This window comes from Rhipicephalus microplus, unplaced genomic scaffold, assembly GCF_043290135.1.
Source record: "Rhipicephalus microplus isolate Deutch F79 unplaced genomic scaffold, USDA_Rmic scaffold_42, whole genome shotgun sequence".
In the NCBI taxonomy this organism is placed as follows: Eukaryota; Metazoa; Arthropoda; class Arachnida; order Ixodida; family Ixodidae; genus Rhipicephalus; species Rhipicephalus microplus.
Genome location: NW_027464615.1, coordinates 2,129,915 through 2,202,003, shown reverse-complemented (window position 1 = coordinate 2,202,003; position 72,089 = coordinate 2,129,915). Strand labels below are relative to the sequence as shown.

General features: G+C 45.6%; 1 protein-coding gene across 1 annotated transcript; it reads right to left on the bottom strand.

The window, feature by feature from the left end:
• Positions 1-38,527: 38,527 nt before the first annotated feature.
• On the bottom strand, positions 38,528-71,056 carry LOC142787027 (uncharacterized). The gene is made up of 5 exons (XM_075884646.1): positions 70,939-71,056; positions 62,225-62,358; positions 62,070-62,164; positions 39,458-39,547; positions 38,528-38,672 (listed from the first exon to the last, which is right to left on the bottom strand). Exons 1-5 carry the CDS (start codon positions 71,044-71,046, stop codon positions 38,548-38,550), a joined length of 552 nt encoding a protein of 183 aa, XP_075740761.1. The 5' UTR covers positions 71,047-71,056; the 3' UTR covers positions 38,528-38,547.
• Positions 71,057-72,089: the final 1,033 nt, after the last annotated feature.

Genomic DNA, 72,089 nt, shown 5'->3' with positions numbered 1-72,089 from the left:
GCCCGAGTTGCTCTCAGACCAGTGGTCTGTAAGCTATGCATCGGCCGTCCGTCGACCTATTCCAGTGACGTACAACACGTCACCGATGGCTTGTCGTGACATCAGCCAAGGGCCTTACTACGAGCTGTGGGCCCCCGCTTCCAATCCGCCGCTGTGGTATCCACAGTCATACGTGCCTTTGCAAACGTCGCCGATGTACACTCCGCCGCCATCTACACAAAGGATGCCCACCAGTCGACCATTCATCTATAAGACGGACTTGTGGCGCGCCGTTGACTGCCGACCACTTTGCTTCCGTTGCGGAGAAGCCGGCCATGTGTTCTGCATTTGCCCACACCATGACCATGGACATCACAACTTTCTACAAACCTCCCCTCGTACTTATTTAGATAACCACCGCGACAGCAGCGCAGGCCCACAAGCATAGCTTATGTGAATATTCGATGTGCCGTATCGTTGATCCCGCTCTCGTTAACCTGCACCCAATTCACCGCCGCAGCTCAGTTAGGCCGAGGTGGTCTGGGGCAAATTCTCTGGCCCTCGTCGGGGAAACTAACAGTAGCGACCTTTGGGGGGAAGGTTGCCGCACCACACCCCCAAAAATCTTTACTACGACGCGATACGACGGATGATACCACGGATAGTACGGCGGACGATAGCAAGGACGATATGACGTCACCGACATCAATGAAAATCGTAAGCAGCAATCTATACATTTTTATAAATGGACGGCTAATAACAGCGCTGATAGATACTGGTGCGGGCTTCTGTATTATCAGCCATTAATTCGTCGACCTCCTAAAGAAAGTCAGAACAATATGGGAGGGCCCGAACATAAGAACCACAGGGGGTCAATTGGTGAGGCCGGCGGGCTATTGTACCACCCGAAATATTATCGGCACTTTAGATTTCGTCGCTGCTTTTGTAATTTTACTGAAATGCTGCAAAGAGCTGACTTTGGGCATAGACTTCCTGCTTGAATACGGCGCCGTTATCAACATTCCTGAGAAATCGATTACGTTCTGAATGGTGCCAGGTCAAGTTTCTGATGGGCCCTGTACAAACCAGCGACGTAAACCTTTGCGCGTCTTCGACGCCGACGTGACCATCCCACCGCGGTCGTGTGCACTCATGACTGTGATATGTGAAAGTTTGAGCAATTCTGAAAACGTCGCCGGCAAATTCCAACACTGCGATTCAGCCATGCTTTATCTATCGCAAGAGGCGTCGTGAGCATAAAATGCGGACACACGCGCGTTTTGTTACGAGTTTCCGCTCTGAACGCTGACATCTAATGAGGGCCTGGCAGTCGCGTACATGGAAGATCTTGCTCGCTGAGATGAGAGACCACCGAACTCTTGAGAAACATAATTCAACTGATCTGCCCCCCGTACCTCTGTCAGTTCATTTTGACCCAAGTTTGCTGCCGACGCAGAAGCAAAGTATCCTGCAGCTTATTTACCAGCTTGAAGATTGTTTCTTTTCGATGTCCAAAGTTCGTCAAATGCCACTGATGGAACATCGAATTATAACGAACGACACGACCAGACCCATCAGGCAACATCCATAGCGGGTAGCTCCGCGGGAACATCAATCCATCCAAAAACCAGGTGCGACAGCTGACTGCAGCGGCTGCATTGCCGGTGGGGGCGGAAATGTTGTAGGCCCGTGTGCTAAGAATTAGGAGTAAAATAAAGAACCCCAAGTGGTCGAAATTTCCGGAGCACTCCACTATGGCGTCTCTCATAATCATACGGTGGCTTTGGGGCGTTCAACCCCACAAATCAATCAAATCAACCAGGTGCGACAGATGCATGACGATGACGCTATAAAGACGTCGAAAAGCCCTTGGGCTTCGCCGGTTGTATTAGTGAAAAAAAAAGACGACCCTTTACTTTTCTGCGTACATTACCGCAAGCTGAATCAGGTGACAAAAAAAGACGTCTACCCACTGTCCCGTATCGACTATTCACTCGATCGACTATGGCATGCGCGCTTTTTCTCATCCATGGATCTAAGGAGTGGGTACTGGTAAATTAAAGTCGATGAAAGAGACCAGAAGAAAACAGCTTTCCTGACGCCTGATGGCCTTTTTTTATTTAAGGTACTTCCATTTGGCTTGTGCTCAGCACCGGCAACGTTTCAGCGGCTAATGGACACCGTACTCTCAGGCCTCAAGTGGCAGACGTGCTTAGTGTAGTTAGATGACGTCATCGTATCCTATGCCACATTCGACGAACACGTCGGGTTACGGCACTCAGCATTTCAAGCTATTCGTTCCTCTGGACTAACACTTAAGCCGGAAAAATGCCACTTCGGCTTCGAAGAGCTTCTGCTTCCAGGGCACCTTGTCAGCAGTGAAGGTATGTGGCCTGACTCTTAAAAAATAGCTGCCGTTAAGAATTTTCTAGTGCCAACTGAAGAAAAGGTGGTCAGACGATTTTTAGGACCGTGTGCGCACTACCGACGCTTCATTGAGAGCTTCTCGCTCATTGCCTCATCGTTGACCCGCCTTACCAGAGAAGACGTCGCAGACGTATGGAATGATGAACAGCAAAAATCATTCGATGAGGTGTGGCAAAGCCTTCAGAAGCCACCAGTCTTCGTACACTTTAATATAACGGTCTGACAACAGTGCGCACCGACGCTAGCAATATCGACTTAGGAGCTGTACTCGTGCTGTGGCAGGATGGTGTCGAACGAGTAATTGCTTATGCGAGCAGAACTCTTTCACGTGCGGAAGAAAATTATTCCACTACGGAAAAAGTGTGTCTTGCGGTGATGTGGGCGGTTATAAAATTCTGCCCATATTTGTATGATCGTCCTTTTGATGTTGTCAGTGACCATCACTCCCTCTGCTGGCTGACAAATTTAAAATATCCTTTAGTACGGTTGGCGCGCTGGAGTCTGAAGCTTCAAGATTTTGACATGATGGTGGTCTACAGTTAGGGAAAGCAACATTCGGACGCTAATTGCCTTTCTCGTGTGCCATGCGACCCTGCGACAGCAGACGATGACGATACAGCCTTTTTCGGAGTTGTAAACACGGCTACTGTCGCACAGCTGCAATGAGATGACCCGGAACTAGAACCCATACTTTGTTTTTTGTAGGCTCGTACTTCAGCTGTACCTAGACTGTTTGCGAGAGGGCTTTCGTCAATTTGCTTGCGCAATGACGCGCTGTATAAGATGAACTTCACACCACACGGAAACGACTAATCACTCGTCGTCCCAACATCTCTAAGGAGAAAAGTGTTACAGGCATGCCATGATGAACCGACATCGGGCCACTTAGGTTACACGCGCACGCTGTGCAGTGTGAGGCAGGAATACTACTTGCCAAAACTGACGGCAATCGTTCAACACTATGGTCGGACGTGGCTTAATTGCCAGCGCAGAAAAGTCCCACCCGTCAAACCAGCAGACCTCCTTCATCCTATTGACGTGCCAGTTACTCCATTCGCACAAGTCTGAATGGATTTTTTGGGCCCATTTCCAACCTCATCGGCAAATCCCTTATGGGTCATAGTAGCCATCGACAACCTCACTCGTAACGCCAAAACCAAGGCTCTGGAGAGGGGCATGGAGGGCGAAATAGCCCGATTTTTTGTTGAGAGTATGGTGCTGAGGCATGGCGCTCCGTGAGTAGTAATAACTGACAGGGGAACTGCATTCGCAGCCGAACTATTACAGACAGTTTTGATACTTAGTGGCACATCCCACCGGGAAACAATGGCGTATCATCTTCAAGCGAATGGTCTTACGGAGCGTCTCAACAAGACACTTGCGGATATGCTGTGCATGTACGTCCATGCGGAGCATAAAAACTGGGACGAGATCTTGCCGTGTGTCACGTTCGCTTTTAAAACGGCTCATCAAGAAACAACAAAAACAATGCTACTCCGCCTTCTTCATGGTCATGAAGTCACCACTATGCTAGATGCTATTCTACCGCACGAGTGCGAAGATGCCAAAACGCATGCTGATTACATCACCCAGCTTGCTGAAGAAAGCCGACAACTTGCACGCCTACGTATTAGTCGGCAGCAGGACTACGATTCAAGACGGTACAACCTTCGTTCCCGACCAGTCTCATACGAGCCAGTTGAGAAAGTTTGCACATGGACTCCAATTCGGCACCGTGGCATCTCAGAAAAACTTTTAAGATGGTACTTCAGGCCCTTTAAAGTTCTACGACGTCTCAGTGATATTAATTATGAGGTGGTTCCTGATACTGCGCACCCCTTAAGGCATCGAAGGTATGCTTCAGAAGTTGTGCACGTGGTCCAAACGAAGTCTTATTTCTCTGAGTGAACTCATGTGTTTCCAACGAGTACCAACCACTTTGATTATAAAGCATCGGGACGATGCTTTCTTGAATAGAAGGCTAATGTCACGGCTAAAGGCCAGGCAAGAAGACAGAGAACGACAAAGTGATGAGCGTGGACAGCAACCACGTTTCCTACGAGGAATACGACGTCGAAGCGGCTGCTCTTTTGTTCTGTAATAGAGACCTTGTTTTTCCTGGTCGCACCGTCATCCGGTAGCCTGTTCTTTTCACGTTGTGACAATGTAGTGGCGCCCCGAGACTGAACATTTGCGATAGTGATTTGGCAGTGGCGTTGAGGGCCGCAGTTGCCGATTTGCAAGTGTGCACGTGAGCATCACGTCGATGAGCAGCAAGGAGCGTGGCTAGTTCCTTGATGCCCAACTGGAAGTTGGTTTTCTGACTAATCGCTACATGTCTCTAAGACCACTTAATGCACTCAGCCAGTTCATGTCACTCAAGTAACTGGGGACTTCCTTTAGTGGGGTAAGGCACAATAATTATGTACCGAGAATGGTTCCAGCACAGCGTGTCATGAGTTACGTGCGCTTTTGCTTCAAAGTACGCGCCTTCACAAGATCGAGTAGAAGAAGAAGACCAAATAGGCGCGAGTGCAGGCAAACGAAATGATATAGAATATAGAGGACAAATCATAGAAGGCGACGGCATGCGCGAGGAAATGAGGACGTATTATCGTGAAAGAGCAGACACGACAGAATCAGCAAAGAAGTGGACGTTTCACGGCACTCTGGTTCCAGACTCAAACCTTGCTGACCAGCTGAACCCGGAGTGATCTGCCACGTACCACCAGGTCATGAAAGCTTGTTTGTGACAGGTTTCTGCTTCGAGACGTGTGCGCGTGTGGGCACGCCAAGTAGTCAGGCTTCAGACATAAGTTCTGTCGAGATGTCCCGCCTGGAGGCTTCTGCGGCGTCGTTCCTCTTGTTCTACCAGCTGCATTAGAAGGCTGTTCCGACCATTTGTGTTCGGTCTGCGTGATTTACTCCGTTACCTCTTATTCACCACAAACATTGTCAAAACCAATACTCAATCTCCGCTTTCCCGATTGCCTAATGAACTGATAGGTCAGGGTTGATTTAACTGTTTAGTTTTGTACTGATAGGCTGGACGTTCGCCAGCATTTTGTGTTTTTGTTCTGAAAGTGCGTATTGAATGTGCGCAAACGGCCTCGTCCTTTCGTGGGTGTCCGAACCACAAAGCGCCACACGTCGTGGTACGTACATGTTGCACTGTCTTTAATTACCGTAAATAAGTGCATACGAGATATCGCCTATGCTTTATGTCCCATCAAATGAGTGTGATTGGTAATAGGCGGATGATCGCTGCGATAGTTTTTTTTTTTCATTTCATATTCCAAAAACCACTTCCTAAAAACGTAGAAAGTAGCCCATGCAGCTTTGCATTGATGCACGCTATTGTCTCAAAGCAACCCGCTCCCTCGGTTTTCTTCATAAGGACTATCAATATGTACGTGGGAGCAGACCAAAGAAACAGGGAATATCTTCCCCGTATTACCTTTACTAACGGCAAAGCTCAAGAAGAGCCAGCACACACAAAACATAATTGCGCCTTATTCTTGGCTTTGAAGTTTTGACAGCGTTAGATGACATGATTTCTTACGAGCGTAATAAGTGCAAAGTACGTACAAAGATTTTGAAAACCAGAAAAGGAAGCTAGGCAGCTCCGCGTTTATGCATCAGCGATCATCAACACAGTGACGGCGGCACTGCAATATTCAAAACATACTACTGAGGTAATATGTCGGTGACAAACTGTTAGCCATGACACCAATTTATTGGCGTGAACTCGTTCCTGAAGGGACAACCTCGTAACTTACGAAGTTCTGCATGGCAAAAGTGACGCACATAAAGAAGTGGTCCTTGTTGTCTTTGATGTTACTGAAAGATTTTCCATTTCTGCTTGTTTCCGTTCATCTTCTGGCTTACACCATCGAAATACTCACCAAAACACCAGGCATGCCATCTGTAGCCCCAGCAACATGTAAACTGCATCATTTAGCCTGCCACACCAGTCTACCGTTATGGTCCGCATATGCTAATCCGTAGGCTGCGCTATTGAATCTCGGGCGTGGGTTAACAATGTTGCCGGGATTTAGCACATGCAAGTATAGCAGCCGAGATATGATATGGCAACAGCCACATTTAGATCGAGGAAAAATGCTAGGAGCCCTTGAGCATAGACTTAGGAGCACGCTGCCGAACACCATATGGTTGAAATTTCGGAAGCTCTCCACTACGCCGTCTCAGACGATACGATTGTGGTTTCAGCTTACTTTAGTCGCGGTCACAAACGCTTCTATGCTTTGCAACGAGAATTACCCTAAACGGCCTTCTACGCTTTAAACAATGCAAACGTGGTGCCACTTTGAAAACTCCAAATACCGATTAATGGCGCACATGCGTTGCAGCTTGCAGAAACAAGACTTTAGCTGTCTTGTCTGGCTAATCTCAGACGCACACACGGCATTTAATGCTGCGTAGAGCAAGCACTGCAGTTAATATTTGCTTGTTATTATAAATATAATGTAAATGCAAGGTAAACAGCGGTAGCGGCGTCGGTACCGAAGCAGCAAGAGCAGGCCGAGTATACGGGCAGCGTCGCAGCAGCAATCAGGCAGTCCTAGCTCGTGCCTCGCGCCCACGTGTCGATGTCGCTGCAGTAGTGGGCATTCCTCTTCACTACACTTCGTCCCCCGTCGGAAAAGGAGCCATCCTGGCGACTCACGGTGAACAGAGTACGAGCGGGTCGTAATAAGGTTTCAGCCGCTGTACGTGAACAATTTCACGTCCCCGAAAGCGCTGGTCTGTGGATGGCGTAACGGGTTCGACGATGTAGTTAACTGGTGAAGTCTGCGACACAATGCGGTAGGGTCCCTGGTATTTTGAAAAAAACTTCGAGGAAAGCCCTGTAGGCACAGCGGGAACCCAAAGCCACACAAGAGTGTCCGGAACAAAGTTGGGGTACGGGTGGTTATCGTCACGCCGAGATTTTTGTCTCCATTGGTCGATGGTTGTGAACGACTGGGCGAGCTTACGGCATTGCTCGGCGCGGCGGGCAGCTTCAGAGATGGGCGTAGACTCCGAGGAATCGGGGTGGTAGGGCAGAATGGTATCTAGTGTGGTGGAAGGGTCTCGGCCATATAACAGGAAAAATGGTGAAAAGCCCGTAGTCGCCTGTGGAGCAGTATTGTAGGCGTATGTCACAAAAGGCAGAATGAGGTCCCAGTCGGAGTGGTCTGAGGCAACATACTTTGATACCATATCGCCTAGGGTACGGTTGAATCTTTCCGTCAATCCATTCGTCTGCGGATGGTAGGCGGTGGTAGTCCGGTGAATAATACGGCATTCGGCAAGGAGTGCGTTGACGACTTCAGAGAGGAACACACGTCCTCTGTCGCTGAGAAGTTCGCGCGGTGCGCCGTGACGGAGAATGAAGTGCCGCAAGAGAAAAGAAGATACGTCGCGTGCTGTGGCAGCAGGCAAAGCGGCTGTTTCTGCGTATCGCGTCAGATAGTCGACAGCGACAACAATCCAACGGTTTCCGGAAGCCGTGAATGGAAGAGGCCCGTACAGATCGATCCCAATGCGGTCAAAAGGCCTGGCTGGGCAAGAAATTGGCTGGATCGGACTAGAGGTATGATGAGGCAGAACTTTCCGTCATTGGCACTGCGGGCATGACTGAATGTACTTGCGCAAAAAGGTGTACATGCCTCGCCAATAAAACCGGGTGGAAATCCGAGCGTATGTTTTGAAGATGCCCGCATGTGCGCACTGAGGGTCAGCGTGGAAAGCTGAACATATTGCAGCACGAAGATGGTGAGGTATGACAAGTAGCCACTTTCGGCCCTCAGACTTGTAATTCCTGCGCTAAAGGAGGCCATCGCGGACCTCAAAGTGAGCCGCTTGACGGCGCAACGTTCGAGAAGATGGAGAAGTCGACGGATCTGAAAGGAATCGCAGAACAGAGCTGATCCAGTCATCCTTGCGTTGCTCAGACGCCATGTCACAGTTATCAGGGAACGCAACCATTTCGTCCACGGCAGATAAACATGCAGAGCTTTCAGCGGACATAGGCGAGCGTGATAAAGCGTCGGCATCAGTGTGACGTCGGCCAGACCTGTAGACAACACGCATGTCGAACTCTTGCAACCGCAAAGCCCAGCGAGCTAAACGGCCGGAGGGGTCCTTCAACGTGGATAACCAACAAAGCGCATAGTGATCGGTGACTACTTCGAAAGGGCGACCATATATAGAGAGAGAGAAAATTTAATGCGGAAAGGCAGGGAGGTTAACCAGAAAACAAATCCGGTTTGCTACCCTGCACTGGGGAAGGGGTAAGGGAAAAGGGAGGAAGAGAAGCACAAACACACACACACACACTCGCACACAGTAGTGTCATAATCGTTCAACGAGGCGGGTCGCTCGCAGAAACTTCATCAGCGCCTTCGTTGCTTTCTGGCGTGAAGCTCGATCTTTCCGACATTCCAAGATTGACTGCTCAGAGAATGGCTGGTCGTCGAGGCGGGCAAACACTGCTGAGAGGGACTGTCGCTGAGAGCTGTACTGGGGGCACTGACATAAAATATGTTCAATTGTTTCGTCATTGTCGCAATGGTCGCATGTAGCGCTGTCTCTCATTCCGATGCGGCAGGCAAAAGCGTTCGTGAAAGACACCCCAAGCCACATACGGCAGAGAAGGGTCGTCTCGGATCGGGGTAGGCCAGATGGAATAGTAAGTCGTAGGCATGGGTCCAGGCGGTGAAGACGGGTGTGGAGAAAACCGGGCGTATTCCGCATAGACCTTGCGACATCCTGCGCAAGCGTATTAATCTTTGCTGCTGCGTCGCTTCTTGATAGTGGAATAGGTTCCATCACTCCATTTTCGTGAGCATTCTTAGCTGCATTGTCGGCATGCTCGTTACCGATGATGCCGCAATGGCCTGGTAACCACTGAAAAGATATGTCATGTCCTTCGTCTATTAGGTGATGGTACAGTTGTCGTATTTCGAGCGCCAATTGGTCTTGAGGTCCACGACGTAGAGCATTGTGTAGACATTGGAGAGCTGGTTTCGAATCAGTAAAAATGCCCCATTTTTGTGGTGTCTCTTGGTCAATCCTGCGGAGTGCGCTGCGGAGTGCCGCGAGCTCCACGGCTGTCGATGTCGTCTTGTGTGACGTTCTGAACTGGATGGTTTCGGCTCTTGCTGGGAAGATCACAGCTCCTGCAGATCCTCCAACAGTTGTCGAGCCATCCGTGTAAAGTTTGACATGATCTTTGTATTCTTCGTGTAGCATGAGTAGAATCATCTGCTTTAAAGCAGGCGCCGAGAGCTCCGCCTTCTTGCGAATCCCCGGCACTGTCAAGCGCAGTTTTGGTCGGTCCAAGCACCAAGGAGGTGTTAGTATCCGTTCCGGAGGCGTGTAGACTGTTGGAAGGCACTCACGGAAAGTCAATACTCTCTTACAGAAGGAGGCACTCGGTCGATCTTCTGGAAGCGAAGCTAGGTGGTGGGCAGGGGCGCGTAGGTACGGTCTAAACTTACCTAGAGCCCATATAATTGCCAGACACTCCTTCTCTGTCACAGAATAGTTCTTCTCCGCTTTGGTGAGGGTACGGCTTGCGTATGCGACTACGTACTCCTGGAATCCCGATTTACGCTGCGCGAGCACGGCGCCGAGTCCAACACCGCTGGCATCGGTGTGTACCTCCGTCGGAGCAGTCGGGTCGAAATGACGCAAGATTGGTGGCGAGGTTAACAGACGGCGCAACTTTTCGAAAGCATCGTCACAGGCGGGTGACCAAGCGTAACTTTTCGAGTCACTGCGTAGAAGTTCAGTCAAGGGGGCGGTGATCATAGCAAAATTCCGAATAAAGCGGCGGAAATAGGAGCAGAGGCCAAGAAAGCTGCGCAGATTCTTCAGAGACGCAGGTTTAGGGAACTCTGCAACTGCCCGAAGTTTGGCTCTGTCAGGAAGAATACCCTCTTAAGATACAACATGACCGAGGATGGTGACCTGACTTGCGCCGAAGCGGCATTTCTTAAGGTTGAGCTGAAGGCCGGCGTCAGTTAGGCACTGCAGCACTTCATCTAGCCTGCGGAGATGCGTTGGAAAATCCGGGGAAAATATAATCACGTCATCCAAGTAGCACAGGCATGTTTTCCACTTCAGGCCACGCAAAAGATTGTCCATCATCCGCTCGAATGTTGCGGGTGCGTTGCAAAGACCAAAAGGCATGACACAGAATTCGTAAAGGCCATCAGGTGTGACAAAGGCTGTCTTAGGCTGATCTTCAGGTGCCAGAGGGACTTGCCAGTAGCCCCTCCGTAAGTCAATAGAAGAGAAGAACTCCACACCTTGGAGGCAGTCAAGGGCATCGTCGATTCTCGGTAACGGGTAAACGTTCTTTTGAGTTATTTTGTTAAGACGACGGTAGTCAACACAGAAGCAAATTGACCCGTCCTTCTTCTTAACGAGAACGACTGGAGATGCCCAGGGGCTGTTCGAAGGCTGGATGACGCCACGCTTGAGCATGTCAGCTACTTGGTCGCCGATAACCTGGCGCTCGGCTGCGGACACGCGATAGGGTCTTTGACGCAATGGCGCATTGGTACCCGTGTCGATGCGGTGACACACGGCTGACGTGCGGCCGAGGGGAGTATGCTGGCAGTCGAAGGAATAACGGAACTTGTTCAGTAGTCGTAGACGCTGAGCACGTTGCGAAACGGTTAACGTGTCGGCGATGAAGCTGCTCGGTACGTCCGGCCTTGTAGTCTGCGGCGAAGAGGCACAGGTCACTCCGGCGACTTCGTGTTCGGCGGAAGGACCAGCCGGCATGTCGATAATTGCAGAAGGGTCGAGACTGTAAACACGCCCGACGCACTCAACCCGGAGTAGTGTTACAGGACATGATAACAGGTTCGAGATGAGTAGTCTGCTGACGCCGTCATGAAGTTCTAGAAGGACATAAGGTAGCGGCGAACACTTGCGACGAACGAAAAGAGCAGATGGCGTGAAAAGGGCACTAGACTCGGCGAGAGAGTTGCAAGACACCATGGTAAGGGCAAAAGAGTGCGGCGGTATGATGACGTCTTCAGCAACAAATAGTTTGTCCCCGGTTTCATGAGCATCGTATAATGGAGCGTCGTCAAACACTTCAAATGCCACCTCAGCGCGCGAGCAATCGATGACGGCCTTATTAGCGGAGAGAAAATCCCAGCCCAAATTGAGGTCATGGGAGCAGGAATCCAACACTAGCAATTCAACGACATAAATGAGGCCATCAGTCGCGATGCGAGCAGTACAAGCAGCGGCCGGTGTGACGTGATCTGCACTGGCTGTACGAAGTGATATACTAGCTAGTGGCGTCATAACTTTTTTCAGCAAGCGGCAGAGTCTAGCACTTTTCACTGAAACTGCGGCACCAGTGTCTACAAGAGCGAGTGCAGCGACGCCGTCCACATGTACGTCCAGAACATTCGTTGGTGAAGTGAGATGCCTTGGTCTTTTCGCTGGCGACGCAGTTCCTGCCTCTGGAACTGCGGCAATTAGTTTTCCCGCTCCGGCGATGAAGGACGACGACGCATCGGCGATGGCGAGCGGCGTCGAGGTGATGGCGAGCGGCGGTTAACAGGAGGGCGGTGGTTGGCGTACGATGACATCTGGTCGGGTGGCTGAGAGCCTGTGAACGAACGGCGCGGTGGCACATAAAGGGCAGGTTCGAAGGTCTGGTCGTAGCTCTGTCGGTAGACAGGAACGCACCGACGGCAGTATCGCGCTATGTGGCCAGGTACCTACAGGCAAAGCATATTGGGCGATTGTCGAGTGTACGCCATTGTCCACTACTCTGGACGGACCTTGACTGAGCGAACCGAGGAGTGGGTCGGAGCGGCACGGCTGAGGGAAGCGACGTAAAAGTCTGATGAGGTGGTCGAGCCGCTACTTCCGCATAGCTTAGAGGTGCATTTACCTCGGCACAGGCAACAGGGCTCGGCAAGGGTGAAGTGTCACGGGCAGATGGCAGAGCCGCGCAAACTTGCTCCTGGATGACCTGGCCAATGTTTGCTGGCAGAGGTGACGCTGGTTGGCTGGCTGTTGATAGCAGCGATAGCTGACGAGCGACCTCAGCACGAACAAACTCCTTAATCTGCGATAGCAGCGACTGAAGGTCAGATGTGGTGGTCAGGCTGGAGAGGGTGTCATCCGGGACGTCAGGGCGTCGAGTGAGAAGACGCTGTAGTCGCAGCTCGTCGAAACTCTGACACAACTCAATGACCTCAGAGACAGTGACAGGGTTCTTGGAGAGCAGCATTTGAAAGGCGTCGTCGGAAATGCCTTTCATGATATGTCGCACCTTGTCAGTTTCGGCCATCGACCGGTCGACACGCCGGCAGAGGTCAAGGATGTCCTCTATGTAGCTGGTGAATGTCTCACCAGTTTGTTGGGACCGGCCTCGTAGGCGTTGTTCTGCGCGAAGTTTGCGCACACCAGAGCGTCCAAAAACATCTGCGATGCAGGTTTTGAAGGTAGTCCAGGTGGAGATATCCGCCTCATGGTTTCTGTACCACAGCTTGGCAACATCCGTTAAATAAAACATCACGGTGCCAAGCTTTGTGATATCGTCCCATTTGTTAGTAGCGCTGGCTCGTTCATACGATTCCAGCCAATCCTCAACGTCTTTCTCGTCGGTGCCGCTGAAGATGTCGGGTTCTCGCAAGAGCTGTGCACCGGGACAGCTCCTGCGTGGCGAAGCCGGTGGGGGTGGGAAGACAGCGTCGTCAGGCATGACGGACGGCAGCTTTCGGCTACGCAGTTCCAGGACTGGGGAAGACCGCAGCACTCTTCACCAAAATATAATGTAAATGCAAGGTAAACAGCGGTAGCGGCGTCGGTACCGAAGCAGCAAGAGCAGGCCGAGTATACGGGCAGCGTCGCAGCAGCAATCAGGCAGTCCTAGCTCGTGCCTCGCGCCCACGTGTCGATGTCGCTGCAGTAGTGGGCATTCCTCTTCACTACATAAGCTTCTCTATGTTTCTGTCAACTTCTCAGTTTTTCATTCAAGGAAGATGAAAGAAATGGTGTGCTTTAAGTCATAAAGACGAGAAATTACATGTTTCCTTATGTGGTGCGGGGTGCGTTGTTCTTTGGCAAATACTAAGAGGGGCAGAATAATTGAGCATATCGAGATGTACAGGCATCTTTTCCCCCTTAGTTGCATAAGAACATGTATCACTTTATTAGTAGGTTACTTCACTATAACGTCTGCCCAGCAAGCTAAACTTTTCTTATATGGTTTTACAATATAGTTCATTCGATAAGACTGTGGGAGCAAGTCAACTTCTTATAATAACGGAGATAGTGTACAAATAAGTACTTATTTTCAATAGGTTACTGCGTTGCAAGTATATCTATGGTTTCCTGTTTATCAAAAACGATGAGAAACATAAAAACTCTGAAACAACCTAAATATCAAGCTTGCCATCTCGATCTTACCTGTCGCAATGCAGTAGTAGTAACAGTGCATATGCGCCAAAAGAGCTCTACTCGTAACAGTTCTCAAAATGTGTTTGCACGTGATCATCATGGTGGCATGTAATCAGAACCTTAGAACTGTACATCAAACCTCGGCCGCACAGTGTTTCACAGCTGTGCGCTTACAAAGGAGGAAGACGTTCAAATGCCAAAAGCTTTATTTAACATTATACGCTCGCGAAGACAAACAATTCTTCAATTAACTTTTCAGTGCCTTATTTAACTTCAAGAATATATTTCTCTGTATTCAAGCGAGTGTTACAGGGGTTTATTAACATACGCAGCGACCGAGATGACAGCAGCAACAGCAAGAAAGGCGTAGCCAGGACGCGAACAGCCGAGCAAGCCAGGTGACGGCAATGCACTTGTTCACGTGTCTAACTTGTTCTTCACACTAAAACCAAACCTTTTTATTTCATGGGTAACTATAGCCTAAAACATGCTTGTTCGATAGCATGTGGGTTCGTTAAGATAAAAACGAAGTGTGGTATATTTCAAGTAATTGCTGTGTATATTTTAACAAGGCAACCTTTTAGAGTTTAAACAGCGAAACGAGAAGCTTTGTAAAAACGTCCTGAATCTGGCGTCATCTGTAGCATTACTATGACAGAACACAACAGAGAGCTATGAAGACTGTTTGCTGAAGCGTTTCTGATGATGACTTCGTGAAGCTACCTGGTCCCGGCCTCTCGCAGGATAGAGAAACCAAAGCTTATAAGCGCACAAATGCTGGAAACAAAAAAGGACAACACTAGAAAGACTAACAAACCACATTGTACTCTCATTATCATGAAGCGAAGTGCCTTAATACACAGAGACAAGCTGCGCTAAACTAATATATTTTCAATGTAACGATACGGTCACGGCTACGTTGTCTGCAAAGAGTAATCCACATGTGAGAAATTCTCTTCCAAGGGCCACACCAACCGCATCACGAGCATCGCTTTTCATGGCGTCGTTTTACCAGGCGAAGGCGAAACTTCGAACCACCAGCCCCCACGTGCGGACATTCAATGCCTTCGAGGAGGTAATGCACACTACTTTGATACTTTTGGTGCCGAAAGGCGGGTACAATATTTGAAACACATCGCAAAAGAAGTGCCAGGCCTGCGCGTGATTCGCAGCATAAGCACAGGGAAAGAAGCAAGGATGACCTCTATAGATTCTTCTTTGACACCCTTGGGGCAACTACTCTGATCACTTTTTCATGGAATTCACACGCCAAAAATGACAATTTTTGTGTTCAGCCATAGCTCGTTGCTTGGTTCCGGCGTCCACTACGGGATTATTCTTAAAAAAAGTGTGCTACGCGTTATACTCTTGTAAGACTTTGTGCAATTTGTTCATGCTGTAGCTGCCGACGCTTAAGAGTTGGACATCAAGCTTCTGTAATGGGTTACATAATTTTACGGCTCATTTGATAAGCATTTTCTATTGTGTGACGCCTGACTGTTACATTGCTGTTCTAAAAAACTTTATTACAATGGTAGCATAATTTATTGCCCAACATGAAGCCGGCTTAGCGTCTGTTTGCAACGGAACATCAAGCTAGTGGTGGAGTGCTGGGAAGCTACAAATTGGAATCGGCTTTATAAGTTCTGTGCTTAGTATTGAACGGCTGATTGAACTGCACTCCATAGTAGTCATCTTCTATCTCCCTCACGCGCTATTCATCTAGTGCGAAAAACGAATTCATATTGATTAAATACTACTACGTTATTGGACACACTATACATATTAACACATAGCACTGAGCAGGTTTCTAGACTCAAATAACAAAGAATCGGGAGCTGTCACAAAAGTTGCAGCTTCTAGTTTGCATGGTTTAATTTCGGGCTCTGGCAACATCTGAGCCCTGGTGCCCAATATTTATGGACGTAAAGATTGCATATTCATGCGAGTGACGTGTTACTATGAGGATATATTCACTTTGCAAATATCAAGGTAAATAATTCAGATATAAGACAAAAAATATGACAGCTACCCATTTCATAGGTATTGCTAACACTTCTTGAAACATTCGGTTTATCGAGTGTCGTCTTTCTCTCCTTACGCGATCTTCCTTTCGACTTTGCAGACTTTCGAAAAAGATAAAGACAAGAAAACGACTGCCTGTGTTTTGGCAGATATATTGAGGGCATACCTCAGACACCGCTGTGAGTTTCTAAGGTGATTTTGTTGCAGTTGACAGCAAAATATCTTCGTGTACCTATTATAGGAAACCAGGACCGAAAGAGTAATGCCAAAAGTGTTATGAGATCACAACAACTATGTCTAGTTTTACGAGCCGCCGGTGTTTGTCACTGCTGTCGCATAAAAGAAAACAAAAAAAGAAGTTTCGGTTGGCTTGTGGTGTGTTCTTAAGATTTCATCGCACCATCGTCGGTAGAGAAAGAACATGGACAATGGACACTGCGACAACTACCAAGTGTTCCTTCGGTTTCTGCCCTAGTTTTCCAGGTGTCGCTCATAGGCGCATCAGCTGGGGGTGGGGGGGGGGTCAAGGGGGCGCCAGCCCCCACTAAGAAAAGGAAGGAAACTGAGCCCCCCCCCCACCTTCTACAGTGCACCATGGTCACTCTTGTCTGCACGCTGGGGAAGCTAACAAGTAAGGCGAAGTTTTCTTTCACAATAGTAATCACTCAAGTTTGTTCTCACGAAAAATTGACAGTGTTATGAGGCAATGTCACACCAGAGTAAAATTTCGCCCACATTTATGCTGTGATGGTTTTTCTTGTAGGTTGTTTGCGGTGCGAGTCGCCTATGCGACGCTTTCGTGTGTAGTCGTGTAGTATTGCCGAGCAGGCCAGCGCTTATCAGGGGCCCTATAAAATTGCATCACTTGTTCACGCTTTTATTTTGCTGTGACTTCTTGATGCAGATACGGATGGGAATGAGCAAAACTGTTTATAGACCGGTCAAATCATTTGCTGCTTTCGGAAAATAATTGTCTCCGAAAAAGATATGCCATCACCACTGCTCTGTCCAAGCTCTTGTGAGCCGATGAGTGTGACGAATTGTCTTTGGTGTTCAACTTTTTCCGTAATGAAAGGCTGAAAATTCTCTCCGTTTTAGTGTATCTTTTAGCCTTGCTTATGGTAACTTGGAGCTATAACGGCATCTCACAAAGTGGCCCCAAATAAAGCAGTGGACTTGAGCTCAGTATGAAGCTCACCTTTTAAGCTTGCCCCAAAATAGAACCCACCATACCTGGGAGAAAATTATATACCGTGGTTTTTACCACTATGGAGGCTTAGTTAAGAATCAGGCTAGTTGGATTTCACTCAACCTATAATGTCTTTTACAAATCGAAATACATCTCGCACAGTAAAGATGCACACACATGAAGCGCTGCGTATTTCTCGGTATTGCTCTTTCTCTCAGCAAGTATGAGCTCACAGACATGTATACGCGCACAAACGACTAAACACCCTTATCCTGCAAGTGGAAATATTTTAATAAGCTCATAATTCATTTCGCCCGCTGCGATATGTACCCACTTCTTATGTGATTGGCAGCTAGCCTAGTTGAATAACAATTTGAAGACGATGCTCTCCAGCTTCGTGACGTCATATAACAAGCAGGCATTTTCGTGGCACACCGAAAATTTTAAATGCCGAAGATCCAATGGCGAACAATATGCCTTATCAAAAACAGTTTATTCTTTTATTTTTTACGTGGTCGGGCATAAGTGGTCATTACGCGATGGGTCGTTTTCTCGTCATTTGTTGCCTCGCGTAACACGCTGGTGTTCTGTGCATGCAAAGATTGTTTGCAACAATATTCTCTCAGGATTCCCCATTAGGTGCTCGGTGAAGCTTTTTTGCCTGGATTGCTCGCAACCTTGTTGCACAATAAACTAAATTCAATTCAATATACAGCTAACGACGATCTCGAAACGAAGCGACGCTATAATCGCCCACATTTTGTTCTTTCGAAGAAAAATTTGGTTTAAACCTTTTTTGGTGTCCTTAGGCAGGTGCGTGGGGCCATTGAAGAAATTTTTATACAAATAGAATAAATGTAAACAATGCATTACCCACTTAACGCCACAAATTATACATTTTTAAAGAAGGATGAGGAGTTCACAAAAAGGGCACTGAAGTAAAAAGCTATATTAATAATATTAATATCTGCACGCTCCAGATACAGTATTGAGACCTTTAGCAAATAAGGCAAATCAAAATGCACGCATGCCTGAATATTTACAAGAAAGTGTGATACTTAAGAATAATATAACAGCAAATATTTTCTGAAAAATTATGGTATATCTCTCTGTCAGAGGAATCGGCATGTAACGCGAAAGTGAAACGCGCCTTTACAGGATTAATTAAATGCTTACTGTACATTGATGAAGGAGAGCTTGCTGAATGTATTTTTCGGTGTTTGGCAGCTATAGCCCCGTTCAATGTAGATGTATCCTTGTTAACGCTTGGTATATCTCCATCCCGACAGCTAACATTCATGATAAATTTAATAAACTATTGTGGTATTTGTAGATGTTAACCGCCACAACAAATAACTTGCATATCGAATGGAATAGTGCTGGCCTGTTCGCTTCACAATTGAGCTATCGGAACAACACCACTAAAGCAATTTTATGCAGGCACAACCTCAGATAAGCACCGCAGAATAGTATAGAGGTCGTAGCGTGCCGTAACAGATATGCGTGGAGAAGTTCGTAGATGCTTTTTATAATACAATACCAAAGGAAATTTACGCCCCATTCAGAACGGAACTTTTCTTGACTGCAACCGAACAGAGTGGATTTACCAATCATACAGGCGCGCTCAGTATTTCTAGTTCAAAATAATCAGCGACTAATCATGCAAAAGCGCCTGAACAATGGTCTTCCCTAGAATAGTGCATCGTATACCAGATAAAGGGACATATGATAGAAAGTTACCATACCGTCACACACATTTCGATCCTATACAACGAACATGTAACACTTCTTTTTGTCAAAAGTACTCAACAGAGAGTCGGTCAAAGACCATCCAAAGCTGCAGGTGTAAAGAGGTTTACAAATAATTTCAAAAAAAAACTGCAATTCTGCACTACACTTACTGGCACGTATACTAGCAGATTTAGGCAGCTAAGAAGTACCGCCTGAAAGTCGCACAAATATCTGGCACTCCACAAAGTAACCTTTCATAGTCCCTTTTTTTAACAGCGTACTCAGTGAGCATCCTAGCCCATCTTGCCGCAAAAGGGTATTTTGTTACAGAGAAACTGATTTATACCGGTAACATCTCACCAAGGGTCAGCAGTTTGTAACACAATATTCATGTCATTGTGGCTTACTGCATTGAACTCTGAATGCCCGTGACGTTATGAGCGGATTGAATTAGTATTTTTGGGCGGGTTTTTAGTTGTTTTTTTTAGTATAACTGTCTTGGTGCATGCAAATCCTGCATGCATATCTGTACACGGGCACGCCCGATACTGCCAGCGGAGGCCAAAAAAACCGCTTTCGCTCATTATCGCCACTTCGGAAATGCATGTCTGGCAATGTTTATGTCATAAAAAAGAAAAAAAGAAAAAAAAGTGAGCCCCGTAACAGTCTGCTCAGGGAGCGACGCATCAACAGTAGCTAACAAGAGATGGGGGTGAGGAGGGATTAGGAGGATAGGAATAAAGGAATATATAGAGAGAAAGCGAGATGCGCTATAAGCAAGAGAGCGACGACATATCGAAAAGATAGGAGAGATAGGAAAAATGGAAACACGGTCACAGGAGTCCTAGGACGGGGCAAAACTTGAGAAAGTTCTTGTCGGCGCCAAGAGATGGCGTAGAGCAAGTCCAGTCGGTCAGAGCTACGCTGACGTCAGAGATCGCGAGGGCACAACCGGTCGGCACGGAATCCAGCAAGCGTGTCCCGTCTGGCAATGATTGACCTTCTACTTACTTCTAGTACAGTTTAGGTAGCAGTTCAAAATGTTGTGAAGCTCAAATGCAGAACCTTCAAGCATCGCAACTAAGGTGCGTCGAGAGCGGCTTTACCCAGTGCCCGTCCCAGCTAGCATTAGGCCTATCGTCCGGCCATGCCGGTGTAGATTCTACCGACGCTTTTTGCGTTAAGTATGCGCAATTATAAAGTGTAGGAATGACTGTAAAGTACAGTTTATACATCCCTGAGCTTAAATAAAACAATTCTCTTTGTGCGCGGTACCCACACAAGAAGCTACGAAGATCTATGTAGGGTACCTTTAGCAACGGAGGCTGTCATCGAAAGCTTCCATTCGAGCACAGTAGGCGGTACTTCTCTGACTCGTATGTAAGCACACAAAATTTTAAGTAGGTAATTTGGTCCGCTTTAGTGCATTAACACACTTGTATACTTTTTCATCGGATTGCATTAGTATTTTTTTTCAGTGGTTTTTTAGTTCCAGGTATTGAAATAACTGCAAATCTGTACACTTGCACGCCGGCTGCGTACTGCTATATTGCCGGTTGCGCGAGTAAAATACTCAATATGTTGGTGAATATGTACCGAACAAGTTATAAATTATCGGTACATGTCAAGCAGTTGCAAGTGCCAGAAGCTTTTATCAAAGACAAAAAAATATCGACGGCAACAGCCAATATTTGTGGCTGTTCTTCCAGTCAATTTAAGATTTTTCATAGTTGAGATGTCTTCGAAAAACCTTGCGCTCTTGCCAATATCCACACCAAATTCAGTACCGGGAAACCGGGCTTCAATGTCGAATCAACACGAAATTGTTATTTGGAAAGTATCGATTCATATGTGGGGTTTAACGTCCCGAAACCACTATAATATTATGAGAGACGCCGTAGTAGAGTGCTTCGGAAATTTTGACCACCTTGAGTTCTTTACGTACACCCAAATCTGACTACACGGGCCTACACTGTGCGACTTGTCGACATAAAGTCGAACGGCGTGTCCTTAGAACAAATAGTCATTTTACAACCCAACCAACATGTTTAATTTGGCGTAGTCATTCCATTTTTGGCGCTTGACTAGACCAGACGCTGGATGACTCGCTTCTTGCGAGGTGAACAAACGGCCGACGCTGGCCCGGATCAAGGTGTTTCGTGCCCTCAACTGGGCTACAGCTTTTTACTGCCGACTTTGCCGACTGGTGAATGAATAAAACTTTGCGTTTTTCTCCACGGAGACCCTTCCAAGAGGCCCTAATGAATCTGAAGATTTTCGAGAATTCCTTGAAGAAGCCGGCGTGCTCAAGGCTGTCACTGCGTTCTAGATTAGCCATGTCTGGCTTGTCAAGTCTCGCATGCGACAGGCAAAGGACACTGTAGTTGGTAAAGGTGGCTTACATATGAAAGGTGGATACTGTGCAATCACTGATCCTTTTAAGCAGAAAATTACGTGGAAGATTCACTGGGTAGCTTTCCCCATCCCAGAAAAGGCTCTTCGAAAGGCTCTGAGTGAGTTTGGTGAAGGACATGAGTCTTGACGAGTGGCATGTTCCTGATTTGAGTTATCAGAATTGACAACGTTAGTTCTACGATTGGTCCTCAAAGAAGGCATGGCAGTCGAGGAACTACCACATCTGTTCAAGTTTTACAACGGTTCAGTACTTCTTATTGTGCCTGGATGAGCGCCAGCTTGCCTGAGGGGCTGAAGGCGTGGTCATATTAAACGTGATTGTCAGACGCCACGCTGCACGGGGTGTCGTGCTTTTGGGCACGTCAAAGAGGACTGTGCTACAACGTACGCCAGCGTTATCGGTGCGTCTCCTGCTGTAGACGACAGCCACGAGAACAATATGGACGCTGACTAGGCAGAGACTGAGGTACCAATACTGGAACGCCAAAGCTTCTTAAAGCGGCACCTGTTCGTCCCTCGTAGCCATAATATTAGTGTGTAACAAGTATTACATTTTGACGTCCAAGGTGGTGCCGGTGTGAGATTTCTTATGTGCGTTGTTGAACAATAAAGGATAGTGTTCAATGTACATGCCAATAGCTCCTAAGAGGGAATGAGAGACAGGTGAATTCGGCTTTTAGTTAACGCGCACGCTCTGAATTTTTTATTGTTCAACAACGCACAGAAGACAAGAAAGGGTTGCTACGTTATACTCGCTGGGCCTAACCTCCTTGGTTTTAGAAAGGTTTAGCGAGCGTTGGGCCGCAGTGCCATGAACACAGTAAACTAGTATATACCATGAACTCGAGATGGTTAAAGGTGGAAAGTAGACAGGAAGCGCAAGCCGTAAGAAATTGTGCGCGTGCCACCTCTCATTTAGTTCTTGGAATGTCCGCTGGATGGTGGTGCTTCTATATGCGGAATATACGATAAAAAGATGCGAGATAGTTGTACTTGGAGTGTTGACTAGATGGACGAACGGACACACAGACAGACGCATGGACAGACGCATGGATGACTGCACGGACGGATGGACGCATGGACGGACGTAGGGGCGGATGCATGAACAAACGCAGGGACGGCCGCACAGATAGACGTACGGACGCAAAAACAGATGCACGCAGGGACGGGCGGATGGATGCGTAAACAGTCACACGGATGGAGCCATGGACGGATGGAAGCAAGAACAAAAGGACGGATGGATGCTTTGCCCCACTCTCCATCATTCACTCCGTGGATATACAGCCATTTTTTTTCTTTTTTTTTTACTTCTTGCACCTGCTCTTACCGGCTGTATGCGCGACTTTCATACCCTGCAGATTTCACGGGTATTTTTTATTGCAGGCTCCCTATAGACAGGACTTTAGTGAGTACGCAGCAGCTTGCCGCCTATGTGCTGTTGGTTATCCGGCACCTTACTTAGAGTGTACCAGCGAGCGTATAAGCAGAACGTCGTAAAAATAACGAGGACTATGGAAGAGTGTGCACAACACGAGCGCTAATTTTCAACATTTTTGACAGCCCAACCGCTAAAGAAAGCTCTGCATTGGTGAGAAGCGATCAGTCAGATTATTACTTGTGTTTTAAGACATAGCAATTGTGCCCGCTTGTTTTCGTTGCAACGATATCATTGCACACTACATTATCGGTGTTTCATATATAAACCGCGGACCCACCGCGAGAAAGAGCTCTAGTCCCAGGACTCTGATGACAGAGAAACAAAGAATTAATTTCGCATATGGCAACTCAACCTTGAAATTGATGTACTACAAAAATTCTATTAGACGCACTATACATATATATATATATATATATATATTGGGTTGCAATTCAAAAGAATTTTCGTGGCAGCCATACTTATTTACGCACATGTTTACAGATTTTGCCAACTTCACTCAGCTCAATGTGTGCTGTGTGTGGGTGTGACTCTGCTCTGCGAGTAGCGCTGAAGTCTAAATCAGGATTTTGACGGCATAGCGCCAACAGTCAACTGAGCCTAGCTGTTTCAACCCAGCATCTCACATTCGTATATGATCTCAGAGATATATGACGCAGCAAGTTTCTCCGAAATTTCATCATTGATTGAACCATCAAATCCTTTAAGAAGATGTATAGATTTAAATAACATACTGATAGTGACACTGTTCGTCGTGTCTGATCTTCAACATATGCCATGCGGCATAAAAAATTCCAGACATACATTTCCGCATTTTCTCCAGCCTTGAATTCTCTTATGCTTGCCTCAACAACCTACTCATCGCGTGTTCATCAGATGGGCACAATTCACATCTGAATTCTGCAATCTAACACTTCAACAAGGCACATTTTTTAGCATAAGCAGGTGTGCATTTGATGTCCAAAAGCTCACTGTCCTATCCTTGTGTTCTCCGCATCCAGTATTCAGCTCTACCCAGGCAGATTTATAGTTGTTGAGGGCTTCCCATCTCCGAATACTAGATGATAATAAGCCCTACAAGCTCGCTCGTCCTATTTTTGTGAACTACGTACTATACTAACATTTTGTACCATAGTGCCAGGCCATTATACATATTCCCTCAACATCGTGCTAATGATACACAGAAAGGCTTCTATACTGAGCTCTCTGAGACCAAGAATTCCCATACAAAAATTTGGGGATAACCGATGCTCGCGCGACAGTATATACTACTCCCTGAATATCAAATGAGAGTTCCAATATACGTCATCGTACGACATCTTGAATAAAATTTGTGCTAGATCACTGACCCGTCAAAGCAGTACCTACAAATGGCGGCCAATCAGTTTCCTGACATGTCCTGAAAACTTATGCCCACCATCTGAGCAGCATCACAGCATTTTTGCGAAGATTAAAGTCAATAGATCCTCAGAAATATCACTGGTTGGTCCTGTAAACATATCCAGCAATGTGACAATGCGACTGAATCTTGAAGTGCCGTAAAGCAATCTACTCAGGTGGTACGTACCCCCACGTGATGCTATAATACACGTTATGTTATTTGCCTGGGGAAGTCTTTGAATTTCCCGTGTACTTCGGTGTGTGTGAAATACTCTCTAATTGTGATATACCTAATTGTACTTACAAGTGGGCATAAATAGTTAGTGCCTATGCTATTACATTATTACATAGAAGAAAATACGTAATTTCTTTGTCATATAATATGTGAGTACATTTTTTATCAGTATGTTACACTCCCTCAGTTACAATGTGGCATCCATATTCCCATGAACTGCTGCAGATGTCAAACATATCAGAAACATATCGTAGGAGCTGTTAGCGTTGTCATTGATGCCCTGTCACATAGCCCAATCAACATGCTCACCTGTCCCAAAGAAATATATACTTTAAAAAAGTGGCAACTGGTTGACATGACAACAAATTCTGCCTTCTGCAAGAATTATGAGCTTCGACGCTGCTAGACTTCCAGTGGTGCAGAGTCGTTTGCCAGTAACAGGAGACATGTTAGCTTCAACACATGCGGTGGCCCAAGAACTAACCATTTATACCACTTGTAAAAAAACAATTAGGCACATTACTAGACTGTCTCTCATGTCCAAATACACGAGAAATCCGATGGCTTCCTCTGGCAGATAACGTAAGGTGTATGGCATCACGTGGGTTTACGTACCACCTCTGTCGAATGCTTTGCAGCACTTGAAGATTCAACACATTGGGACATTGCTGGATATGTTTGTAGGCGCAACCACTAGATTCAGCGACGTTTCTGAGGATCTTATCGTGCCATTGACTATACTGCTGCCTTGCAAAAGACAAAATTGTAGGCTTGTGTTGATTGCAAGGTTCAGCGTTGGGTGGAATATAATCTTACTCCAGACATTTCTAAGTTACGCACTGTTGCTGCGGCTTTTGTAGCTGCTGACTGTATCACACATGTCATATGTGGTCCCAACAGACAGAGAAAGCCAATATGGACCGACAGTATTCCACCAAAGTCCTACCTCCCAATGAGCAATGGAATAAATGAAACGGAGATGCATGACATTCAAGGCAGACATTGTTTACAACACTGTAAAACTTGCTTTAGGCGTGACTGTAGGTCTACCCAGTGGCCGCGTTCTTTTATTCTGATCGACACGAAGCCCACCTTCCTGCCAGTGACTACGCATCTTGTCTATGTTACACCATAAAGAAGCTTCTACCTACAGCTGTGTGACAGTGCATTCGAAGGCACATATGGCAGCAGTGAACTAGACTCTTGTACACGCATGCATAATGAAATAATTTCAGCTAACCATCCATCATCGGTGTCGAGCTGCCAACTTAAAAAAACCTTTATTACAAGTAACTTTTACTAAAATTTTATGAAAACAAAACAGATGATTCACTTCCTATGCAGAAGTCATCATCAGTGCACAAGTGGCCTGAAGCAGCAAAAATATTCTGCTTGGATAACCTCAATAAACATTCCCCACAATGCCATGATTAAGCTTGCATGTTAACTGGTTGTCGAGTCAATATAGCTAATAAAGTCTTTACCAGCATCATTTCTTCAGGCAAAGTGAAAATAAATTTTCTGTGTTTTATGCATTTGTTATATCTAAAATATTATTTTGGTGCGAAAAAATGGCCCGATGAATTTGTGACAACTGAGTTATGATGGCTATAAAAATTATTAAATAACAGCTGTAGTTTCATCAGATGATTCAGTAAATCTGTGCTTTGCATGGGTTTGCAAATTTGCTAGTTCAAGAAGTGCCACAAATAAAATTGAGAATGTAATTTCAATTTCTTATTGCCTGGTACTTACGCTCGAGTGCTATGAAAAATAAAGTGTAACTTCATGTTTGCTGTGAGCTTGACCCCTCCAACCAGACCTCACTTAAAAAAGGTTGAGGCACCATTCTGAATACCTGAATTTTCAATCAATTGCAATAAAAGATGGTGTGGTCTTGCATCGTGAGCTTTGTTTCATTTGTAGATCAACAAGCTCATGCTCATAAGTCATGCTTGTCTTTTCTAACTTATTCGCATCATAAAAGAACTGAAGCTTGTAAACCCACATTTGAAAAAATTAAAGATTAAGACTGTGGATGTGCCCCTCAACAGCAAAAAGATAATATCACGTAACCACTGTGATGAACGCTGTGAACCTTCTGGTACATCAAATGGTCCTCCGAACATTTAGAGAGGTGTGCTTGATCATAACTCTGGCATGGTTTAGTAATTGTTTATAATAAGAGCCAGAAAGCTTGAATAGGACTGCCAGATTATGTTGGTATGGATTCATATCATTAGATTAGTACAACGAAGAAGATTAAAAACAAATGAGCCACAGGAACACAGCGCGAATTCGCGGCTGAAGTTTATTAAAATTCAAAATTACAGAACACATAAGTACCACATTCACATGACAATACGCAAAATTAACCAGCAATACCAAGAAATTTAAAATCAAGCTGTACACAAGAGTGAGGGATTTGTTTACCCTGCAGTATAATTGAAATAAAGCTGATGCACGATTGTTTTTCACTTTGACTGTACCTTCTCAAATAGTTCCTTTTTGTTGAAAACATCATCACAGGTCAACTAAGAAAGCCTGTGCTCGAGCACGTTACTCAATAGTATTTTCTTCCTTCTTTGTCGTGCCAGTCTGAAAACCAGAAAGCTTACTAGATCTCAAGATTACTTATAGCAGTTATTCCCTTGCTTGTTTATGTAAAAATCCACTTGTATGAGCTCTTTTAGACTCCACTGTTCCCATAACTGTTGTGTATCTTTTGCTTGAGTCGTTCCTTTTTGAGTAAACTCTAGCACACTGAAATAATGCTACTATTCAGACTCCCGGCAGCTTTAGTGCAATGAACTGAATTTGTCGCAGACTGTAAGTCAATTTAGCAAATTTTCCTGCAGTTCACTGTGTGAAACACACATTCATGGGAAATAATGTAAGAGTACAGCTAGTGATAGCAGTTTTTATATTGAAAAAGTTGTTTGGAGCAAGGCACAGCATTATATTTTAAGAAAGGCCATATAAGTTGAGGAACATGTGAGCCCTGTCTAAATACATTTAATAATAATAATAACAATATTAATACTAATAATGAACATGAGATCCGAGTGTGACAGGGGCTATAAGAGAAAGGACGTTGATTGTCATTCCCTGGTCAGCTTCCAAGCCTCACTTTAACTTACGCAAGCCTGGCTTCATCCCCTCATTGCATGTAGAAAGATAGTAGAAACACCGTACAAATATTTCTCTATAATATACACAGTGTCACTAGAACGAAAATTTGGTTTTTCATTTATAACACAGTTTTATTTTGCAATAATTACAAGACGTCTCAGAGTTCACATGCCTCTCTTACTGATATTTATGTCTTTCACGCCTTTAATTAGGCACAACTTCAACACTAACAGGTTGACGTGATTTTATCAAATAGCTCAGACGTGAAAGGTGGTCAAAGATCACCATGCAGGCGATTGCTCATTTATTCGAAGAACACCATCCGCATGTAGTCCCACCAGTGCCCTCTATCTCCTTTATTTTGAACACACTCCCTGCAACAATGAAGGTAGTGAGGTTGTTATAGAGAAATTAGGTAATGAGTTCTGTAGTGATGAAATTTGGTGATGAGAGAAATTCGGAAGATGAGTTTTGTGTGTGTATATGCCCCTGTTTCACATCATGGCGATGGACAGCAGATCATCAGAACATTCTTATCGTGTTTCGGAGGTCCAGTGGAACGTTGAGTGTTCCCAGTTTTCAAGATCTTTTGCGGCATGCACTTTAGCATAGGTTCATGGTTGGTGGTTGACGTGTTCAATGTATCGCATTGAAGTCTGCACTTTTGAGGGTATGTTCAAGAGTGGTACTGAAGCCAATGTTAGGAATACAGGTCTAAGTATCTTGCATCAGTGCATAAAAGCCGGATTTGAGTAATGGCTTTCTTCTCAATCAGTGTGTATTTCTTTGAGTGTTGTTGTGCAAGAAATGCATTGAAGGAAGGTTTTCATTACTTCTCAGTGGTGTGCATGAACTACTGACATGACTGAGAGGTTTTTCTTTTTGTTGTTGGGTTGTCTCAGTCAGGGCCACACAGCCTCCCGATGCTTTATAACATTTAGCTTCGTAGGAGTGCTCTTTGCGTGCTTCTTCAGCACTATGTACTATTATGAAAGCAGGTACTAGCAGGTGCTGATTGTGGTGCTTTTATTTGGTGTTCCACATACTTCACGCTAGGTTCATTTGCACACAATGTAAGAAGTCAAAGTATGGTGCTAACATTTGCTTTGATTTTTATGTTGTTCCTATTGAATTTTAGCCAGGGTCGGTGCCGGGATTAGTCTATACCGGGAGTGCACCGACAATAAGCGAGGTCTTTCAGGAGGAGCAGAGAGGCGGGGAACTTGGCCATTGTGTTGCGACTATGTTCCCTCTAGGGAACATAGTCGTAACACATAGTCATAACACAACACAGGAGTCAGGCAAAAATTGGAGGAGGGGCGGGCCTCCAGCCTCCCTGTGCCAACCTAGGCATCACGTCCGATTCCACCCTGTGTCATTTGACTGCTGACGGCCTCGTGTGACAGGTCTTCCTCATGCGCTCATTATCAGTTACTTACTCGCCTTATCAGTTGAAGGCTGTTTATGTGATGAAGACAAACCTTCATCGGTTCTTGTTTTGTCATTTCTTGATTGCGTATCCTCAGTGTCATTTCTCGGTGTACCCTTATTTTACTTGAATGGAAGATCAGCAACGTTACAACTTTGAACACTCAGCATGTTTTATGGACTGTAAAAGTAATCACCGTTCTTTTTTCCGGCATTTCGTTTTGGATGGTTGGCACGTCAGTACTCTTCTCTCAGCTGGTGAGTGTTTTGTAAATAGGACTTTGTCGCTTCAGCCTCCTGGTACTGGATGCAGTGCTCACTCAGCTAGCCTTATTGGCACAGTAGAAAACATAAAAAGTGTGGACTAATCAGTACAGGTGTGCTCTTTCTTGGTTGCGGCTGGTGTATCTTTGCAGTGGTGATGTCCTGAGTATGTATTACAAGCTCTACAGGCAAAGCCTCTTCTTGTAGTTAGCTGCAAATTACGTGCGAAGAGTACTATAACACTTGCTAAGATTATAGCACTTCATATGTGAATTATTATGCACTGTCAAATGTGGCAAATTCAGATAGCACAATCACAAGGCACTCATTATTACAATGCAAGGAAGAAAATGATGTGTTCTTTTATGTGAGCTTCAGCAAGCCATTACAATTTCTACGAAATTAAATACTTCATCATTCGGCTGCAAGTTCTATTTAGTTTTGATGTAAACAGAATGTTATCATAAGCTTCTGATGTGTGTGCAATTAGTTTTTATTGCATTAATTTCGGGAGGAGAAAACCAACACTTGACGTTGGTTTTAGAACACGATTTGAACGACCCATAAGAGATAACAGTTCCTTCACTAGAGCGATTAGCTACGGTTGTGCGCAGCAGACTGAGGTCAAGTCAGGACATACTGACTAGAGAAAAGGTTCAGTTTATCTAACGAACTATGTATTTTACTGTATTCTGGCCTCAATTTGACCCAGCTAGCATAAACAAATTGCATACACAAATGTCGCCACTGATGCTAAAGGGTTATATTTGTTTCTCTTGGGAAAATGTTTCCATTTGAAAACCTAAGGTCGCATAAACCTTGACAAAATGCTTGAACATGGGTCATGGACTTATAACCTGTGATATGGGTGGAACTTTGTGTAGTGAAGGGATAGGAAGACGGCGTTCTTGGTCTTCAGTGCAGGCAAGACGAGTATGTGTTATTTGGTTATCGGTATCCGATTGCTGAAAATTTCCGGGGTGGGCTATTTAGCCAGTGTCCTATTCCTTGGCTACACCACCGCATTAACTATGAAGCACCCATCTTGCGCCTATGTGCCTTCAGTGGCTCATCAATTAAACTGCCTCTCAGGTGGACGTGATCATTTCAGCCATTGACAATTTAGATAAGCTAAATATTTCTATCTGCATATCAAACTGAAAGTGAAAAGTGTCGTTTCAGTTTGAAAAGCCTTGAGGAAACATGTTCAAATACCGCATGATTATGAAGACCAATGAGAACTTCATGTGTGTAGAGCAGTTTAAGTCACAAAGATGTAAAATATTAGAAGGGTGATATGCACCAGCTACTTTGGCCATCTGAGCCGTTTCTTGCTTTTAGTTTTGTTTGACTCTCACACTGATTATAGGACGTCCTTAAGACACATACACCACAAAATAGCACACAGAGTATGTGATAGGTGAATCCTGTGCGCTCTTCTGGACTAAGCGTGGAGAAAGGCAACTATAAAAATGTGACTGAGCAAGATTGAGAAAGAAATTCGAAGATTCACATGGTAAATATACAAAAAAGTGCACAGCTGCTGACATCATATACAATTGCTTTCAGTACTACAAACAGTCACTCATTCGTAGCTTAAGAGTCATTCATAGATATTGCCTTTCAGTTGTGAGGAGCAGTTCTGACACCAGCTTTCAAATGATCCTTCTCATGTTGTGAAGATTGCAGCAATTTCTGACAGATTTTCCAGTTTGTAACGTGTACGTCCAATGATTTCTCGAAAGACAGCCAGCTGGCCTTAGCCACCCCACTAAACAAAAAATTCATAAAGGACAGCGACTGGGAAATAAAACTCTCTACAATTACAAGAATCAGCTTGCAAGATCTGTGCATATTACTTCCGTCTTTCCAAAGACTTAAAAAAAGTAGAAGGGAGGAGGGCGGAGAGGAGTCTGTGGTTTTGTATTTGAGAAAACAACACGAAGCCGTAAGTGTGCGCGTTTTTTTGTTTATAAACGATTTAGCCTGCGTGTTATGTGTTCTATGCATTAGCACATACGAACTTTTTACACATACGAAACGTTTTTAGCACATACGAAACGTTTTTTTGCGCGTCGTACTGCGGGTTCAATTAAGTCTACGTACTGGGTAAGCTAGCTGATGTTTTGGCTACAGTAGGGCATTGTATATATATCAAAATAATCAACAAAAAACGTTCCTTAACAAAATTGTAACTCGCGACAACCCACGGAGACAAGGTGCCAGACGCCCACGCACTGCACCACACTTTACCAACCGTTCGCTGCAATGTTGTAGGTAATGCATGTGGTCATTGCGATACAAGATGCGAGCGTCGGTGCGTGTGTCAGATTATGGCAAATGCGTGTATTGTACGTAATTGAAGTCTTTGCGCACACACACAAGGACACAGACGAAGGGAACACAAGGACCAGCGCAGACTAACAACTGATTTTTATTCAGTAAGAAAACAGAATATATACGCTTACTTGCACCCCATGATCACCGCGCATGAGCAAAAACGGCATCGTACAATCTTAAAAACCAAATATCACATGTTGTTCAGCAATTCAATTTCTTTTTCACTAAGCGATATCGACGGATGGCTGACGCACATATCTTTAAGTCTAGAGATGTGCCACGCTTCTACTATTTCTCTTGTTGTCTGATTTGGGTGTACATACACCACCTCAGTTTGATCAAACAACGGCTTACATGCACTAAAAGAACAACGCGCACCGTGCAGTGCTAAATGTGTTTCCGGCCTCCCTTTCAAGTTGGTCATGTGCTCCTTCAATCTCACATTTAAGCATCGGCCAGTCTGACCGACATAAAAGTTCCCACAACTGAAGGGGGTCTTATAAACTACCTTTCTTTTGCACTCAACCACCTGATGACCTGCACGCTTGGAACAATTGCCTCCGATATCCCTCGTCCTTTCCTCGTACAGATTATTTACAGCCGGACACACGCCCCCTAGTTTGTTCTTTGCCGAGAATACAACTTTGACACCATATTTAGCTGCCACCTTCTTAAGTTTATGGGAGAAACCATGCTCGTAGGGGATTACCGAAATTTTCTTTGTATCTTGGCTTCTTTCCTCTTTCTCCCCGGATTTCATTTTCTTCATTAATCTTTCGCTTGCAGTTAGAAGAAACGAGTTAGGGTATCCTGCCTTTTCCAGCTTTACCTTCTGTTCAAGGAAAGATTCTTTTAACTTGTGCTTACATGTTTTTGTAAGAGCTGAATTGAAACACCCCATTGCTATACCGTTTTTTATTATCCTTGAATGGGAGGAAGCGTACTGCAACAGGGGCTTCTCTGTTCTAGGCGAATACTTCCAACACACATGGTTCTTTTCAAAAACAAGCTTCATATCTAGGAACTGTAAACAGTTTTCGGTGGGTTGTTCAGATGTAAAAACTAGGCCTTTGCCTCTCCGTCTGAAAGTCTCCATTACACTTGTGGTGACAGCATCCCAGTCTGTGTCTACACCCAAAATCAAATAATCATCAACATATCTGAATATTTTTAAGGACTTGCCACCCAAATCAGAATCAACCAGTCTGTCAACTTTGCTCAAAAAAAATTGTACTCAGTACAGGGGCTACCTTGGATCCAATACACACTCCATTCTTTTGACGGAACAGTCTATCTTGAAATAGTACAACCGTGCTGTCCAAGTACATGCAAAGTAATTCAAGAAACGTTTCTAGTGACATTCCACTGCGATTACGGAAGGCCACTTCATCATTGTCCCGTTCAATGCACTCTTTCACAGAATCTAGCAGAGCATCCTGCGGCAAAGAGTAGTATAAATCTTGAATATCAACACTAAAACCCTTGTAGCTGCCTTCTTTAACTCCCGATAAATACGATATCACCTCCTCAGAATTCTTGACGACAAACGGGTCCTTAGGAGACAAGGACGCTAGTAATTTTTGAAGAAACCCAGATACAATGAATTGCCACGAATTGTGTTCCGATACTATTGCTCTGAACGGAACCCCTAGTTTATGCGTCTTTGCCGCAAAGAACACTTCCAAAGTATGACCCTTTTCCTTTTTTACTAGCGACGACAAACTATCCAACTTATACTTCTTCAGCAACCCCACAGCACGTTTCTTGAGTTCCTGCGGTTTTATTTTTACTTCCTCGAAACATTTGTGCATAACATCCGAAGCCTTACTAGAATACATGTTATCCGGTAAAACAACAAGGTGACTTTCCTTGTCTGACTTCACTACCCTCAATTCCTTAGAATACAGATAGCGAGCAAGCTGTCCTACAATAGGACGTTGTCTTCGGTTGATCCTTACATTCGCAACTACTTCTACACATTCTCTAATGCAAGAATCCTTTTCTTCCTCACTCACATTCCTTGAAATGTCCCGCACCAAAGCCAGTCTGTCAGGTATCCGTAGCGATGGTTCCACGCAGAACTTGGGTCCTAACTTGAGCACATCCCTCTGTTCTTCTTCCACAGGTGCTTCTCCCAGAACGAGTACCTTTCCTGGTTCCGCCTCTTGCTTCTGCTTCTTAGGTAAACACGCCCAAACCTGATGCCAAAGTACTTCTGTTAAGTTCATAGCACTATCGTACCACATGCTATGCGATTTCCAGTCAATCTTGCCCTCAGCCGACTCAGAACACGCTGCACGAAGACAGTCCTTCAGGAAACGGCATTGTCTCCAGCACTCTGACCTGAGGATCTTGCAGACCCTCCGGCAATGGCCAACCGACATTGGTAGCCATCCAGTCGCAAACTTTATCGCATCCGGCGAAGTCCTATGTCTTATGTGCCAGCCTAAAATGCGCGTTTTGCACTCGCACACAGCGATCATTGGTACGAGCATCGACGGATTATTTACGTCCAAATGAGGGTACAAAGAAAAAGAGCCCGAAAAACTAGAAATGAACTGCAATAATACGGAAAGACGGGCTAGTTGGTACTGCTGCATAATTGAAGTCTTTGCGCACACACACAAGGACACAGACGAAGGGAACACAAGGACCAGCGCAGACTAACAACTGATTTTTATTCAGTAAGAAAACAGAATATATACGCTTACTTGCACCCCATGATCACCGCGCATGAGCAAAAACGGCATCGTACAATCTTAAAAACCAAATATCACATGTTGTTCAGCAATTCAATTTCTTTTTCACTAAGCGATATCGACGGATGGCTGACGCACATATCTTTAAGTCTAGAGATGTGCCACGCTTCTACTATTTCTCTTGTTGTCTGATTTGGGTGTACATACACCACCTCAGTTTGATCAAACAACGGCTTACATGCACTAAAAGAACAACGCGCACCGTGCAGTGCTAAATGTGTTTCCGGCCTCCCTTTCAAGTTGGTCATGTGCTCCTTCAATCTCACATTTAAGCATCGGCCAGTCTGACCGACATAAAAGTTCCCACAACTGAAGGGGGTCTTATAAACTACCTTTCTTTTGCACTCAACCACCTGATGACCTGCACGCTTGGAACAATTGCCTCCGATATCCCTCGTCCTTTCCTCGTACAGATTATTTACAGCCGGACACACGCCCCCTAGTTTGTTCTTTGCCGAGAATACAACTTTGACACCATATTTAGCTGCCACCTTCTTAAGTTTATGGGAGAAACCATGCTCGTAGGGGATTACCGTAGCGCATTTTAGGCTGGCACATAAGACATAGGACTTCGCCGGATGCGATAAAGTTTGCGACTGGATGGCTACCAATGTCGGTTGGCCATTGCCGGAGGGTCTGCAAGATCCTCAGGTCAGAGTGCTGGAGACAATGCCGTTTCCTGAAGGACTGTCTTCGTGCAGCGTGTTCTGAGTCGGCTGAGGGCAAGATTGACTGGAAATCGCATAGCATGTGGTACGATAGTGCTATGAACTTAACAGAAGTACTTTGGCATCAGGTTTGGGCGTGTTTACCTAAGAAGCAGAAGCAAGAGGCGGAACCAGGAAAGGTACTCGTTCTGGGAGAAGCACCTGTGGAAGAAGAACAGAGGGATGTGCTCAAGTTAGGACCCAAGTTCTGCGTGGAACCATCGCTACGGATACCTGACAGACTGGCTTTGGTGCGGGACATTTCAAGGAATGTGAGTGAGGAAGAAAAGGATTCTTGCATTAGAGAATGTGTAGAAGTAGTTGCGAATGTAAGGATCAACCGAAGACAACGTCCTATTGTAGGACAGCTTGCTCGCTATCTGTATTCTAAGGAATTGAGGGTAGTGAAGTCAGACAAGGAAAGTCACCTTGTTGTTTTACCGGATAACATGTATTCTAGTAAGGCTTCGGATGGTATGCACAAATGTTTCGAGGAAGTAAAAATAAAACCGCAGGAACTCAAGAAACGTGCTGTGGGGTTGCTGAAGAAGTATAAGTTGGATAGTTTGTCGTCGCTAGTAAAAAAGGAAAAGGGTCATACTTTGGAAGTGTTCTTTGCGGCAAAGACGCATAAACTAGGGGTTCCGTTCAGAGCAATAGTATCGGAACACAATTCGTGGCAATTCATTGTATCTGGGTTTCTTCAAAAATTACTAGCGTCCTTGTCTCCTAAGGACCCGTTTGTCGTCAAGAATTCTGAGGAGGTGATATCGTATTTATCGGGAGTTAAAGAAGGCAGCTACAAGGGTTTTAGTGTTGATATTCAAGATTTATACTACTCTTTGCCGCAGGATGCTCTGCTAGATTCTGTGAAAGAGTGCATTGAACGGGACAATGATGAAGTGGCCTTCCGTAATCGCAGTGGAATGTCACTAGAAACGTTTCTTGAATTACTTTGCATGTACTTGGACAGCACGGTTGTACTATTTCAAGATAGACTGTTCCGTCAAAAGAATGGAGTGTGTATTGGATCCAAGGTAGCCCCTGTACTGAGTACAATTTTTTTGAGCAAAGTTGACAGACTGGTTGATTCTGATTTGGGTGGCAAGTCCTTAAAAATATTCAGATATGTTGATGATTATTTGATTTTGGGTGTAGACACAGACTGGGATGCTGTCACCACAAGTGTAATGGAGACTTTCAGACGGAGAGGCAAAGGCCTAGTTTTTACATCTGAACAACCCACCGAAAACTGTTTACAGTTCCTAGATATGAAGCTTGTTTTTGAAAAGAACCATGTGTGTTGGAAGTATTCGCCTAGAACAGAGAAGCCCCTGTTGCAGTACGCTTCCTCCCATTCAAGGATAATAAAAAACGGTATAGCAATGGGGTGTTTCAATTCAGCTCTTACAAAAACATGTAAGCACAAGTTAAAAGAATCTTTCCTTGAACAGAAGGTAAAGCTGGAAAAGGCAGGATACCCTAACTCGTTTCTTCTAACTGCAAGCGAAAGATTAATGAAGAAAATGAAATCCGGGGAGAAAGAGGAAAGAAGCCAAGATACAAAGAAAATTTCGGTAATCCCCTACGAGCATGGTTTCTCCCATAAACTTAAGAAGGTGGCAGCTAAATATGGTGTCAAAGTTGTATTCTCGGCAAAGAACAAACTAGGGGGCGTGTGTCCGGCTGTAAATAATCTGTACGAGGAAAGGACGAGGGATATCGGAGGCAATTGTTCCAAGCGTGCAGGTCATCAGGTGGTTGAGTGCAAAAGAAAGGTAGTTTATAAGACCCCCTTCAGTTGTGGGAACTTTTATGTCGGTCAGACTGGCCGATGCTTAAATGTGAGATTGAAGGAGCACATGACCAACTTGAAAGGGAGGCCGGAAACACATTTAGCACTGCACGGTGCGCGTTGTTCTTTTAGTGCATGTAAGCCGTTGTTTGATCAAACTGAGGTGGTGTATGTACACCCAAATCAGACAACAAGAGAAATAGTAGAAGCGTGGCACATCTCTAGACTTAAAGATATGTGCGTCAGCCATCCGTCGATATAGCTTAGTGAAAAAGAAATTGAATTGCTGAACAACATGTGATATTTGGTTTTTAAGATTGTACGATGCCGTTTTTGCTCATGCGCGGTGATCATGGGGTGCAAGTAAGCGTATATATTCTGTTTTCTTACTGAATAAAAATCAGTTGTTAGTCTGCGCTGGTCCTTGTGTTCCCTTCGTCTGTGTCCTTGTGTGTGTGCGCAAAGACTTCAATTATGCAGCAGTACCAACTAGCCCGTCTTTCCGTATTATTGCAGTGTATTGTACGGTTCAGTCACCGTAACGCCACTGACAACTCTAGTTCCCACACCTCAAGCACTTGTGTGCCGTTAACTGGTACAGCCCTGTGAACGCAAAAAAATCCAATTGGTCATGGCGATAGCATAGCAGGACACACGATACGACACACTTCGCGTCCGATATTCGTGAAGTCCAAAGTGTTTGGCGTGGCGTCGTTGGCATAATGTGACGAAACGAACGCCGGCACACGCGTGCACCGGGTCACGTCGAAGTGGGTCACGTACGGCAGTGGCGTCCGCGGTTGCTTCATTGCACAGATCTGCACATTTTCATCTGGGAAAGCACCGCATTGGACGTCTGACAGGCAACAAACTCGATAAATGTTCATCAGTAAAATAGTCTACCTTGCGGAACTTCAATCAACAATCATGCATATCACCTAGGTGTGCATGATTTAATGAAAAAAATATATTATTCATGCGCCTGGCATATTACTCTCTCGAACTTGAAAAATCGACACGTGAGTGGGACCAGAACAGCGCCAAAAGCAGCAGACGTAGAAATTAGCTCATACCGGTCTAATGTTAAGCCAACGAAGTTGACTCTTTAGCCGACGCAGGCAATAACTTCGAACGACGGGCCAATAATGCCCGCCTGATTGCATGGCTCCGCCCATGTTGGCTGCTGTTTGTACAGCTCGACCCAATGTGGCCGTTCTTATATGCTGGCACGGCCAATATTCGCGGGAAGTTCTGATTGCTGGTCCAACATCACTGTTCTTATCTGCTGGCACATTCTTTATTGGCGGAACGTTGTCACTGCTAGTCCCACATCGCCGTTCTATTCGGCTGGCACAGCCATTATTGGCGGTACATCGTCCAACCTTGGCCATTTTTGGGCCATGAACTTCCAATCTATCCCCAACATTTGGCCAACGTTCTGTCCTGCCTGGGTTCATGCATCCGTCCACGCAACTGTCCGTGTTCTCGTGCGTCCGTCTGCCCGTGTGTCCAACAGACAGACAGACAGACAGACAGACAGACAGACAGACAGACAGACAGACAGACAGACAGACAGACAGACAGACGGACAGACCGACAGACAGACAGACAGACAGACAGACAGACAGATGACGGATGGAAGGGGCCAGTGGGTAATTCATGGTTTGCCAACAAATCCCTCCAGAGCTTCGCCCTCTTCATCATCATTCACTCAGTGGATATGCTGTGTTTTTTTCTTATGCGACTTAGCTTTGTCTTGTCAAGATTTTCTATAATCTGTTATGAATTATCTGCTTTAATGCTTCCTTTTTCAGTTTCATTTCTACAAAAGTGAGCATTCATTTGTGTGGCTTAAATTACTTTAATGACTGTCCTTGCAGAATACAGCCTTTTTTCTGCCTGCTCTTTGCACATAAGATTCAAATTCTTTGATACAGTGTGCATGTGGAGCGGCACCATCCTTGGTGCGCAGTTCATAGTTATTACCTGTAAAGAGAAAAAATGGTTTGCAGTTCCATGGGCTGGAACGCACAAGAGATTTAAGGTGTCTTTTTATTCGCATCGCTAGAAAAACAAAAAATTGGAAGAATGTTCATATTTTGAGTTACTCAAAATGACACAAAAGCTCATTTCCTGTTTCGCATACGGGCACTCTTGATTACGACACCTCGAAAGATAAGCTCGACATCTGTGGAGCTCACTCGTTTTGCACAACTGGGAATACAAAGTTCTAATAAGCCAAACCGGAAGTTCGGAGAACTTATTTACCCGCATTTTGTACATCAATATACCAGTTTTTACATGCCAGAAAAACTCATAGGAAATTATTCATATTAGAGGTAGAAGTGTTTTGCGTGCTGCTGACACAACACACGGCTTCCAACAAATACAGGGAGAGAATATAGTAATGCATCAAAGGAGACCACATTTAAACAGAAGAGCTGCGTCGACTAGCACTGCCACATATTATTCTTGGAAAAGGTGAAAGGTCCTATGTACATTCGAATATGGGTTTGTATTTGTCCGTGAAGAGTGCTTCGAGGAGTTAATTTGAATCCTTGTCCTTATTTGTGACATGGCAATGCGGATACCCTGATTCTGATTTAGTTACGACAAACACATAAAAATAATGTTTCATAAAATCACGCCTAACATGGGAGACCTGAGCCCGGGTCACTCATTTGCCGGAGAATAAATAAAGTTTCTCCACCACCACCAACACCACGTCATGCACGACAAAGCGGCAAAAATATGACGTAATGTTAACTTACCTCCTCTGTTTTTTGCTTTTGATACGAAGAAGACACCACATCTGTAGTGCTCAAAAGCTTGAAATAATCGCTCAAACGAATACGCTCCACCTGCAGGTGACACGAGATGTGAGAAAGTTTTCTAGGCAAGATATTATTCTATAAACTACGTCATAGTGTTATACTAAGCGTTTATACCGCTAGTTATCGACAAACATCGACAAATGGCTTAACAGACCGTTGATTTATAGCCTCAAGTAGTATGGACAGTGAATGGCAGGCTTTAATTGTGAACACATGATTTTTTTTGTTATTATTTTCATTTGCTCTGTCCGACTCGTCCACGATGCAACACAAAAGTGAAATTAAGAAATCAATTCCATTCACTCATGATTTATTTTGAGGTAAGAAAACAATTCCTCAGCCTGCACCATAAACGTATAGCAGGTAATGCCAATTCGAAAATAAAAACGAAAAGTGCCGAGCCAAGTGATATTTTTAGGGTGAAGGATTTGCATGAGAAATGGGCCTCACCCCCAATCAGACCAGACAAAAAAATTTAGCTTGGTGTACACTGTTTATTTTGTTGCTTACGTGATGTCATTTATTCAGTCAATACCCAACTACTGAATATTTTAAAAGCGCAAAAAACATTTTCCGACCCAGCAAAAAGAAATACAAGTTGCGATTCAGCCACTGAACAGGTTTTCTCATAATTGTGGTTTTTTCAACAACAATGTCAGCGGCCAACTGTAGTTTTAAGGCTATGCTGTTCAACTGCTCATTTCGCAGCAACACTGGTGTCGGCCTCATTGCTTGTAAGATAAAAGGACTTTCTCCATAACTGATGAATAAAAAATTAAATGAAATAAATAATACAAATACACACTTTCGTCATAAGAATGAAGCATTAAATACGATAGAAAAGATCGAATATCTTACGATCAACATCTACTTGGAGCGCACTGCTGAAGAACAAAGCGTGCCGGAAAATAACGCAGAGGAATACACAGGAGAAGCGTGAACAAACAAATGTGACGTCTTTGTACTTGAGCAACATACTGGAGAAGTCGACGGTGCAGAACCAGACGCGCTTAGGTATATTTTCCTAAATACAGCGCGTGGAGTTACCCCTCTGCGCCTCCTGTCAGGCGTTGGTGTCGGATGCATGGTGTGCCGAGTTTTCTATAATTTTTTGCGTTTCACGTAACGAGTGGGCACAGAAATGTCCCAATTTTTGTGATGTCTCAAAGGCAGTTTTGAAATGGACTAATAACAACAGCAACAAAACAACAACAACAACAACAACAACAATAATGTCGTTGTTATCGTTGTTGTTGTCGTTGTTGTTGTTGTTGTTGTTGTTGATTTAAATACCTGAAGAGCCCCAGCTGGGGTACTACATAAGAGAAGCGTAATATTGAATATTGATACGAGCAATGCGCGACAAAAGACCCACTAAAGCTCCTTTGAGATCTACGTATGGCCAAACGTAAATGATGTATATATATATATGTAGCGACGTGACGGCGTCCGACGTAGACGTTCCATCGTCTCAGGTTAACTGAGCAGAAGAGGCGTGCAGGAAGCAAGCGAGCTGCCGAAGTAGAGCGGCGGCATTGGCGTCCAGCCAGCCAGAAGCATCCGAACGTTATAGGCACCCCGCGCCACGAGCCACCAAGACTTGTCATTTTTTTAGTGGCGAAGCTCCTCAAAGCGGCACCCGTTCGTCCCTCGTAGTAATAGTAGTAGTCGTAGTGTGTAACCAGTCTTAGATTTTGACCTCAAAGGAGGTTCCGATGGGAGATTTCTTCTGTGCGTTGTTGAACAATAAAAATAAGCAGCGTGCGCGTTAACTAAAAGCCGAATTCTCCTGTCTGTCATTACCCCTTAGCAGCAATTGGCATGTACATTGAGTACCATATCTGACAAGAAAGATTTGCTACGTTATACTCGCTGGGTGTAAACTCCTTGGTTTTAGAATGGTTTAGCGAGCGTTGGGCTGCAGTGCCACGAATACAGTGAACTAGTATATACCATGAACTCAAGGCGGTTAAAGGTGGGAAGTAGACACGAAGCGCAAGCCGTAAGAAAGTAGGCGTGTGCCCTCTCTCGTTCAGTCCTTGGAATGTCCGCTGGATTACGGTGCTTCTCTATGAGGAATTTATGACGAAAAGATGCGAGATGGTAGTACTTGGAGTGTTGAATAGGTGGATGAACGGACACACCGACAGATGCATAGAAGGACGCACGGATGGCTGCACGGACGCATGAACGCATGGACGGACGCAGGAGCGAATGCTTGGACGAACGCAGTGACGGACGCTCAGATGGACGTGTGGACGCACGCAACGACGCACTAATGAACTGGCGGATGGACGCACGGGCGGCCACACAGACGCACGCATGGACGGACGGGAGCAAGAACGAATGGACGAACGGATACTTCGCCCTTGTCTCCATCATTCACTCTGTGGATATGTTGCCATTTTTTTCTAGCCGGCTTTGCGCCGCTAGTGCTACGCTACAAGAGTCCCCGTCTAGCGTGTTACGCGATAAACAATATGAATGAAAAATAGGTAGGAAAACGTGACGCTATTTACAACTGTGGCCATTCCTGTAAGTGTCCTTCGGGAAGTCCGCAAGTCGGTAGGGTGCAAGGCGCACGGAAGAGTCTGAACGTACCGGTCGGCTGCACTGGGAACCACGCAGTGGGCAAGGACCCCGATGGTTGCGCGTCATAAGCAGCAGGGAGCAAAGCAGAGGGGAGCAATAGAAATGCTGGAGAAGGAAAAGGTGCGAATTCCGTGGTGTGCGTACCACCAATTGTCGAGCGTTGAGGCTTCTTGAGTGGCGACAACAGTGTGTCTGTCGAAAATGTGATATGTGCTTTGGGCGGAGCCCGAGTCGTGTGCTGAGCGTAGACGGGATTCTGCGTCTCTTGAGTTCATGACAATATGACGTTGGTAATGAGGAGTGGCTGTTCACGACACAGGATAGTGTCGGTGGTGATAGTGTCGGTGTCTGTCTGTCTGTACAGTTGTCTGTTTGTCCACTCTTAACGGCACCGGGTACTTGAAACGGCCGACCCTATACGCGGCGCCCACCAATGTTCCTTCAAGATTTGGCGCTCATACTTGTGCAATTGTCAATAAAAAGCGATTATTGCGAATGTCTGTGGCACGATAACAGCACGTATATATTCTGCGTGTGCGTCTGTTACCGGAAAAGGCATACATTAGTAATTTTAAGGACCATAGCACTTATCACGCTGCGCTGCTCATGCAACGCTTGCACGAAAAGGCGAGTGTTTCAACGCTTTGCTAACACGAGATGGTGGTGGCCCCTACCTGTCGCCTTGCGTTCTACATCTTATCACCTCAGAGACGGGCGCGTACACTCGTCTCAGAGCCACGCGCTTTCTTTTCAAGAAAACTGCCAAATTACACGCATTGCTCACGTGTGGCGTGACTTGGTGCGCTCGTTTGCCTCCGCTGCACGCTCGAGGCACTCTAACGCAGCGCCTCTAGAGTATCATTCACTGTTTTTCCTACGTAGAACAACAAATAATTGTTTTTTTTACTCTCTCCCCACGCACGACTATCGTCTTTCGACGACATTTGCCGATTAACATGCAGATACGGGGTCATTTCTTTCGGGCGGAAACTCGCGTCGTGCAGCACGACAGCGGGCTTTCGACCCATGGTGGGATTTTCGTCACTAGCTTTCGCAGGTGTTGGGACAAGCGGCGACTGTGCAGGCTGATCAGCTAGCTTGGCTCGGGTCTTCAAGTTGTATGGAGCAGATGGTGCAACTGATGGTACAAGTTGTACGGAGCAGATGGTTTCTACAGTGAATTCGACAGCACATGGGGCAGTGGCCGGTGCCTAGTCTGCGACAGAGAAAAGCGCCAATGGTTCTGGTGTCAGAACGGGAACATTGCCAATCCCGGAATACCTTGCCATTCAAACGGAGAAGGACGTGCTCCTCGGTGGCTCCCTAGTTAACGCCAGGCACTCATGATTGAGAGAACGCAAGCACGATTCCACGTGCTGGAGCCTTTTTCAGTTTTTTTTCTTTCTTGCATTTTCATATATATATACTATGAAGTCTTGGTAGTCTTGGTTGCGACAGCGTTTAATTAAGGAAAGACCTCGCAAAACGAACGGGCAGGGCCAGTACACAGACGATGACGATGATGATGACCCAGAATGGCAATGAGGACAAAAAAGAAGCTGATGATGTCGATTGTGGTCATGCAGGGATGATGACGATGTAAGTAACAAATGCCCACACTAATTCCCCCCACTTGGAAGCGGACACCCTGGCCGCCGTAAGTCATAGTGGCGGTGAACGTCGCGTAAAATGTTTCATGTGAGAAACGTGGACAATATCCGTGCTGCGGTAACGGCAGTCTGTGTGGGCGACAAGTGGTGTCACACGATAATTGACAGGTGAAGTCTGTTCTAAAACTATGTATGGCCAGATGAAGCGTGGTTGGAATTTGTCATAGAGACCAGGAGTGCGAATAGGTGTCAAAAGCAGCACCTCGTCACCACGTTGAAAAGACAAAATGTGATGGGATGCGTCATAGATGATCTTCCGCTCATGCTGTCTCGCTTCATTATTGATGCGAGCCTGATGGCGAGACTGGAGCAGGCGGGAAATGTATTGTTCGCTAGAAGACTGACATAAATTGCCACGGCTGTTAAAAAAGGAGACGTCGAGAAAGGTACTCGGGTTGCGTCCGCACACGAGGGAAAACGGTGAGTAGCAAGTTGTTCGCTGAACATCGATGTTGTAGACGAAGGTCAAGAATGGTAAAAAGAGTATCCCAGTTTTTGTGGTGGGTTGAACGTAAACGGCTACGATTTCAGCAAGGGTTCGATGAAATCTTTCTGTGAGACCATTTGTCTGAGGGTGGTAGCTTGAAGCGGTCTTGTGAGTAGTTCCAGAAGCGCGATGTACTTCATTTACCATGTGTGACAAAACTCTTTGCTACGGTCCCTAAGCAGTACACGAGAAGCCCCATGGCGCAGGATTATGGCGTGAAGAATAAAGTCTGCAACATCTACAGCTGAGCCTGTAATAACAGAAGACTTCTCAGCGTATTGTGTCAGGTGATCTACGGCAGTCACTATTCATTGTTTTCCAGCAGATGTTACGGGGAGAGGCCCGTAAAGGTCGACACCTACTACCTCGAACGGCATTGCAGGGCACGGAAAAGGCTGTAGAGGTCCAGCAGATGCAGACGTCGGGAGTTTACGACGCTGGCATGGGTAGCAGGAACCGACGTACCGCGCTACGCTAGAAGAAAGGCCAGACCAGTAATAACGCCATCGAATGAGATCAAGAGTTTTTTTTAAACCAAGATGACCAGTAGTCGAGTCATCGTGGAAAGCTTCGAGCACTTGAAATCTAAAAGAGCGTGGCATTACAGCAACCCAGCGCTGACCGTCATGGTGGTAAATGTGGCGGTAGAGCACCCCAATGTCCAGCTTAAAGTGCAGGAGTTGACGACGAAATCGCGCGTTTGATGGATGAGAAACTCTCGAAATGCGGTCTATCATGCGTCTGCAGTATGAATTGGATTGCTGGCGGGAGATAAACGTTGGCTCGTCATCCCAAAAGGGTAGCCCTACCGATGCGAGCGTATGAACTGTTGTAGATGTGGCGGTTGAGTTCTCACCAACGCTGATATGGTCGGTCGGTAGCGGGCAACGAGATAAAGCGTCGGCGTCTTGATGTTTTCTACCTGACTTGTAAGTTATGTAAAATTCGTACTCCTGCAAGCGTAGTATCCACTGACCTAAGCATCCGGACAAGTTCTTCAAAGTAGAAAGCTAGCATAAGGCACGGTGGTCTGTAACAATTGTAAACTGGCGGCCATGGAGATAGGGACAAAACTTTTGCACCGACCAAACCACAGCCAAACACTCTTGCTCGGTTATCGTGTAGTTCTTTTCGGCAGGCGTGAATACGCGACTGGCATATGCAACAACATTCTCTAAAGAATACTTGTCCCGTTGTAGGAGAACTGCTCCGATACCAAGGCCCCTAGCGTCCATATGGAGGATAATCGGTGTGGCTTCGTTAAAGTGGCAGAGCAGAGGTCCAGAGGTGAGGGCCCGCTTCCATAGGTCGAATGCCGTTTGACATTCTTGATACCACAGAAAGGGGACGTTGGAAGCAAGTAGCTCGTGTAATGGAGCAGCATAGAGGCGAAGTTCTGGATAAACCAGCGAAAATAGGAGGCGAGGCCGAAAAAACTGCTAAGCTCCTTTGGTCTTTCGCGACGCCGAAAGTGAAGGACTGCAGAAATTTTGTCAGTGTCGGTCCCAGTGCCATCTATGATAACGACGTGTCCAAAGACATTGATATATTTGCTTGCGGAAGAGCATTTCTTAGTGTTTATTTGGAGCCGGGCGCCGGCAGGGCACGTCAGAACTTGATCCAATCGTTCTAGGTGTTCAGAAAACATGGACAAAAAGATAATTTTGTCGTCCAGGTAGCAAAGGCCACTTTTGCATTTCAGGTCGCGCAGCATGGTGTCTATCATGCACTCAAGAGTTGCGGGTGCGTTGCAGAGCCCGAAAGGCATCACGTTGAATTCGTATAGCACATCGGGGATTGTGAACGCCGTTTTCTCCTTATCGTCTTCATGCATGGGAATCTGCCAGTACCCAGAACGCAAGTCGATGCTTGAAAAAAATTCCGCGCCTTGTAGGGAATAAAGGGCGTCGTCAATGCGTGGCACAGGGTACACGTCCTTGCGTGTGATCTTATTGAACGTCCGGTAGTCCACACAAAAACGCACAGAGCCATCCTTTTACGGACCAAAACAAGAGGAGACGACCAAGTGCTAGATGAGGGACGGATGACTTCCCGATTAAGCATCTCAGCAACGTTTTCTTTTAAAATTTTCTTTCCGGTGGAGACACGCGGTAGGGTCGGTGGTGTACGATAGATGTTTGAATTCTGTTGAATTCAACTGTTTGAATTCAATGTGCTGTAGTTGTAGTGCGGCCCACTTTAGGCGAGCAAATATCGAAAGCATTTGCGTGCTTATGCAACAATGCGAGCAGCTGCTGCGTCTGTGACTTGGTCAAGTCGCTGCGGTGGTAAAGGCGGAGGAAGAAACATGCTCACCGTGGGAACGCTCTTCGAATGCGATGGCCTGAAGTGGCATGATAAATACACGCTCGAAGTCGGCAACACGGGCCACAGTAGTGCCCTGTGGCAGTAAAATCTTCTCCAGCGTAGAGTTTACAGCGGTGACAAGTACAGAGCCATTGCAAAAACGAACGACACCAGATGGAAGAACTATGCCTTTACGAACGCAAAGTGGTGACGGGGAGACCAATAAATCACCGTGATAGATGTCGTTGAACGTAATACTGTTAATTTGTTCTTGTATAGGCCGCAGTTCGATGTCTTTCGCAGCGACCAAACAAAGTGGCTTTTGATTGTCTTCGTCAAGAAAGTAGTCAGTGTCTGAAAGGTGAACGGCGCGTTGTCCACAACAAATAGCTGCGGAAGCAGATGATACGAAATCCCACACTACAATTAGTCGGTGAGAGCAGCGAGACAGGACAGCAAACTGGACATGATGGCGGATGCCGTCGATGAAAACACGCGCAGTACAAAACGTGGAAGGGTGAATGACGTTCCCCTGGGCAGCAACTAACGTGGGATCATTGTAAGGCATCATTACTTTCTTTAAATGTTCACACCAATCAGCACGTGTAACAGACAATGTCGCACCTGTGTCCACCAAATCATTGACTCGCACTCTTTCCACTCCCACAGAAACGATGTTGCACGGGCCTGATGGAGGAATTTGAGTTCTAATTTTGAATGCAGTTTTTCCTCCACAAAATGCATCATTAAGTTTTCAGAATGGATATCAGAGGAGAATTAGGCGGGTTGATGTGAAGAAGTGGTGTGGCGGAAGGGTGAAGGCGAGCGGCGTCTCATGTTTCGGCTGTTCCGCGGTGCAGTCGATGTCGGAGGAGATGGAGACCGGTGCGGGGGAGACGAATAACGCCGACATTGATAAGAGGCCCTAGTGTACAAATCTCGTTCACGCATGTAGTTCCGATGCTCATCTTGCTGGCACTTTCGGCAGAAACGTGATATGTGGCCACGATATCTGCAGTAGTAGCAGACAGGATGGGATGAACGCCAGGGTGGGAACTAGAAGGCGTTCAGGGCCTCTGAAGATAGCGTGGTCAAGTGTGCTGAAGAGTGGTCAGAGGGCACCGAACGGTAGTTCACCGGGGGAGCGGTAGCAACTGACGCGTAGGTTGGCAGCGGCAATGTCGCGTGTACGTCGCTGGGAGGCACGGCAGCAACTTGAGGGTAGGTGGATATGGGGCGTGAATCAGGTGGCTGTACGGGCGCAGAGCCGCTCAGGGATGTAAGTTCTTGTATAATTTTTCTTGTATTAATATATGCAATGTTTGTCACGTTTTTGATTGTGTAGTGGGTGATGTTCACAGATGGTTCATGGTTTATTGATGAAACCCTCATGCGCTTCGCCCCCCTCTTCATCACTGACTCCATGGAGTAGCTGTTATTAGGAGTGAATCCCCTTAAGGCGTGAGTCTGTCCATCCTTTGTATATATTGTTACGTAAAATGAGACGGGACGTGACTATTTGGCAGTGTATTTACACTGATAAAATGGGAGCGCAGCACACAGAGCGAGCAAACCAGTCCTCTTCGTCGTCTACTGAACAATAATGGTTCACCCTTCATGCGATGGCTGCGTAGCATTACGCCCCTGTTGTAAAAGCACTGAGTCGGTGCTCTTCATACGTGTTCTTCAGAAGGTGGGTGGTATGGTTTCAACCTACCGACGTAGACTATGTTACTGGGGGTGTTTGCAGACAGGTTTGTCCCGGAGACTGGAATGACCTCATAGGTAACGTCCGTTACCCGTCGTATGATACGGTAAGGTCCCTTGTATGGGGATATCAACTTCTCTGACAATCCAAGACGACGAACTGGGTACCAGAGAAAGACTAGAGAAGCAGGTGAAAAGTTAACATCGACATCCTTGCAGTCGTAGAGAGCCTTCTGGGTTGCTCGTGAAGCCAACTGCTTAGAGCGGGCAATCTGACCTGCGTGGTCGGTACGATCGATAGCATCACGTGCGTATTCGTTCTGCGGAGGTGTAGTAGTCGGTAGTAGAGTGTCCAGTGGTAAGGTCGGATTACCACCATAAAGCATAAAAAAAGGTGAATAACCTGCTGTATCATGACGAGATGAATTATTGGCGAACGTCACGCGAGGTAGCACTAGATCCCAGTCATGGTGGTCAGATGAGACATACATCGAGAGCATGTTCGTGAGGGTGCGATTTAGGCGTTTGGTAAGGCCATTTGTTGGAGGATGGTAGGAAGTGGTCAGTTTGTGTAGCGTTGAAGAAGAGCGCTAAAGGTCGTCTAGTACGCGTGACGAATGCGCGTCCACGATCGGTGAGCAATTGCCGAGGATAGCCATGATGTAAAATTATATCGTAGAGCAAAAAGTCGGCATCGTCAGTAGCAGTGCTGGTGGAGAGCACTCTGGTGATGGCAAACCTGGTCGCATAGCCTATAGCAACAGCGACCCACTTATTCTCAGAGTTCGATTAAGAGAACGGTCGGTGGAGGTCTACACCAACACAAAAGAAAGGTTCGGTAGGTATGAAGATCGGGTAAAGGAGTCCAGCAGGAGGTGTGGCAGGTCGTTTTCGACGTTAGCATTTGTCGCAGGAGGCCACGTATCGTGGAACCGACCGAACGAGACTACGCCAAACGAAGCGGTGCCGGACGAGGTCGTACGTGCGAGATACACCCAAGTGGCCGGCAGTTGGTTCGTCGTGAAGCTCATGCAGGACCGCTGAACGGAGATGGTTAGGCACGACTAGAAGGAGCTCAGGGTCATCTGGCTGAAAGCTACGACGGTACAGGGTGCCATTTAGGAGAACGAACATGCGCAGTGACACGTCGTTACGTTCAGATTCCAGACGGGCAATGAGTGACCGCAGAAAAGAATCGCGACGCTGTTCGTCACGAATCTGACGAAACCTAGTCATGAACATGACGCTGGGGCCAGGCTCGTCAAACGATTCATATGGTAGGTCCACATGGTAGCGGGACAAGCAATCGGCGTCCAGATGGAGGTGTCCAGACTTGTAGCCAACTGAGTAGGAATACTCGTGAAGACGCCACGCACAACGAACAAGTCGTCCAAAAGAGTCCTTCAGTGAAGAAAGCTCCAAGAGGGCGTGATGATCTGTGACGACAAGGAACTGGCGGCCATACAAATAAGAGTGAAATTTTGAAACTGCCCAGACAAGGGCAAGTCATTCTCGTTCTAATATAGAGTAGTTACGCTTTGACTTTGAAATGGGACGACTTACGTATGCAATTACACGATCAGTGCCCGCTCAGCTTGAGCCAAAACTGCGCCGCTGCCGGGACCGCTAACGTCTGTCCGCACTTCTGTAGAAGCATTCATGTCGAAATGTGCAAGTATTGGTGGTGTTGTTACAGCGGTGCTTAGCCGAGGCAAAGCGTTAGCTTACACAGGACCCCAACAAAACTAGACGCCGTGTTTGGGAAGCTCTGAGAGTGGGCGTGCGAGTGCTGCAAAGTCTTTTACGAACCGGGGAAAGTAGGAGCATAGGCCCACGAAACTGCGAACAGCTTGGATAGAGCTCGGAACGGAAAAGTACGTTACGGTGCATACTTTAGCCGGGTCTGTTCGTAAACCGGAAGCGTCAACAAGATGGCCCAACACAGTAATTTGACAAAGACCGAAGCGGCACTTCCAGGAATTCACCTGGAGGCCAGCATGTCGGAATGTTGATACAATGGTCAAAAGGCGTTCAAGGTGTTTGGCGAAGGTGGGTGAGAAGATAATCCCGTCATCTAAGTAACACAAGCACGTCGCGCATTTAAATCCTTGAAGCAGCGTGTCCATCATTCTCTCGAAGGTTGCTGGGGAATTGCAGAGACCGAACAGCACGACCTTGAATTGGTAAAGGCCATTGGGGGTAACGAATGCAGTTTTCTCAGGATTCATTTCTTCTACAGCCATTTTCCAGCAGACAGATCAGAGGTCGAGAGTTGAAAAAAAGGTGGCGCCATGAAGTCAGTCAAGTGCATCGTCAATACGTGAAGAGGATACAAGTCTTTCTTGGTTATTTTATTGAGGGGCCGATAATCAACACAGAAACGCCCGGAGCCGTCTTTCTTCTTTACCAAGACCACTGGGGAGGCCCAAGGACTTGACGATGGTTCAATGATGTCTTTCGATAGCATGTTGTCCACTTACTTCTGAATCACTGCTCCTTTAAATGCGGACACGTGGTAAGGCCGACGAAGGATGGGCGCAGAGTCCCAAGAGTTGATTCGGTGCTTGAGAATATTAGTCTGGCCCAAGGGACGATCACAGATATCAAAAATATCACCGCAGGAGGCCAAAACGCGACCGAGAGCGTCGGCCTGATCACGCGAAAGGTCAGGTCCAATCATATTTTGAAAGATGGCCTCGGCGAAACCGGGTAACCGTGAGACTTCGGCTTGGTCCGGAACAGTTACAGTGACAACGTTTATGTCATCATCTCTTACAGCAGCGAGTTGAGCAATCGACATCTAGTAGGGCAACACTTGAGGAATAAGGCCGAAATTTAGGAGTGTAAGAAACACACAGTTGTCCACTATGGTGGCGATGGTATGCGGCACTGTAAGACTGCCCGTCAGTCGTGCGTCTGTTATCGGCGTAACGATGTAGTCTCCGTCGGGAACTGGATGGGTGAATGACAGACAGACGTATGTCACAGCTCGAGGCGGCAAGCGAACAAAAGTGGTTGCACCCAAGCGGCTTACGGGCTTTTCACAGAAATCAGAGAGCAGGGGAAGGTCGAGGCTAAGCATGCCAGAAGAACAGTCAATTAAAGCCGAGTGTTCCGAGAGGAAATCAAGGCCTAGTATGAGGTCATGGGGGCAATGATCTAGAATGGCAAAAAAGACTACGGTGGTGCGACCAGCAATGTTGACACGAGCAGTGCACATTCCAATGACTTCTACAGCGCCGCCATCGGCAACACGTATGGCTTGAGTCGTAGAGGGCGTCATGATCTTTTGCAAATGGCGGCATGATGATGCGGCCGGTGCGGAGCTTCGCGATGAGTACTGGGAAGGACCAGCATGTCCAGCACAAATAAGTTACGTAAAATGAGACGGGACGTGACTATTTGGCCGTGTATTTACAGCGATAAAATCTGAGCGCAGCACACATAGCGAGCAAACCAGTCCTCTTCATTGTCTTCTGATCACAGAATGGTTCACCCTTCATGCGATATTTACGTAGCATTATGTATGCAGTAGTACGTAGTCACCAGTGACACATGCGCACTCTAGAGTGGGCATGTGCCACAGGAGATGTGAGATGGGAGATGGTGGTACTTGGAGTTGTATGCACGGATGGATGGACAGAGAGACTAGCTGATGAACGAACAGATAGATAGACACGCGGACGTACAGAAGGACGGACGTACGAACAGACATAGGCAGAGGGCTGAACGGACTCACGGACGGACGCATGGATGGACGCACGGATGGTCGCGTGGACAGACACAAGCAAAAAGGAACAGGCGAACGGAAGCCGGACGGGCTGACAGATGCTTCGCCCCACTCATCATCATTCGCCCCATGGATATGCTGTGATTGTTTTGTTGGTAATTCATCTCATCTTACGGGTATGTCGTTCGGTGATTACCTAGATCAGCCCACACTTTCGCCTGTGTGATCAGTGCACCCAAGCCTCGATCCTGACATCTTCTATACGTAGATAACAGTTGCTGCTTTCGTTAAGCGAAATACGTTGTCGTATGGACAGCTTTAAGGTCTTGTCCTTGTTTGCATCAAGTACAACCACACTGCAGTCAATATAGCATATCCTCTATTGGGCACATTTCTAATAGCCATAGTGGCATCAGGGACACAGGGACGTGTCGCCTAACTGAGGCATTTCGTCTACGCAGAATGACATATGCAACCCCTTCCTTGGATATATTCATATGTGGGGTTTATCGTCCCGAAACCCCCGTATGATTATGAGAGACGCCGTTGTGGAGGGCTCCGGAAGTATTGGCCACTTGGGGTTCCGATCGCAGAGGGTAGGTCTTCAGATAAACTTTGGCCGTCAGATTTTGAGCCGGAAGAAGTCGTTTGCATATAGGTAAGTGTTTTGTAGAAGCTCCGATACTTCTGCGACCTGTAACAGATCTTTCAGTTGGAAAACGTCAGCTGCACTCTGTATAGAGTTCTCGGGAAGCGTCCGGGTGTTCTCCTGTGGAATTTCAGACATGCGTCTCAAAGAGCTCGTTTGAAAAAGTTCTTGTGTATCGGGTCTGGTCAGGAGGTAAAAGCGTTCTTCCGCCTGGTTTGCGACGCGATCACTTGACGGCGCAGTGTATTCTTCGCTCTCTCGCTTGCAAGCTTTATAGATTGTAGTAAAGTGCGTCTGGCAGGTTTTAGGGCGAGTTATCTGGGGCTCACGGGTTTCACTTTCAGGGCGCATCTGCAGAGGGCAAGCGCGCAGGGCAGAACTGATTTCAGGACGTCGAACCGCGGCCAACGTTACGCGCCAACGTTGCGTGCGTCTCTCGGAACAGATACTTCAGATTCCTGCAGAGTGACCCGCTGAACAGCTACGACTGCAGATTCTTGTCCATTAGGTCAGCGTTACCCCATCGAAGAAGCTGTTCCGAGCGGGCGGGCGTCCCTCGCAGAGACGTGCGACCATCACGGACACTGAATGCGTCTGCCCGAGACACTCGGAGCGTCCTTCACAAACACTGGTGGGGTCCGTCAGAAACGCTAGATGCGTCTTAGTGGTGGTCCTGTACCCTCCTCTTCGAGCGTCTCGGCGCTTATAAAAGGCTGGTGCATCTGGCGTGGGCTACTTCCTCGTCCACATTTTGTGCACACGTTCTATATTGCCGCAACGTGAAAAGAACAGGACACGTGGCTTCGTTTCAACGAGAATAGCAAGGCTCCATTCGCGCACAAGCTCAAGAACACAAAAGCAGACGCGCAACGTTGTCTTCCTCAAAAAACACCAGAAAATGTCACTCGTGATGCTGGCTTCTTCCTTTTCTGTTGTGCTTACGGCTAATAATCGTGACAATATATACATGTTTTGTTTCTTTCTGGCTGCCTTTTGCCTTGCCTCTGCCTGGATACTTCCTGCCCTGCATTGGCCTTCGCGACACGCTGCCCAAGAGACTGGTGGGCCCTCTTCCTAACAGTACCCGGGAGTGGCAGACAGTGCCTCTTTTAGCAGAGTTGGCAAGTTCGAAACAACCGCTTTTCCAGATTGCGTCATGTGGTGAAGGTCGACCTTCACATGTGATTATGGTTGACGTCGACGTGGCACTTCGCAAGCTATAGGCACCGTCCGCGGACAAGAGGAAGCTGCGTTTCTGACACTAGCCAAGCCTAAGTTCACTGACGTTGCCCGTTAGAGGCACGCACGAAACACACGCGCACACGCGTCCCCGGGTATACCTGCTGCTATCCGCCCAATCACATGGGCAGGGAGGCACGGTCATCGCGTTACAATGTGATTCAGGAGGCACTGTGATCGCCAGAGCTCACGGACACGTTTCGCATGGACTCTGCATTTTCCCCGGGCTGCATCACCACAAGTTCCCTTTTCTACGTCTGAAAAGTGACCCAACGCTCCAAGATGACGCCAGGCACCGTTGGAAATCACTTCACACCGAAACGTCATTGTTTTGCTGCTGTGAACGCAACGCGCCATGCCCGACTACACTAGGCCGCCATGGTTACCCTAACTCTGGCGTCGTTGCGACAAGACGCCGCCTTTTTCTGTCAGCGTTCGCTTCCAGAGCGCATCCCAGGCAAGAAAATGGAAGTTGTCGTAAGAGGAACGCCAACAACTCATAAAGAGCTAAATGACGGAATATGGTCTTATACTGCATTGGCCATGCAACGCCGATATCGCAGTCCTGATCCCGAGCACTACTCAGACGCGGTCGACAATGTGACCACCGACAACCAACGCGCAAGCCGACTCCTTGCCGTGCACGACCACCGCCCACTCCAAAGTCACGCCCACTGCCTCGGTTACTGCCGGAAGACTACAAAATAGTCCTGCAACCACAGGGTTCATTTCTCCTAGCCGATCTGGGACCAGCCCGCTTCTCTGAAGCCTTATGCGCCGCTTCTGGATTCAACTCACCCGCTGTCTTTTCACACCGACCAGATGCGCATTCACCCGACCAAGAACACTATCACTGTCAGCACGTCTGATATGAACCGTGCAATAGCTTACCTGTAGATTACCCAACTGAAAATCGCCGACCAATCCTGTGTCATGGCTGTGTATGCCCCTGCACCCGACAACTATTCAATGCGCACAGCTTCGAAAGTGATGACCAGATTTTCAACGCCCACAATCCAACTATCGACATCGTAAGCGCTCGGCAACTGGGAAAGACTAGAAATTTCGTCTTAACCATCACTGGTCTTACCCTACCCAAACATGTCCGCTACCTTGCTTTCCCGCTCTTCATATTTCTCTTCAGAGAACCTGTAGAGACGTGCTTCAATTGCAGAAAAACTGCTTATAGGACCGACGTGTGTCGGTCTTATGAGCACCTACCAACAGCAAAGAACTATGAGAACCGACTATGAGAACCTACCGACAGCAAAGAACTAACTTGCTGGGTGCAATGCGTCGATTGTAAAGGTGCCAGCCTAACCGGCAGTCGCAACTGTCAATACCGATTCTTGAAAGGAAGCTTTAAGAAAACCTCAAGAGCACCGATAAAGCAACTCAGCCCCTTTCCGACTCCCAGACCAAGGATACTACTACCGACAATGAGAACCATCAAGAATATTTCCCGCCGCCTGGTAGAAGGAGCACTAGTGCTACCGGACTTGACAAGTACCCCGTCAAGGATACGGGATTACCACGACAGACTTCCGGCCGTCTCACACGCAAAGAGCGTTGCTTGGCAGACGGACAAGCAGCGACAGCCGCAGACACAACTCTTCGAAAACCAACAGGTGACGTAGTTGGCGGAACAGGTCAGACTGTTGCAAGAGCAATCGGCTGCCGCTAACGATAAAATCAAATTGCAACGCAAACAAGCACCCGCTAGCGCCACTATTACGAACAGTACTGAACAGATTGTGGCCTGTGCCGCGCAAAGTGAAACCACTGTCACAATTCTGTTTTTAATTGTATACGTAGAATGGGTTCCCCAGGAGATTATCAAATTTCCAATAAAATATTGCGTAACCTAGACGACAAGTCCATTGCGGCAATCACTGACCTTATGAACAAACATTGGGCCTCTGGGACACTACCGTCAAGTTAGAAACACCTTCGAGTAATATTTATTCCCAAGCCAGACAACATATTGAGTCTGGAAAATCTTCTGCCTATTTCCCTCACCTAATGTTTAGGGAAAGTAAGAGAACACGCTATTCTACGGCGAGTAACAGCTTATGCAGAGTCGAAGGACCTGCTACCCCCTACGATGGTGGGATTCCACCAGCAATGCGTGAACGCACGGCTGAACTGCCCATTGGCGACCTCAAAAGCAACAAAATCACCCTTGGAACACGGGGCACTCCACAAGGAGCCGTGTTATCACCATTCCTCTTTAACATTATGATGCATGGCCTGCCTGTTTTTAGATTAGATCCCACACATTACGCACTAACTGTACGCTGATGATTTTACCATATTAACCTGCACAGGCTCACATGGGCAAATTTGTGACGCGTTGCAAACAGCCAGTGACACTGTACAGGAGTACGTAAAAAAAGTGGGCCTTTGTTGTTCGCTCAACAAATCCGAGCTCTTAGTAATCAGAATCAAAAACAAGAAGGGTGACCACTACAGTAGAGCATGCTCCGCAGTCGATATCACAGTAAATGGGAACGTTGTCCCCACTGTTCACACAATCAAGGTTTTAGCAATGCTCATTCAGCATAACACTCATAAAACAGAAGCTATCAACAAGTTACAGGCATCCGTACAACAAACGACTATCCTTCTAAGGAGAGTGTCAACGAAAAATTAGGAAATGAAAAAATCCGACTTATTCAAGTTATTCCAAGTTTTTGTAATCAGTTGAGTCACCTACTTGTTCCCCTTTTAGCAACTCAGAAAGAAGAATATGGAAAAACTAAACTCCATAATTAGACAAACATATAAACGGGCCCTAGGACTTCCCATATACGTAAGTACAGAAAAACTATTGTGCCTTGGTATCCACAACACAGTGGAGGAACTAATAAAAGGGCATTGAACGGCCCAAGAAGAAAGGCTCTGACGAACCAAAGCAGGCTTGCACATACTGCACCGTCTCGGACGACACAGTAGTCGAACGCTCAACAACAAGGTTTTCCTGATAGTGACAACTCGTGCAGACATTATAATTCAACCCCTGCCAAAAAATATTCTGGCAGGAATATCTGATGAGAGGCGAAAGGCTACAGCAGAAAGCCTCGCAAAACAATTTCAGGATCGCCCAAACGTTCTGTATGTTGACGCTGCTCGACAAGCGAGAGACCAATACATCATATGTGCGGCGACCGGCGATGGGGAACTTATTACTGCAGCCACCGTAAAAAACGGCCTGAGCATTAGCGGCAGAAGAAGCCACCACCGCGCTGGCCACCCCAAATCCGGCTACCAATTCCATCCTAAGTGATTCGAAAAGAGCGCTCATAAATTTAAGGATGGGCTGTGTTGGGCCAATTGCGGCCATAGAGTTTCCTAATACACACTAGAGGGAACTCTGGCGCTACTGTCTATGGCAGCTGCAACGCACGGCACCTTGGCTAGCATGGGAATGATGGGTAGTACACACAACTGTCTAATCTTCTTACTTCTGGCCTGCTTCTGGCTTCGTTTGTGTTTGTTTGGCTTGGAGCGGTTTTCTCACGAAACAAAAAATCAGGAAATGTTCAGCGGTTGCACTTCCACCTTCTTTATTTAAACTTACCTTTCCAAATCGGGTCACGAAGTTGAAAAGGGTTCAATAGTTCTTTCAAAACAAAACCGAAACACAGCAATAAACGAAGCCGTAAGTACGATTCGCTGCCCGCAAGTACGAAGACTAGGCAAATGTGTGAACTACCTATCGTTCCCATGGTAGCTGAACAATCACAGCGCCATAGCCCCCTTTAGTTAATTTTAGAAAACTCTATGATCGCCGCCAACATTCTCAAAAATAAGAAACGAGATAATAAAACACAACATATATGGGTGCCTGCTCATGCGGGGAATCTAGGCAATGAGGCAGCCCACCGCGTAGCCCGATGTATTAATCAACCGGAACGTGGACCCCCTCCACCCTGGACTTTCCGCAGGAAGGGATCACCACGTATAACAAAATAACAGCGTATTACCGAGAGAACCGCAAGACATACGCGGCCTCTAGGCAGTCATGTCAAGGGAACAGGGCACAGTCTGGAGGCGCATTCAAACAGAATTTTTGCCCAGCGCTGATCGGCTGTGTAAAATTTATCCAGAAGAGATTACACCAAACTGCCGACATTGCAGCTGCGTGAAAGCTGCGTGAAAGCTGTGTGAAAGCTACGCAAAATCACATTCTTTGAGAATGAGAGAGTAACCCTCCACAAAGTATAAATGATGATTGGATGATATCTGAGGGTTAACGTCCCAAAGCCACCATATTAATATGAGAGACGCCGTAGTGGAGGGCTCCGGAAATTTCGACCACCTGGGGTTCTTTAACGTGCACCCAAATCTGAGCACACGGACCTACAACATTTCCGTGTCCATCGGAAATGCAGCCGCCGCAGCCGGAATTCGAACCCATGACCTGCGGGTCAGCAGCCGAGTACCTTAGCATCTAGACCACCGCGGTGGCGCTCCACCAAGAACACTACTGTCAGCATTCTCCCTCGAGGCGTGGAAGTCGCTCCTGTCATCAGCTGACTACCGTCTTCTGGCAGAAGTGTTTAACCGGGCCGAAACGGTCGTGGCAAGCTTTTGGCCACCACCCATCAAACCACCGGCAAATTAAGTTTACCGACATTGCTATGCCATCGATTAAGTTGTTTCTCTCTCTCCCCATTTTAACCGACCCCAACCTGTTATTCCGTTTTTTTTTTCGCTAGGCATTGCATTCTGGCGCTTTAGTCACGCTGGAAAACTCGACTGCATGGTGCCTATAGCTTGCGAAGTGCTTACACGCTTACACGCTGGAGCCTGTTGGAGCTGCGTTGCTCACACTGCCCCATCTCAAAGTTTCTGAAACTCGCCTTTAGAGGCACGTAAAAAAGAGACGCCTGCTCGCGTCCCCAATGTATGCCGGGCACGATCCACCGTCAGATGCAGGGCGGGATGAGACATGCGCGTCGCGTTCCATATTCACCGAAGCCGTCTCAAGGTGTTTTTTATGCGAAGAATTTCTTAGCGAACTTCGGCGACATTGAGCGTATCTATCTATCTATCTATCTATCTATCTATCTATCTATCTATCTATCTATCTATCTATCTATCTATCTATCTATCTATCTATCTATCTGTCTGTCTGTCTGTCTGTCTGTCTGTCTGTCTGTCTGTCTGTCTGTCTGTCTTTCTGTCTGTCTGTCTGTCTTTCTGTCTGTCTATCTATCTATCTATCTATCTATCTGTCTATCTATCTATCTATCTTTCTATTTATGTATCTATCCATCTGTCTATCAGTCTACATATCTATCTATCTATCTATCTATCTATCTATCTATCTATTTATCTATCTATCTATCAAGCTTACATGCATTTCCTGTCACGAAATACACGCATTCAACTTGTGCAACCCTAATTTAAAGACGGCTTCGAGAACCGCAGGAACCTCAAGAAGGGCCACAATGTGCCCCTCTTCAAACACTGTTTCGTCCTGCGAAGGCCTATCGTCGACCAGCCAACCACCTCGAGACAATGCCGCCTATTTTCCGACAATCAGAACCGAGTTGGTCAACAACAAGAAAAGGCAATTAGCTTGAGGTATTTTGATACTAAAAGCCAAAGAAGCTTCATTTAGGAAGATGTGGTTGGTGAGCTTAACGTGAAAGTTCGCTTACCACTGAATACCTTTTGGCAGCTCCACAGCCGAGACGAGAATGTTGACTTTTGCATAGAAGCTATAGTTGTCCCTCCCATCTCTCATGGCGTAGCTCTGCCGCCAGCTAACAACGCATTCATTAAACAATTAAGGAGACATGGCAAAGTTCTCGTGAACAACTACCTGCTTGAGGACACACCCAATGCCAAAATCGGTTTGCTAATAGGTTCAGACTATAAGTGGCAAGCAATCGGCGATGAAGTACTGCGGTCTCCAGACGTGCCAGGCTTGGCTGCAACGGAGACAATCTTTGGTTTTATGGTACCAGGAACTATCAATAAAAAGGTCGTTTTGTACTGTGGAGCTCATTTACTGATCAGCGTCTTGCGACTAGATAAAGCAGAAAAATCTATAGTAAAAATCCTACAGCCTTTCTCCAAGCATGACTCTAAGAGCATCACCGACTGCAGCCAATGCCCTTTAAATAAACGTCCACAGTTCAAGCGGACGCTAAGGCAGTCTGACGGCCGACACTTCGTAGCACTATCATGAAAAAACGACCACAATCATGTGTGACAACCTGTTTGAAGGGCAAGTTCTAATGACGGTAAACCCCCACTTGAGCACGGCAAACCGAGCAGGCAGCGTACTTGTTCAAACTTCAACACATATATCCTCTGTTGACAAATCGCGGAGCCGACCCTTTTGACGAAAGACATCAAGTCTATAGGTGTATTATGAAGGACAAGCGGGGACAACTCCCGAATGAACCTCATGAAACTGGAAAAAAAACCTCTTGATTGTTATTCATATCCCTCCACTACACCCCGCGAGCTAACTTGTCGAGAATTCAGTCCCATTCCGTCCAGAACGCTGCCCATATGAAACATCTACTACACCATAGAAAACCATGAATGATTTTCTTGGGAAGCTGTGCTACCAACAGAGGCTACAGTATTGTCTTTAGTTGAGATGGAAAAGCGAGTATTGAAGTATCGTTACTTCCGCATGGGTATCGTCAAACTTTGAACGGAAGTCAAATGGTAGACTGACACTACAGTGCAACACGACCAGAAAAACCGATGCCTTTGGTAACTGCCTCGAGTAAACAAGGCACATCCTGGTCATGGTGGACTAGTGTGGTGTTGCTCTACCAAAACACAAGTCGGCACTGTACTCAAGAAGCCCCTACAAGCTGTATGTAATATGTATACTAGCTTTGTACTTCTGGCGTGGGGGCGATGTTGAAAATTTAATAAACGCAGCCACCCAGCGAAGGCAAAAAAGAAGAAGTAGATCGTGTTCGGAGGCGGCAACAATGGCTACAGGCTGAATTATTCAGGGCCAGTTAACTTCTTCACAATCCTGCCGAAGGAACGCGATTTCCTTCATATTCTGGTGGAAATTGTTATACTGGCGCAACTGTTATTTTTTCCTATACTGCTTTTCTTAACTTAACCCCCGTATTCTAGAGCATCCCTTCACTCAAATCTTCACCTTCACTTGAGAAATCCGATGGGAGTGCCATCTCTAGGCAGGGAAAGTCACTGCATATCAGGGATAATCTGCTGTGATTTTTGAGCAGCGCAGCGCCATTTTCAACCGAGCAGTGGCGAAGTGCTCAACTTTGTCAAGTGAAGGGCGAAAATTGCTTCCAGGAGCGTTTGTGAAAACGGGGGTAATTGCCATTTGCGTCCTCAGTCTTATCTGACAAACAAACGAGCCCCTCAAACAATTTCCTCTGATTCATACACATCATAGTGAAGTCTTTATCCTGGCTGACTTGAAGACTTGGATACATGCCCTCTGGCAAAAAGTGTTCAGCACTCGCCATCTAGGGTACGAGTCACACTGGCTAACTCTAAGGGGTATCATTAGGTAAATATAAATACCCTAGAAGTGTGGACGACGTTGTGTCTTCCGCAGCAGCGCCCATTCAAGAGCATCAGGGCATTAGTTGGAAGGTTGTCGATTACAATTACACCGAAGAAAGGGATATTTTTGTCCGCTAAGATTGCTTTCAGGTGAAGTGAAAATCGAAAGAGTATACATTTAAGGACACTACAGTTGATGCCCTCTGTGTTTTTGTTAGATGAGCATTTGTCCGTTTTTGTTGGTTTGCAAATTGTTTTAAAACTTCGCAAACACTTCTTTGGTCCCATATTACAGCCGGTTAGTAGCGGGTCCAATTTTATTACATGCCTACTTAACAGCACAAACCATTACATCAGCGACAATGAAAAACAAGTTGAATACAAATATTTAAAGAGAATGCATACTTCGACAAACTGGGAATACTAGCAAAAAATGATTTATTTATACGATTTAACTCTGGAAACCGCACACAAAGTCCTGAAAGCCATGAGAAAACTTGCCTCTTTTAATACTTAAAACATCGATTTAGCTTACCAATGCATACGTGCTCAAAATACACCGGTGGCAATAAACATCAAGAAGTAGACAATGTTTTTCACATTGTATTAATCAATGTCTGGAGTAGTTTCTATCACTACATTACCGTTTCTCTTTTCAACATCCATTGCATCTAATTCAGCAGGGTGGAAGAGGTGCCGGTGATTAACATATTTTCCCACTAGGTCAAGGGGTTGTAACCTGTGTTGAAGTCACACTGTTAATATTGATATTCTTAGGCGCTGGCTAATACATACTTACTTGGTAGCATTGTAATTGAAAACTCTTTTAAATTCCGCTTTTCGGGCAGATGCTGCAGTAACTTTATCAAACTTGCACTCATATTGTCCCATCGTGGTATAGACTGTCTGTATTCGTGCACCTTGATGGTAAAACTGTAAAAAAATGTAGCGTTTTGTGTTATGTCACAGTTCGCAAGAGGGCGTGAAGGCCATTTATCATGCCTTTGTAATGAGAGCGAGCTACATGGTTATGCCACAGCTTTCACTAACAACTCCACATGCGATAGCAAGCGATACATCCTGAACTACTCTTCGCAGACCATTGCCGCCTTCATTATGCGCTGCAATACTAGGCCCGTTCTTAAGGTAGCCCAAGCCTGAATGGAGACAAAAATGGCAGACTTTTAGAAAAGCTATAAGTGTTAAAAGAAAGTCTCCTTCGAAAACTACACTGCTGTTAAAGACCGCTGCCGCTCTGACAATCTTAACGATGAAGACAAATTTCACAGTGCGAGAACACGGGAAAGAAAAAGGAACGGGACAGCGTAGATAAGAGGGTTGTGTCCTGACTGACTCATTTTTTTCTGTGCACTGTTATTTATTCTTGAACTTAAATTTTGGTCGAAGAGCTTCCATTCAATGGAGGTCACTTTATAGAAACATGTCCTCAGACAATTGGGCGAGGCATCTCGGTGTGGCGTAGCCTTTTCAATTAATGTTTTGGAAGCTGCTTTAGTTGCAGTAAGCACAAAAATGCTGGGGTGCAGTCCACGATGAGCTGAAGTTGCTGCAAGATTGTAGCTGCATTAGATGCTGGCAATGGCAAGATGAATGGAACAGGCAGGAGCTTCTGTTTAACTGGAAGAGCCATCGGTGCAGGGATCGAGGACTTCGAACACGCTACGGCCGTGTCCAGTCGACTGGCGGTATTCATTGAACAATGCTAGAACACCTTCAGGTTCCTAATGTGTGCTGTTCCTAATGTTCACGATTCCTAATGTACTAAGTTTGGGGCTTTGATCCGCACACATGGTCTTGGTAATGAGTGCGGTTGTTGTGTGACAAAATTTACTGTGATTTTCAGCGTCCACAAGTTGACCCATTACTTCACAAAACGGAAATTTTCAGGCTAGTCAAGCAAATCCTTAAAACAAACAAAGAAGCTGTGTGAACCTTTTGCACGGTATAACAAAACAAAATTGGCAAATACAATACGGAACACCAAAAGTGTCGTCTTTTGTCCGGTATTGCTTTTGAATCATTCATTTTGTTTCTCTGTAGTGCGCCGAAATTTTACACTACATAAACAGTAGGACCATACCTTCACTTTACTAGCGATGCTTCTTGGCCTTATAGGCACCTAACGTCGCGATCTTAGTTGATGCAAAGTACTTGTTTAGAGAAGACAATCTATGGTCGAACCACCGCCTAATAAATACCATGCAAGAATGCCCCAATTAACGTGAAAAGCTTGCAGTGGCAACCTCTGTAGTGGAATCGTGGGCGTTTTTTTGCTTACATGCATATCACGCGGCGGGAAATCTCAGCGTGGTGGCTGCGCGGACTGTCTGCATCACTGGCCGCAGCTGAGAAGCAAAGGTGTGGAGGTTTCTTAACACGAGAATGTTCTATGCCGTGCTACACCACGGCTCCGCTGACGTATTTCCGTCTCATATATTACTTGGTAAAATGTCTACGAAAAATCGCTGTTGAAAAAAACGCGTTTAGAAAGTTCCTTAGCGGGGCGTCGAACCAGCAACATCTCCCTACTTAGGGCGGGACGCAAGTCACTGGACAGTAGAGCGCATGTTGCTCAGCTTGTTTTCACGAAGCTATATGTATAGTTCATGTACCATAGCCAGCCCTGAGAGCTCTGTAACTTCAGTGCCTTTTTTCATCAGCATTCATATGGCGCAATAGTTGGGCGTTGGGCGCACCCGAGGCCGCACACCACCCTACGTGTTACGATGCGTGCGCCACTTCACATGGCATAAGCCAAATCTGTATAGATTTTGTTATCCGTGGGATTCGGGCACTTCGAACCTTTCATGCTTCCACCGCAAGTTTGCTCTGAAGTTGCAGTGGTCATTTAGAACACGGAGGTTACTTCTTTCGATGCCATGGCCGCTTTTACGAAAGCAGTGCGCTGCTCACATACGAAGAATAATTGCGACAGTTGTTCGTGCTCCTCCAGATGGGACGCTGGAGCAACATATTATTTAGAGACGCTGGATACACAACAAATAACGGCTGTACTCAGTGCTAAAATGGTGGTGCCTCTTAACTGTAAAAAAATACATTAGTAAAATAAATTATATCGAGCGCGTATAAAGGCAATAAAAGAAAAAAAAGATATCACCCAGAGGTTGGAACTCGCCACCTTCTAATCGCCAACCTGATACTTTACCCAGGACACCACGCCAGATCATGCTTATGTGCTTAAAAATAGCTCTTCATTCAGCAAACATGCCTTCTAGCTTCATGGTTACAAGTCGCACATGGTGAACGTAAACGCGATAGTTTTTTCCAAATAACATTTGTGTCTTTATTCGACACTAACATACGGCTGCCGGTCACCAACTGACACGCGTATAAAGACAAGAGTACAACTTTTTTTTTAGGAATCCACACGTCAACTCTGAAAAATGTCAAACTGCAGGAGCAGCCGCAACTTGCCGGCTGTCACTGCCGACTTTTTTTTTCTTTTATAGCCATTTCTCGCTCTTGCTATGCGTCAACATGTATGGAGGTTTCACAATAACTTGCTCGATACATGAGTGCGTACAGGTGTGAATAATGAGTAGTCTTCTCGCGCAAGCACACATATGGCAGTATACGCAGTGGGCGTGCCAGACACAGATTAGCAGTTATATCAATACCTAAAACAAAAAAGCACCCAAAAAATACTAATGCCATTACTGGAAAAGTATGTCAGAGTGTCTATCTATCTATCTATCTATCTATCTATCTATCTATCTATCTATCTATCTATCTATCTATCTATCTATCTATCTATCTATCTATTTATCTATCTATCTATCTATCTATCTACCTATCTATCTATCTATCTATCTATCTATCTATCTGTCTGTCTGTCTGTCTGTCTGTCTGTCTGTCTGTCTGTCTGTCTATCTATCTATCTATCTATCTATCTATTGATAGATAGATAGATAGATAGATAGATAGATAGATAGATAGATAGATAGATAGATAGATAGATAGATAGATAGATAGATTGATTGATAGATAGATAGATATTTGTTGCATATGATTTTTCGCCTGGTCGTTCGATTTAAAGATCCTTTATTTCACTGGCGATTAGGACAGGAGACTCCTCACGACGTGGTCGTATTTCGTCAGATTTGCTGCAATCTTTCGTGCCTCGAACAGCACTTCTGCTTCAGTAAACTATAGTGCTGGGTCCGCGGTGCAAAAGGGGACACATAACTACCGACTGAAGAGACTGTCGGCGTGTTCAGTGTGGACTTTGAAGTCCTTATGGTGGCGTTCATCATCGACAATGAAGTCATAGTGACGTTAATGCAGAACTCCGATGAGTGTACCATCAACGTTGGAATGTGCGCCTAAGTTGAGCTAAACGAGAATAAACGGGAAGCGCCCTTGACAGCAACTGAACTTTCATTTACTCCGAAGCTCACAAAAAAAAGCTCGTGGGTAGCCGTGGCGCTCTTCAACGATTCCACGAAAGATAAAATAACGTGGTATAATTGATGCCTCCGATTTTTCTCGTAATTGTGTATATATGCCCGTATGCCCGAATTGAGTGAAACTACAGTTTGCTTTCAAATTAAAAAAAATTGAACCAAGAAAAAAACTCAGAAGCTTCACTGGGTCACCATGGTCGTTTTACGAAGAGTGCGTTTCCGCAAGCTCGCGGTGATGCTAATTGCAATGTGTGGCATTTTAGCATAGCACAAACATAAGTATGAGATAAGTAGCTCACTTTATGTTTTCTAATTTTGGGCAACCAAAGTTTTTTTTTTAAATTATCCAAAAAATACCATAGTCTTGAAACTAGCTCGTGCTTGTGGCACGGTTTCTAATTCTGTCAAAGCTATGGCTAGTTTATGATTGTACCAAAGATAGTCCTTTATTCGAATATTTATCTTCTGCTCCCGCGTTTATCTATAGTAATTTTTAAAGTAAACAATTTTGTAGATCAAAGCATAAAAAACCGTTGGCCAATTTAAAAATTTGTAACAAGAAAAATCTCACTCTCAGTTTCGCTGAAAAATTATTTACACTGTTTTCAAAAGAATGCACTATCATATTCTGAAAAAAAAAAGAAATGTTGCATTATTTTCATAGGAATAATGTTGCGGATATTCAAATATCTTGTTTTCAGAACGTGGTCACTACCACGCAAACGACACATGTTGTACCAAGAATTTATTTTAGCCCGCTTTTAATATATTGATTTTCTAAAAGGAGTATAATAACGTAATGTCCGCTATTGTAAAGTGTTCTTCAAAAAGAAAGGACATAAACTCCTAAACTAAATGTATTTAGGAATACGTCTTAGTGACTCTGTGCAAAAAAAAAATAAAATAGGTACAAGTAAAGTAACGCAAGCACAAGCACAGCTAACAACTCTAGTGTCGCTACTTATCCTCGTTTTTTTGCGCGAAATCATTGAAATAACAGTTCTCGAGCTTGGTCGAGGCGCTGTTTTGTTTCTGTGCATTTTAGTTCGTGACATTAATGCAATGCTCGTAGACGTGCAGCGTCCACGGTTTTATGTCTATGTATTTGCCTTTTGTTTCAGGAAACGTGCTAAGAAAAAATAAAAAAAGCTTGGCGAAAAACTGTGTAGATAACGGTTGCATTCTGACACTGTTATAAATTAGTGTGTACAAACGGTCACAGTGCCGACCAGCGAGCACCACCACTTGAGGACCACCGCCCCACATGCTTCGTCCGGCTTTGTCACTCGGTAGCACATAATGCTTGGGCGTTGATTGCGTAGGTTACATAATACATTCTTCCTTCGACAGCCCGACCAGTTCCCTGGATTCACACCGTATATATACGGTCTGTGTGGAAGATTGGGTGCCCGCGCTGCACGCCTGACTGTAAGTAGAGTAGCGTGCACTCTGTGAGAGTGCGCAACTCTCTACGCTCAGAAATTCAAGTGATTGCGTGATTAAAAGCAAGCCAAAAAAATTATTTAATTAATGAACCTACCTGCAACATTGAGTGTTTGTGGAAATGAAAAAAAAAAAAGAAGGAAGCAGTAGAAACTCTTTGCACCTGTGAAAAGCAACCTGTCACGGTATATGTTTGCCATGCAAGCCAGGTGAGGTGCACACGAAGCATACTCTGTCCGTTGCCGAGACTACTGTCATTGGTTTTTACGTAATGGCCACGTTTTAAGCATTGGTAATGGCATGTAGTTTGAAAGTGTACAATTCTGAGCCAGGAAAACTCAACTTTTTGACAAATGCTTATCAGGAGATCGTTTATTTTTATGAAGAGACCTTGCATTTTTATACCAATCTTTTGGTATTCTGGAACAGCAGAACATATCATAGTAAACGCATTCAGAAAGTCTACTCATTAGCTTCCAAGATTTAAAATGAGTTTTAGCTGAGCAAATGAAACGAAAGGAGGCCACAACTGGAGGGGCTGCCTTTGGACTGATGATAACGAACACAAGCGAGGATGCGAAGTACTGAGATGTGTTTCATTAAAGGATGGTTATCTTTTTTCTTTTTTTTCTTTTTTAGAGAAGACCTTACACTAGCGTACAATATTTTATTACTGTTATTTCGGAAAGTAAGCGGAGGAAAAAACATGCTATTGTGTTTTCTTAATCCACGAGATGTGATTTACACGGTAGGGAACACGTTCTGCAAACACAATGTTTGAAAAGTTGTAAGTTTGTTGATTGATATGTGGGGTTTAACGTCCCAAAACCACCATACGAGAGACGCCGTAGTGGAGCGCTCCTGAAATTCCGACGACTTGGGGTACTTTAACGTGCACTCAAATCTAGTTGTAAGTTTGTTCCTTTCAAAATCGTGCAATATATCTATTTTTTTTGGAATGTAATTGCGCAACCCACTAGGAACAACCTGAAAAAATTTAGACAGAATTGAGCGAATGGTTTTTCTTATCGATTGTTAAATTTGGCTGTGGTTCTTTTGTTTTGAGCTACAAATATCGATACCTGAAAAGTTAGTAGACAAAGTTAAATGCAGTGTGTAATTATTCACACTAAGTATATTAGCGCTGCACAGACGCCTTCACAGAAACAGAAATTGCGCCCTAAAATTGAGCAAGTTTCAAAAACACAGCTTTTTTGGAAGGGAATCATTAAAATGCGTATATCACCCAGAAGCACAAATCATGAAATGAGCCATTTCTTCATTCGGTTGAATAGTGCTGTGCACAAATATACTCCTTATATATAGCTTGCATTGTTGCTAGCATGACCACAAATGGGCCAAGAATGGACTCTTCGTGAAGTGAAATGGCCATCGTCACCCGGTGATGCCTCTCAATTGTTCTTCTATTGGTAGAATTTTTTATTTTAAAAGAAAACGTGGTTTTGCACTATTTGGTCATAGGTACGTAACATACAAAATTACGAGGAAAATTGGAGACATCAAGTGTACCCCGTTTCGCAATTTTTTGTCTAATGGACATCTTAGCAGTGCGCACGAAAGCACCATTTCACAGCGCTACAGTACTCCTCACGTACCCTACAAGCATTTGGCGTTATTCGTGTCCTGACCCATGAATTGTGTTTGTCATGGAAAATTGCCCCTGTAGTATTCTAGTATATTACAAAGCTACGAGAGCCCAAAGACGGCAAGACTTGGCTAGACATATAGCGTGACTGCCTGCTACATGTTGCGATTTTATTAACGTGACTAGCCTTTACAGGTTCTTTATGGCGAAACATAGCACGTGCCTAGCCATTACGCAATGTTGCTTGATTTTAGTCATGTCGCGGAATGTTACGTAGTTTACCGCTCCCAGTATAGATACTATGCGATGTTACTTGGTATTACTCATGCTGCTGTTCAATAGAATATTTTCAATTCTTTGACTACTCATTATGTAATGTTGCATAATTTCTGCCCCGTAAGAGACTCGTCGATCAGACTTATATACTTCATGCTGGAAATATCGGTGCAATCATTGCCGGTGAAAGTGAACAACTTCAGGTCGAGAAGGAAGCAAGCACGTGCTGGTTTGTTGTGATGATGTTCCATGTTCGCGTTTCGCGGCGTGAGGAAAAATGTATATATGCAGCTTAGCTCTTAAAATAAAAGAATTAAAGTGTGTCGCTGTGGCGTTGCTATGCAGGTGTTGCTATGTTTGTAACACACTTACTTTCTTACCCAGAGCTGAACAGTTGTAAGAACCATTACTGACGAATGTCTCAATCTCCATCAAATAGCTGGCTATTATAGTACGTGTTTTTGTAAGATACCCCAGCAGAATTTGTCAGGAAAAATAGGCACCTATGACAATTATGGGCAGCTCTTGACGCAGAGGTATGCAGGCAATGTCTATTTCAGGAAAATTCAGGAATGAATTATAGAAGAGAAAGGGAGAAGAGCAAGGCTACGTCCGGAATTATAGGAGAGCAAGACTATGTCTTGAACCATATCCCATGCGTGGTGAGAGGAGGATGACAATATGTGGGGTTTAACATCCCAAACTCGCCATATCGACTTGAGAGACACCGTAGTAGAGGGCTCTGGAAATTCTGACCACCTGGGTTTAAATGTGCACCCAAAGGAGAATAACGGATGAAGGAGAAAGAGAGACTAATATATGTTGAGACGTGCAGAGCGCACCACGCGAACAGCACAGGGTTTCACAGGTGGTCGCTCAGTGGTGTTGCCTTCAATAATTGTATAAGGACTCGTGTGACTTTCTTGACTACTATACTTGCAGACTATGCACCCAGCATATTTTCCGCAGTAAGAGGACGCCCATTCAGTTTCATGAAGGCACACTAGAAAGTAAGAGGACAGTAGTTCAAAGCTTGTACAATACCACAAGGCGAGTCAAGCACTCTTGCACAATTGCAGTTACCACATATCATTGGGTCAGTCATACCAACGTGATAGCTTAATGAGTTGGTAAAGGCTACAGCGAGCCACAATCGACACTGAATTAAAGGTTAACGCGGTGAAGCCTTTCATGGCAGGTGTAGTTCAAAGAGGTTCTATGCTATGTCTACTTGGTGTAGTTGAAGTGATTAATAGGGGTTCTTTGGGAAACAAGTGGAGCTCATCGGGGAACTACAACACCTCAGCGTGGAATTATGGGCGATGTAACGAAGTTCCCTTGCAGAGTAGACTCTTGACTATTCTATAGGCAGTGCGGGAAATTCGTAATGGTACACGGGGGAGCGTTGTCTATGAGGCGGTAAAAACTGATTAATCAGTGACCCGGCCGCCATCGAAAAATTATGTCATGTCCTGGATTAGTGGCGCGGTGACTAATTTCATTGATTTGGGACTCCAACCCTTACTGTAGGTGTACTACTGTGTGTTACAACAGATCTATTGAACAAGCTTGTCATTGTTGCACAGTTAGAAGATATCCTTCGCATGTGACGTTCAGAACAAGTTTCCTGATTTACACTACTACAAACCTTTCGCCGAAATCTCACACAAACTGATGTTAGTCACCTGCATTTTCAGAGTTGTATTGCGTGTTCACACTGCAGTAATAACATGAAAAACTTGCCTTTGAGATGTCTTCATAATCTCTTATATAGTTTGAGTGCCCAAATTGCAGCATTGTCATAAGGACAGCTAACTTCAACGCACCAGGAATACGCATGATCGCCATCATTTTAGTTGAAAATCAGTCCAAGACATGCTGTAAATTCTCGAAATAGAATCTTTTATATATTAATAAATGTCGAAAGTTCATAAGTGACTAAATAAAAATAGCTTCAATGACAAGATAGAACAAAAGAATGGAAATTTAAAGGCCTCTTTCCGTGGCTGTCAGCAATAAGCTCTATTATTTTTCTCTAAGGTTACGTGCTGAGAAAGGACTTTCAAAATACGATGAACTTAAGTTGTTTATAATAAACAAGTTCTTAATACCGCAAATGGGAGCAACAACAAAGTGCATTAACAAAGTGATTGGTGAAGGCCCCGCCTCGCGGAATATGGAAACAATTTTTTCAGCTGCTAAGATTTCATCGTAGACTGGCCACGATAAAAATATACATTTGCAAACAGGTCATAGATAACTCATGATACAATAAAAAAATTTCCGACCAAGCACCCCGTACAAATGAATAACCAGCGAAAGTTGAAGCGTCTAGCCCCGGTATTTAGCAGTGAGTTCAATCCGACGTTGCACTGAAGCCTTTCACAATGATTGGTCACACATTCGTATTTATTAACAATGTAAGACAGATGTTTGGCACGGGTTAACTACAGTGTTTACTTCACATGACAAAGATTGTGCGTCGCATAATCATATTGGAGGAGTGAAATGAGCAGTTTAAATAAACAAAATTAGATGACGCACACCACGGGGGAACAATAGATGAAAGCAAAAATCGTGATTGTCTTGCAGTATGGACGAACTCAACGAAAGCAAGGTAGTAGTATAATAGACTTTTGTTTCGGCCAAACTAAACGCTGAACATTTCGACCGCCGGCGCAAGCAGTCAATGCTATTCGTATTCGCCTTTGCGCCGATTCACCCGAGCCCGAAGGTGATGGAACTTTCAACAGCTTACTGCATCATCGGTAGGCAGTGTTACAACCGTCATCATTATTGAAGTTTTTCGGCCTTTGTGAACGGGACGAAAATATTTCGACGCATTCCAAGCCAGGGTATGCCGTCAAGACGGGTTGATTTTCTCTCGGCAATAC

Coding starts and splice junctions, on each gene's coding strand:
- LOC142787027 (XM_075884646.1), bottom strand. CDS start 71,046: ATGATGGCGATCATGCGTATTCCTGGTGCGTTGAAGTTAGCTGTCCTT. Junction 62,165..62,224: donor TTCAATTACAATGCTACCAA/GTAAGTATGTAT, acceptor ACTTCAACACAG/GTTACAACCCCTTGACCTAG. Junction 38,673..39,457: donor AAAAGCAAAAAACAGAGGAG/GTAAGTTAACAT, acceptor TTCTCTTTACAG/GTAATAACTATGAACTGCGC.